The sequence below is a fragment of the Vicugna pacos genome, chromosome 9 (genome assembly GCF_048564905.1).
Source record: "Vicugna pacos chromosome 9, VicPac4, whole genome shotgun sequence".
In the NCBI taxonomy this organism is placed as follows: Eukaryota; Metazoa; Chordata; class Mammalia; order Artiodactyla; family Camelidae; genus Vicugna; species Vicugna pacos.
Window position 1 is genome coordinate 62,409,012 of NC_132995.1, and position 72,089 is coordinate 62,481,100.

Below are 72,089 nucleotides of genomic sequence, written 5' to 3' on the forward strand. Positions count from 1 at the left end.
ATGTCAATATAAAGAAACCTCAAGCAAAATTCCCCCTTGACTTTACAGTATTTCTATAGATTTCCATAAATACCTGCTAAAGCTTTGTAAATTTTATGTCAATTTATGCTCAGCAGTTCATACTAATATCAACTCAATCAGATCATTAAAATAATCCCTTTTAGCTCCTGAAATTAATCTTACTGGGGCTCACCTATAGCCTCACAATAAATTACCTCACAGAAGGAACATGAGGACACACATAAAAGGAATTTTCTAGATATTCTAAAATATTCTCAGTCAAATCCATTTTGCAAAAAAAAAAAAAAACAGAAAACACTATGAAAGCATCATTTGTAATGCACATCTTGTAAGGGAAAGTTAATATATTTTGTAGTGTTCTAAAGCCACTCAATTGCTCCTACAAATGTTAAGATTCCCATCTGCGAACAAATAATTGGTGCATACTGGGGAGCTTTACTGCTTGTCTCATCATTAATTGCACATTTCATCTATGATTAGAGGTATGACTGTGCCTGATTTTTCAATAAATTACCCAGAACCAGAAAAAGCCATGCAGGTGTTTCAATGTCTGATTGCAGTCTCTTATACACAGAGGTTCAAGAAGAAACTTTGGATTTATGTAAATGCATACCCTAACATTATAGTTTTAACTCTTTGGTTGGCCTATTTGCTGACAGAATTCCAGTCTTCTCTTAATATAAAAAAATTTTTTTTCCTGAAAATCACCCTGCCATGTGAGAACACAGACTGCTGGGTCATTCTGAGAGCCATCCTAATTCCCGTCAGGACCCCAAACCCCAGTATTCTTCATCTACTTCTGGAATAACTTCATTCCTGTATATGGCATCTTTCTTTCTTCTTAAAAATGGTACAAATTCAGGAGCACTCATTTTTAACCTTTGCGTTGAGGAACACGACTAATATGTTCATTATGGTCTATCAGGGTTTTTTTGTAATTTTTTATTGAAGTATAGTTGATTTACAATATTACTTTCATGTGTACATCAAAGTAATTCAGTTATACATTTTTTTCAGATTCTTTTCCATTATAGGTGATTACAAGAAATTGAATATAGTTCTATGTGCTATACAGTAGGACCTATACAGTAGGACCTATTTTATATATAGTAATGTGTATTAATCTGCAACCCCTAATTTATTCCTCCCCATACTTTCCCCTTTGGTAACCAAAATTTGTTTTCTATGTCCATGAGTCTGTTTTTGGTTTGTAAATGGAATTTGTATCATTTTTTTTAGGTTCCACATATAAGTGATATCGTATGATATTTATCTTTCCCTGTCTGACTTACTTCACTCAAGACGGGTCTATCAGTTTTTTAATAAATAAGCATTCATGCTTCATGATCATTTTTCTGCTATTATACTATTCAAAAAGCATGTAACATATATCAGCACCATAATGCTACTGGAAATATGAAGATGAATCCTCACAGATGTGGTCTAAGGTAGGGCTTGAAAAGGTGGACTTCTCAGTTTGAATCCTGGTTCTGTCATTTCCTGGCTATGTGATCTTGTCACCCTGCACTCAGTTTCTCCATGTGTGAAATAGTGCAAGAGTAATATTACCCACCTACGGCGCTGTTGAAGTTTACTGCATAAAACGTGCTTAGCACAGTCCTGACTTAGCACAGTGTATTCACTGCTCCCTATCTTGGCTATTAGTATAAGGGAGTGCACATTCCCATCAGGAGACAGATCATATCATACACACTAAATATAGTACAGTAAAGCCCTCTAATGGAGCTCTGAACAAAATGCCATAGGTACTCTGATGAGAAAGAGAATCATGAGTTCATTTAGAATCAGTTTTATTGAGCTTTCTTTGAAGTGGTAATCATGGCTGACAGGAAGGGTGGGGTCTCAGAAGAGGTGACTGCTAATCTGAGCCTTGAAAATTGAATTCGCCAGTGGGAAAAGGGTGTAACAGACGTCCAAGGAGCTAGCGCATGAGCAGCTAGCATGAGCAAAGGCTTGGTAATGTGTAAGTAGGTGGCATGTCTAGGGACCAGCAAGTGGTATGGAAGGAACACAGAAGATGCTGCCAGAAAGACAGGTCAGGGCCAGGGTTCAATCATCACAGCAGCACCAGAGGGCAATGTGATCAAATCTATGTTTTACAAAAATAACTTGGCTACTTCCTGGAGGATGAAATACATAAGAGAGAGACTGAAAGCAGGGAGCCTGTTATGAAATGATCATGACAGTGAGGATGGAGAGGTGAGGACAGAATAGAGAGGGACTCGGAGAGAGAAGAGAAAGCATTTAGTGATGGACTGGATGTGGGGCAGGCAGAGAAAGAATTCAGGGATGACTTCATATTCCTACATGAAATAAGAAAAACAGGAAGAGAAGCAAGTTTGGAGAGAGAGAGAGATAATGAGTTCAGTGCTATAAATATTAAGTTTGGGGTATCTTCAGTAAGAATACCCAAGTGAGGAGTTTAGAATATAATTCCAGAGTGGAGGATAGACCCTCCCATGATGGTAAAGAGAAGGGGAAAAGGGAGGAAGTGGCACTTTAAAAAACAATCTTTCTATCTATGCACAACCCAGCAGGTCCTATGAAACAGAATCAGAACTGGACAGATACTGTTCCAAAATAACCCATGTACACCAGCAAAACCAGTTCACTCACTGTACCTTCATATGCCTTGTGCCTTCACTCGGCCCCTTTCCTTTCCTCCATTCAACGTATACTGATTAAGCACCAATTTTTTTGCCAGGAACTATTCTAGATTTTGGTGATGCAGAAGTGAAAAAGTCAAAACCCTGCCATCAGGGAGTATATATCTCAGCGCAGGAGACAGTCAATAAGCAAGTAGCCAAATAAAGATAAAATATAATTTCAAGTAAATAAATGCAATAAGGAAAAAAAAATAAAGCAGGTGAATGGTTAGAAAGTTACCAAAGTGGGAGAGGAAGGGGAACTCTGAAATTGAGCCATTGCAGTCAGGGCAGTCGTTTCTGATGAAGTGACATTTTAAATGGAGACCTAAAGTAATGGAGAAAGCCATGTGAAAATCTGGAGGAAGAGCATTTCAGGCAGAGGGAAGAGCAAGTACGAAGACCCTGAGGTAGCAACTAGCTTGGTATGATTGAGAAACAACAAGGCAGCCAGGTTGGCTAGAGTAGACCAAATAGTCACAGGGTAGCTTGTGACACTTCTGGTACTAGTGTATTGTTAACTAAATACTGTTGTGAAGATGTTCATTGATTTATATCCTATCTTCCCAACTCCACGTCAGCTCATTGAGGGCAAAGTCTATAATCAAACTTCATACTCCCACAGTACCTAGAACAATGCTTTGCACATAGTAGGTGTTCTTCATTCATTTATCTATAATTGTAATCGGTGGTAATCTCTAGGCCTGCCTCATCCCACTCTCAAACACTTTTGGGCTAGTTCCAGAGGCTGCTAACCATCTGGCAAACCATTGGTAAGCTATTTCTAATACTGTTGGGATCAGTAAGAAACTCATGCCACGTCCAGAGCAATATAGAAAACCCAGACACCAAGATATACCTTTGCTGTTTGCAAACCTGATGGTTTTGCTAAGGCTCTAATATTGAAGACTAAAATATGAGGAAACTCTACACATGCTCAGAGAAGTTGTCAGCTTTGCCAGAGTTCTATGCATAAACATTATAATAATATTATTATTATCCCACAGGGGTGTCATGAGGATTAATGAGACATTTTCAAATCACTTTGAGCTGCTCCACGGGGGGTACTAAATAAATGGTATGTGTTCCTCCTGAAGTGGCATTTTTGACACTGGTTTGTTGTGATGGGTTCTGCTGTCCAACAGGGCTGGAGTTCGCCCACCAACTCATTTCCTATAAACAACAGGCAAGCCATCAGAAGGCAGTGGTTTTCAGTTAAAATAAATACAAATTGAAGTGAACTAGTTGGCAATCAGGAGAAAATAGGCTGCTGTTAGAAATCTAGTATTTAGTAAGCACTCCCAGAGATTGACATAAGCATTTCACAGTGTGATACAGTAGAGTCAACACTGGATTTGGAAATGATCCAAGATTTTAGGCCCAGCTCTGTCACTAACCAGCTGTCTCAACTTGAACAAACAGCTAAACTTCCCTGGGCTTTGAACATAAAGTAAGAAGCTCATAAACAGTCATCTAAACAAGGCCAGCACATGAAAGGAATGGAAACAGTCATTTCTGAAGGGGAGAGATCACAGCAGAAGAAGCCTGTGACCATCCATCACAGGACCAGCTTCTGTTCTGCTCTTCCTTGCCATTGATTAATATTAATTTCAGTACTAATTCCTGCAAATGGAGAAATAAATCACTTTCTAGATCAGACATAGAAGTGCATGAAACATTTGGTCTTTAAAAATAGGGTCTTTGCCTCTCTACAAGCCATCCTTGCAGCAAACCGTCTGTCTTATTCTTAGATTTAAATATATGAATGATTGATTATACTGCTTCCCTAATTACCAGCTCAAATACAGTGTTCTAGTTTTGTGAGAGGATTCTACATGGTCGTCCACTTTTACCATCTTACAACATATGGTACTATCTGCAGTGCCTGGCCCTGACCTGAAGGCAAAGTGGAAGATAAAAGGCCAGAAAAACAAACATGGGTGCTTGTTGCACTCAGAAGCGGCAGAGGGGGAATAACTAAATACTGTACTGTGAGGTCAGTTTCTCCTCATCCCTCGTCCCAGGAATCCCAGTGGTCTTGGGCTCAGAATAAAAAGAAATGTTGACACTCCAGAGCAGATGGAAACACAGAGAATTACTTGTTGGGGAATTAATTCAACAAACATATACTGAGTTCCTACTGTTTATCAGGCATTTTGGTAGTTGCCAGGAATATAAATTGGATAAGATCTGGCTCTGCCCTAGAGAACCTCATAGGTGGGAGTATTGTGGAAGCAATGACCACAAATCACTCTTACTTGAAGCCGAACTGTCAGCTAAGATAGGATGGGGAGGGAGTTGGCTGCAAAACACTTCCTCTTCTTAAATGAGCTGAATGATAGAATCTGAAATATGTTTTTTTAAGCCTAGTATTGACTCTAAATTGGAGTTGCTAAAATGTCTGGAACAGAAATTGTGATCAAAGTGACCTCAACAATTTGGAGAAATAATGCAGGTTCAGAGGAGGTAACTTTAAGTTATTATCTCCAGGCCAAAATCAAACAGAGATAAAGGTTGTGGAACGAATGTTCTCGCAGTTTAACAACTAGAACGTGCCAAATTCCCTGCGGCAAGGACAGCGGTTGAACATCAACAGAGGGTCTAGGTACCGGTCTCGCTCCTGTCCCTCCCACCACAGACTTAGGATGGGATGTGAATTTACTCCTATATTCCCACCGACAGGAAATCTCACTGTACTGAAAAGACCAGGCTGTCCTCTCCAAACCCAACCAGAAACTTGCTCTTTGAATCCTCCCAATGGCTGAAATCTCAGCGACGAAAGGTAGTGTGAACTATTCACTACAGAAGCAAAGTCCTGTATGCCTTAAACGACCATTTTCTTCAGACTCCGGGTGTGCAACTCGTCGGTACCCACTACTCCGCTGGGCTTCTCATTCAACAAGGAGCTCAATTACTTAGAGCCCTCTCAGCCTAGCGGTCTTTCACCCTCAAGTGGGCTCAGGATACTGGCACCCGGCTTGCCTCTTCCGCAGGGCGCCCACCTGGCCTGCCACTCCCACCCTCGCCAACGCTGCGGGCCCAGGGCACGTCCCAGTCCCCCCTCCCGGCCCGGCCCCCCCCACCCCGGGCCCCCTCGGCTGCGCGGAGCCCGCCCCCCGCCCACCCCGCGGGCCCAGGTGGAGCTTGCCGGGCCAGGAGGCCAGCGCCCGCAGGCTGCGGTGTTCCCAGAGCCGACTGCGAAGCCTGGCGCCTGGGATGCGGCCTCGGGGGACCGGGCGAGGAGGGCGTTGACCCTCGAGGGCCGCCTCGGCTGGACGAGGTCTCCCGGGGGGACACTGAAGTGCAAATCGTGGGCGCTCGGGTGACCCAGAGGGGCGAGGAGGGCGGCGGGGAGGGGAGGGGCCGGGTGCTCCAGGGAGCGGGGCGCGCGCCCGCGCGGTGGGCGGGAATCCGAAGGGGACGCGGAGAGGCGGGCGCGCGCCCCCGCGGGGGAGAGGGCGGGGGCGGGCGGGGGTAAGGAGGAGGGCTGAGGCGGCGGCTCTTTTGAGGAGCCCAGCGGACCGCGCCAGACCCACACGGAGCATCGCGGCGGCGGCGGCGGCAGCAGCAACAGGCGGCGGACTTGGCGGGTTGACGGAGGCGGCGAAGGGGCGGGGAGCGTGAGGAGGAGCGAGCCAGCCCCGCGCCGCCGCCTCTTCCCCGCCGCATGGACGAGCACCTCAGCCTCCTGCGCTCGCCGCCGCCGCCGCCCGCCGCCCGCCACCGCGCCCACCCTCCGCAGCACCCCGCGAGCCGCGGCGGCGGCGGCGGCGGCGGCGGCGCCCGCACGGTGGTGAACCCCGGCTACGCCGAGCCCGCCGCGGGCCCCGAGCTGCGGCCCGACATGACGGTGGTGCCCGCGGACCACCTGCTGGAGCCGGAGGCGGCCGACGGCGGCGGGGACCCGCCTCAGGGCGGCTGCGGTGGCGGCGGCGGCGGCGGCGGCGGCGGAGGCGGCGGCTGCGACCGCTACGAGCCGCTGCCGCCTGCGCTGCCGGCCGCCGGCGAGCAGGACTGCTGCGGGGAGCGCGTGGTCATCAACATCTCGGGGCTGCGCTTTGAGACGCAGCTCAAGACCCTCTGCCAGTTCCCGGAGACGCTGCTGGGCGACCCCAAGCGGCGCATGAGGTACTTCGACCCGCTCCGCAACGAGTACTTCTTCGACCGCAACCGGCCCAGCTTCGACGCCATCCTCTACTACTATCAGTCCGGGGGCCGCATCCGCCGACCGGTCAACGTGCCCATCGACATCTTCTCCGAGGAGATCCGTTTCTACCAGCTGGGCGAGGAGGCCATGGAGAAGTTCCGTGAGGACGAGGGCTTCCTGCGGGAGGAGGAAAGGCCCCTGCCCCTCCGGGATTTCCAGCGCCAGGTGTGGCTGCTCTTCGAGTACCCGGAGAGCTCCGGGCCGGCCCGGGGCATCGCGATCGTGTCCGTGCTCGTCATCCTCATCTCCATTGTCATCTTCTGCCTGGAGACGCTGCCTGAGTTCCGCGATGAGAAGTACTACCCTGCCTCGCCGTCGCAGGAGCTGTTCGAGGCGGCCAGCAACAACACGTCGGGGGCACCCGCGGGAGCCTCCAGCTTCTCGGATCCCTTCTTCGTGGTGGAGACCCTGTGCATCATCTGGTTCTCCTTTGAGCTGCTGGTGCGGTTCTTTGCTTGCCCCAGCAAAGCCACCTTTTCGCGAAATATCATGAACCTGATAGACATCGTGGCCATCATCCCTTACTTCATCACTCTGGGCACTGAGCTGGCTGAACGACAGGGCAATGGTCAGCAAGCCATGTCCCTGGCTATCCTGAGGGTCATCCGCCTGGTAAGGGTCTTCCGCATCTTCAAGCTCTCCCGCCACTCCAAGGGGCTGCAGATCCTGGGGCAGACGCTGAAGGCTTCCATGCGGGAGTTGGGACTGCTCATCTTTTTCCTCTTTATTGGGGTCATCCTCTTCTCCAGCGCAGTCTACTTTGCCGAGGCAGACGACCCCACTTCAGGTTTTAGCAGTATTCCAGATGCCTTCTGGTGGGCCGTGGTAACCATGACAACAGTGGGTTACGGCGACATGCATCCAGTGACCATAGGGGGCAAGATTGTGGGGTCGCTCTGTGCCATCGCTGGTGTCTTGACCATTGCTCTGCCAGTCCCTGTGATTGTTTCCAACTTCAATTACTTCTACCACCGGGAGACAGAAGGGGAAGAGCAAGCCCAGTACATGCACGTGGGAAGTTGCCAGCACCTCTCGTCTTCAGCCGAGGAGCTCCGGAAAGCGAGGAGTAACTCGACTCTGAGTAAGTCGGAGTATATGGTGATCGAAGAGGGAGGTATGAACCATAGCGCTTTCCCCCAGACCCCTTTCAAAACGGGCAATTCCACGGCCACCTGCACCACGAACAATAATCCCAACTCCTGTGTCAACATCAAAAAGATATTTACTGATGTTTAATACATAAAACAAGTGACATGCTGTGCTCAGTATTGTGTGGAACGTGCCCCCTTGGTCTGTGTATGCCCTTGTTTTATACATTTCCAGACCATTCATCAATGAAAGGACATGAAGAAGTGGAAAGCACACTTCATTCTCCCTCTCCCTACTGCTTCATACTGAAACAGGTGTCTGTTTTGCAAGTGGGCTGCATTCTCTCAGCTCTCTTATTTTTTTCCCCTCTCCCTCTCAATATTTCCGACAACAAACTTACTTTAAACTTGATTTTTAGTACAAGCTCTGTAAAAAAAAAAACTAAAAAAACCCTGTACATCCCGGGAGGAAATGAAACTAAAGAACAGTTAAGAGTAACTGTTTAACCTCAGAATCGAAAAGCAGTTGTTTGTTTACTAAGTAAAGCAGGCACATACTTAAACGATGCTTCAGTTTGATGGACCCTTCAACATTATTGAATATTTAGGTAAGTTGCCTACACTGTGGATATGTGGATGAAAAGTCTAATTAGAACAATGAGTTGTAAACCCACCATAAGTTTATTTGGTTTTCAACTGGAATTTCCATTTGCAACACCCCCTCCTGAAAATTTAAGGATCTCTACGATTTTGAACAAAGGGAAGTGCCCAAGATGCTCTGATCTGACTCATTAATTTAACTCTTTGGGACTTGTTAAGCATTTCGAAAGTATTAGACTAACAGATTCCTGTGAAATTCTGTGTGCACTCCAGCTAACATCTATCAAAGTCTAGAAACAGATGTTTTCAGTGCTGCTGAGAGAAACAAAAAAATTTCCTAATGCGTCTGAGAGATAATCTTCTGCAGTATCACAAGAAGATTAAAGTGGCAGACACTCCTTCCAGCGGAAGTTACTAATTCGGACCTGACTGATGCAGTTCCCATAGCAACCCATGTTTCCCGGGAAACCCGAAAAAGGTTGTCATGGCATCTCTCGCTCTCTAGCCCCACCCCCTAGCCCCTGCCGTTTCCACAGTAACCTTTCCAGATGGTTCCTACTTACAGGATTTCACAAGGAAAACCACTGTTTGAATAAACCGCACAAATAAAGTTAAGTCTGAGAATCCAAGGTGGTGAAATGAATCACAAAATGCATATTTTTACTGCCAGAAAGTCACTGATGTCATTCCATAATGACTGAATCAAAAAGGAAAATATCGTCATTGAAATGTTAAACATACACCACAATAAGCCGTGATTTGAATTAAATGCCAGTAATTGGGCAATCATTTTAAAAGATGCTTCTCTACTGTTTTCTTTCCCCAAGAAGTTTCAAGCCAACAAATGAAATTTAAAAACAAATGTAAAAGTGTTCTGCACATAAACAAATGAAAGATTCAATCAGTATACCTGAAATCTTACCACAAGGGACCTTCAGATATCCTCTTTTAAAAAAAACCAATTCAGATTCCACAACAACACTGTCAGCATCACAGCGCTTGAAAAACTAAATATACTTGAAAAATACAAAGGATGCACACTTTTAACTGAAGGAATTGCAGACAAGCAATAAAAAAGAGGGACGAGAAGTAACCAAACCTTGGGGAAATACCTGCAAGTTTCATCCATATGCCAGGGGTTGCCAGAAGACAGACAGAATCAGGTGAGCACTGTGTGGGCAGCTGAGAGCCCTCCCTTTTTGTACAGGAAACCGGGGAATGCCATTCGCATCTAGATTTGTGATAACTTGCAAAATCAATAGTTTCATATTCATTACATAGGCGCCTTTTAAAAATCATTTATAACACCTTTTCTGTTTGATGTTCATGTTGCTAACTATTCTTTGGTCCCTTTCCCGTTTTTGTTTTTTTTTTTTGGTAAAAGAATGAAGAAAAAATTCATTTCTCTTCACAATAACCTTCACCCAAACTGAGCTGAAGATGATTCCATTCCTTTTACTTGGCTTCTGAACAACCTGTTTGCCTTGGGAAAAAAAAAAAAAGATAAAAGGCAGAACTGCTGTGAGCTTATTGGTCCAGTTTTTATTTAGACAATTATTTAGTGGTATGCAGTAGTACAGTTCTTTGAAATAAAGATTGTTAAAATTGCAATAAGGGTACCATTTTATTTTAACACAATCATTTTATTTTATATACATTATATAAGTTATACATTACACATTATCCATAATTCCTTTTTGGTTTGATGGGTATAACTACTGTATCCCAGAGTAAATGAGAGTAATCCTATTTTTAAAGCTCATAAAATATTTTCAAGTAGTCAGAAGCCTACTTACTTTATTATTTGTGCATTTGAGAAATGAAAAGTAGTGATTAAGACCAAAAGAGGGGGAAGAAGAAGGAAAAGACAAAAAAAAATTGAGTCAGGAGATCTGTGTACCTGGTCATAGAGTCATTGTTCTTATATACGTGCTTCAAAATAGAACTGCTTTATCTAGTTCCCTTTGCTAGTTGTTCCCTTTGCTAGTTGTTTGAGTTACCTTTAACATTGATCCACCTTGTGACCAAACTTTTGGTATTTTTCATGACCAGAAATTCTTTTTATAACACATTTGGTGGCAATATGGTAGACACACTATAGTAATTATGTAAGAATATTTTTGTATCTCTTCTTAAAAGATCTTAACATAAAGATGAACAAAGTGCAGTGACAATTTTATTCACATTTATTCAGAAGATGTAGAAACTCTGATTAGTTCTGTAAGTAAATTATGGTTGTGCCATAATTTTTGGAATCATGTGGTTTTTTAAATAGCAGTAATAAAAATTTTTTTTAATCCAGAAAAATATGGCTTTTGAGTCATAACTTTGAGGTAGCATTGTTGCTGCTAGTCGCCATATTGTAAGCTCCTTGAAGGTTACAGGATCTGCACAGGTCTTGGCAAAGTTTTGGATTGTCATGTCCAGCACTGAACGTAGCACCTTGTTTGTATTCAGTTCATAATTGATGAGTGAATGGCTGTTACCTTACATTCATGTTATTTTGAGGCTTTTAATGAAGTGGTTTAAAGCATAAGTTCTACAGTCATATTTTCAGGGTTTGAATCCTGACTCGACTGCATGACCTTGAGCAAATTACCTAATCACTCTGTGCCTCAGTTTCCTTATTTGTAAAATGAGGATAATAAATAATACCTCATAGGGTTGTTGTGAATATGAAATGTTAATGCAGGTATATTACATCAGAGATTTTGCCAAGAGATTATTATTGTGATCATTACACATAGGTGTTGTATAATTAATATCAAGCTTTATGAATGATATGAAATACATAAATAATCTGTGTCTTCCTATTGACTTTCTATAATATCAATAATAATTACGATTTATTAAGGATCAACTACGTCCAGGACACTTCTCAACTCTGCAAGGTAAGTGGTATTAACCCTGTCTTAGGAGGGTAAAAAGTAGATGGTTAATGCTAAGTGATTTCCCTAAGACTTCACAGCTAGGAGAGACCCAGCATGATTTAAAGTAGATCATTTTGGCCCCCAAAACCGTGTTCCTTTTATTGAGTAACTTGAAAGAGATTGAGAAAATAAATTTCTTATACTTACAGGTTTGCCTTCAGCCCATGTTACTAAATAATGAATTCATGTAAAGATCATATCTCCAGAAACCTAATCCATTCAGTGTACTGAAAATTAACCCTTTTCCTAACCATCAGCTATTTTCAACCAGAGGGACCAAATATATTGTTTAAATCAGATGAAGAGATGGACTCTTCTAGTAATAAAAGATTATTTTCTAACATAATTGATTTATCTGGATTTAATATTATAGTACCCAGAGAGTATAATGATAGTAGTGATACCTGCTAAAACAATGGATGTTTTTCAGTTTTAAGATTAAATTTCCTATTTTCCTGTGTTTTAATCTACAACAGATGATAGTATTATGCAGATTGTTGTTTTTCCATCTTCTTATAATTTGTTTAGGTTACTGAAGAGCCATGCCAGAAAGTAGTGTAAACATTTTGACTCTCCCTTATTAAGAAAGAGGAAATTACTTAGAACAAAAGCATTGAAAGCAGATGAAGACTGCCATTTCATTGAAATTTGTGGTGGTATTGCCTTACCTAACCACTCCATGAGTCTTTAAGAGCCTCCTTGCTTAAAAAAACATTAGAATATAATTGTGTCCCACATAATAGTTGTAGCCTTTTCCCTAAGGTCCTAAGGCATTTAAAAAATGAAAATGGATAGTGAATTGGGCTTAGAGCAGGATGTTAATGAGTCCAGGTTTACACATGCCAATTAGCTTTGCCAAACCGCAGACTTCACTGAGCTCAACTGTGTGTCTTGGATGTTGAAAGGTATACATATGTCTGTGTATACGAGGGATTCATAGGAGGAGGTGTGACTGGATCAGGGCATATCCTTCAACACCCTGGGAAAAGTGTATACACCCTACAGCTGGCGAATCCAAAAATCAAGACAACAACATTGTTATCGTTTCATTTCTTGTATGGTGTTTTAAACTGATATTATAACAAATTTAACTACCCACCAACTAAAGGGACATAATCACAAATGGCTACATATAAGAGGCGTGTTGTATCAGTTATTTCTAAATTTTGAAATAAAATTTCAGAATTGAAATTTTAAATGTACAGTATGAAGACATTTAAAGTTGTGCTTCATTTACATGAAACTTGTTGTTTCCTTGGAGTATAACATGCTCAAGTCATTGCTTTGCTGATAGTATATAAATCCAATGTATAAAGTACCCACCAATAGTCTATTCCTTTGAGAGCCATAACTATAATGTACTGGCTTCTATGCATTTAAAATGTCAACATTTTCTACAGCAGTTCCAAGTTCTTCCCACCTCTCAGCTGTGAATAGAAGTGATAGCCTTTCCCACTAAGAAATGCAAAGCAACACAGGTGCCCCCCAGTCTGAAGACTTAGGGAAGCGCTGTGAGATAGAGGTGAGGAGCGTAAGAGTGGGGAAGGGGATATTTAGGGATTACATTTTCAGGTGGGTTTTTTCCCTTCCTGTTTTGTATTTGGCCTTTTAAACTAAGGAGGATAAAAGGCTATTGCTTTTGTACTACTAATTTCCTGCATTTTGTTTAGCAGTTTTATGTATTTTAATGAAATCACTTGTGTTTTTATAACCTGCTGGGAGTGGTTGATCATCTTTGAGAGAAGGCCAGTCAGAGGAGGCAAGAGGAAGGGAGGGAAAGCCATGCAGAACCCAAACCTTACCACTGTGTCCCAGCCCCTAACCTCCTGCCAAGAAATAGCCATTGCCATAGAGTATATGTGATAACAATATTTTTTGATACTCATGCTCACCTTGCAAATATAATTTAAGTGATTTAGACAGGTTGGAAAGTTTTCAAATATTTGTCTTTGTTTTCAGCAATGCTATGAACTAATTTTGTCTTCGAAATTGTAAAGAAAAAACATTTTACAAAGAAACAGTTTCATGGTTTTTCTCCTTTTTGAGCTGGATGAGTTTTTCCTTACCTTTCAGATTTTGCACCATTAACTAGCAAATGCATTAAAGAAGAGGCCTGGAAAAGAGGCTCCATCATTTTCTTGGGAGCCCCTTTATTATTGTTGCAACCTAAATAGTGCAGAATAGGAACTCTTGCCTGAAAAGTAAATCCCAGGATTCTGATAGTTAGTAAGGTAGCAGTTAAGTGAACAAAAAAAAAAAGTCATGTTTTAGTTTATCTAAACGATGTTAGGAATAAATCTGTGCATGCAGAGCTCTGACTTTGCAGATACAGGGATCTTACCCTCCAGTGTGGTGATAGGGAATGGAGTGAAGCTTTTTCTCCTCCAGGAGCCCCGACCCTCACCCTCACCCTTCCCTTGGGAGCACAAAGTCTCTGGGGAATCTCTATGGAGATCCCCACCAACTCTTCTGAATGAAAGTCAGCATTGTACCTATGTGTTATATGTCAATCAGCACTCCTATTTCACTTGTTTTTCATTGAGTTTATATTAAACTCCTGTTCTTTAAGAATCCTAAGATTCTTAGTTTTATACATTTAATGTGTTCCTTAAATTAAAGCATTTAATTGAATTTGGAATAGAAGCCATTGGGGGTTATTTATTACACACACACACTTCATCTGTTGATAAGTTATTCCTTATCCTAAGATTTATTTACTTTTTGTCTGTAGATCTAAACAGTCTTAATTGTTTTTCTGAAAATCAGTGAATTTCCAAAATATTGATTCTCATTCATATGTGCAGCATAAACATTTACAAATCATTTTTATTTTTTAAAACCTTGCTTAAGAGGCAGGTTTATTGCCTAGTATTCTCAATGTACCTATTTATGTAGTAATAGAGTCATAAAAGTAGTGAATACATTCAGTCTATCACTGAGTTTTGTCATTTCGCTTCCTAAATATCTCTGAAAAGAATTGACTTTTCTACATCGCTGCCACCGCCACTTTAGTCCACACTGCTGTCACCTCTATCCTGAATCGGAATGAAGTTCTCTTAACTGGCTTCCCCACATTTCCTGTGGCCAGTCTGACCCATTCTCCACCTGGTAGCCAGGACGATCTTCTTGAGACTCAGATCTGATTCTGTCACCTCCCTTTGCTTAAAATTCTTTCAAGGTCTTTTTTCTTGTTCTTAAGATAGAGACGCGAAGGCTTAACATAGCCCTCATGGCCCCACATGATCTGGCTCAGCCCTCCTATCTAGCCTTATCCTTTCCCTGTGCTCCTCCCCTCATTCTGTTGGACTCCAGCAACCCTGGTCTTCTTCCTGTTATGGAATAGGTTCCCTTTTGGCCTTAAGCAACAGGGATCTTTGCAAATGTTCACTGTTAGCCCCTTCCTCCCCTCCTCACCTCATATACTTCTATCTTTACTTCAGTACTTCCTCCAAGACATCTCTCATGACTCTGGTTTTATCAATTCCCCATTATGGTATATTTCATCAAATTTAAGGTGCCTTGGATTATTAGAACCACCATTATTTTATATTCCATTTAAAAAAGGAAAACTGCTGCCAGTTATAAGGGAAAGTATCAGTGATTTTAAGGTACACCCCAATTTCGTAGATGCTCAAATCTAAAAAAGTAAGTCGTAGAATGAATTAAATGTTATCTTGATGTAGCTGTCATTCTGTATTAATTTGTGTTATATGATTAATGTCTATTTCTTCTATGAGGTTGGGGACTGTGTCTCTCTTTGTTCACCATTGTATCCCTTCTCATTCTCTCCTGAATCTGCTCAAGTCACGCTTTCACCCCCACCACCTCACCAAAAATGTACTTTTCAGGGTCACTGGTGACCTCCTATAGCTACACCCAGTAGCCATTTCTCAGTACTCATTTCATTTGACCCATCAGAAGCATTTGGCACTATAGAATACTCCTCCGCTCCTGAGAAGAAATTTTTTATTTAACTTCCAGGATGCTACGCTCTGGATTTTCTTCCTACTTCTCAGGTCTCTCCTTCTGAATCTCTTTACTGATTCTTCCTCATCTCCCCTGGGTCTTCATGTTGGAGGACCCCTGCACCATGGATTAGTCCCTGGACCTCTTTTCTGTCTACATTCAGTCATACACACACACACACACACACACACACACACATATACATACATATATATATATATATATATATATATATATATATATATACACACACATATTTTATTGAAATATAATCAGTTTACAATGTTGTATCAATTTCTGGTGTACAGCATAATGCTTCAGTCATACATGAACATACATATATTCGTTTTCATATTCTTTTTCACCATAAGTTACTACAAGATATTGAATATAGTTCCTCGTGCTATACAGTATGAGCTTTTTGTTTATTGGATTTTGTGAGAATCCTCCTGTATTTTGAAGCAAGAGACACTGCCAGAGCTCAGTAGGTGTTCTGTGTGTTTCAGTGAGTTTGTAGATGTAATTCTTGGTATATTTGTGGGAGAGGGTGAGCTGTGAGTCCCTCTACTCTGCCACCTTGGCTCCACCCCCTGCATTCAGTCTTCTCGTTTTAGCTTTAGACTATCTGTATGTGTGTTTATATCTCCCACCTGGACCTCTCTCCTGAACTCTGGATTGAATTTCCAGCTGTCTACTTGTCTCCACTTGCACAGCTAATGGATATCTCAAACTTAATATGTTCAAAATTGAGCTTCTTTCTCCTCTCCACCCCCACCCCCGCCCCACTGTCAAGCTAATGCCTCCTGCCTTCTTCCTCATCTCCATTACTGGCAACTTCAATTTTCTAGTTGCTCAAGCTAAAATCCTTTGGATTATCTTTCTCTCACCCACCCCTACCTCATCCAATCTATTTGCAAATCCTGTGGCTCCCCTTTTAAGTTGTCTCCAGAGTCTTACCACTTCTGCCACCATCCAAGCCATCATTATCTCTCACATGGATTTTTACAGTACCCTCCTGACTGGTCCCCTAGCTTCTGTTCTTTCCCCTGCTTGAGTCTGTTCTCAGCATAGCAGCCAGAATTGTCCTTTTAAAACACTTGTCAGATCATGTTACTTCTTCATGGCAAAACCCTCTTTGGCTCCCCCATTTCACACAGAATACACACTAAAGGCCTCTCAGTGGCTGGCAAGGCCCTACCTGATCTAGCTCCCCTTATCCTTCTGACCTCATTTCTGACTCCTCTTAACACTGCAGCTGCACTGGCCTCCTTGCTCTTCTTCAAATACTGCTCTTCTTCAGGTCTTTGTGCTTCTTGTTCCCCTGCCTGGACGGTACTGGCATCTGACACCTGCAAGGCTCATGCCTTCACCTTTTTAGGTGCCACTGTCTCAGTGAAACCTTCCCTGGCTGTTCTGTTTAAAACTGCAGCCCCCAGCACTCCCTATATCCTTTCTCTGCCTTATTTCCTCCTCTAAAATGTTAGATATTTTACTTTGTTTATTGTTGTCTTCCCTTCCCTTCCATGAAAACAGGGTTTTTGTCTGATCATCGGTTCTGTATCCCCCAAGACTTAGAATATGACCTGGAATAAAGTTGGTGCTTAGTAAGTATTTATTTAAGGGAAGGATGATAGAAAGGAAATAGCATTCCAGTTTGAGCGTTTTTAAACTGTAAACAGAATGTGCCAGTTGTGTATCTGTGCTTCATTTTGTCACTGTAAGGGTTATACTCCTCACCATGCTCTTCTGAATAAAATTTCTTGCAATTGGCTTACTGGAAAAGACTTCTATTTGACAAAACATGCTCCAGCAGGTTTACCCACCCAATTATGGGGATGGATGTCCTTAATATAAATATTTTAAATATAACATTAATATGCGATATCACTCCTAATCACCAAGGGTATCTGGAAGTCAGATGCTTCACAGAGACCTAATAGCTAATAGAATGCTGTTTATAAATGACACTCAGCATATACTTGTTGACTAATTGACCCGAATAGTACAGACAGTAAAAATCAGAACAAGTCAATGGTATATCTAGGAACTTACCTATCTAGCACACATTAAAAAAAAAAACAACTTCCCTGTAAGTTCAGTCTTGGCTTCAGTTAATGGTGAGTCCTTAAACATTCGTGGGGTCTTCATAACTATGGAAACTGATTGAATAAAGCATTAGAGATTTCATCAATGAATCACATTAAAGAATTATATTGTTGCACATAAGTCCTTACTGGATAAAATTACTTCTTTTACGAAATAACCTAACTTTTCATGTAGTTGTCAAGTAATATGGCAGGATCATAAAAATTGGCTATTTTTTTTCTATTTTATATATGGTAGTGTGCATCTGTTAATCTCATACTCCCAATTTATCCCTCCACTTCCTTCCCCTTGGTAACCATATGTTTGTGTTCTATGTCTATGAATCTGTTTCTGTTTTGTAAATAAGTTCATTTGTACTGATTGTTTAGATTCCACATAGAAGTGTTACCATATAATATTATCTTTCTCTATCTGGCTTACTTCACTTAGTATGATAATCTCTAGGTGCATCCATGTTGCTGCAAATGGGAATATTTTATTCTTTTTCATGGCTAATATTCCATTGTTTATACCACATCTTCCTTATCCATTCATTTGTTGATGGACCCTTAGGTTGCTTCCATGTCTCAACTATTGTAAATAGTGCTGCTGTGAATATTGGGGTGCATGTATCTTTTCAAATTAGAGCTCATCTTTTCAGGATACATGCCCAGGAGTGGGGTTGCTAGATCATATGGTAACTCTATTTTTAGTTTTTTAAGGAACCTCCATACTGTTTTCCACAGTGGCTGCAAAATTGGCTGTTTTTTAGTGATTTGTTCATATATGAAAGAAGATGGGGACATTGAATCCATGATAAATAGGAGCAAATTCTTAGAGTGACTGTTACAATGGCAAACCTTAAGCTGCTTCTAAATAAAACAAGATGGAAGGCGAGGGGAAATCCAGTTGCGTACATTGGTAGCAAGAGATTCCTGGCAGCTTTGCAAAACCAACATATGTAATATGGAATTACTGAAACTAATTAAAACGTTGATATAATTGAATATGGCAGATATTGCCATGATTTTAGGCAGTATTGTAACAAATACACTTTCCTCTGCTGTAGGAGACGGGGATTCTCCTGACATGAATAGAGAGGAACTTTCTCCACACCTCTTCTGAATTTTTTCCTTTCCTGCATTTCTCAGTCAAATTAGACCAGAGATTCACTTGGACGTTGCCTCTGCACACCCAAGTGGCACAATTTCCTTACCAAATTTGTCTCCAAATTGATGAAAGCTAACATATGTGCTTGATATTACATATGTAGGCCAGAAGAACTTAGAAATTCTTTTCACCTTCTCTCCCTTTGTATAGTTAAGCCCACAGAGGACAGAGGTCATTTCTCTCTTCTGAGGATACATTGTTAGGGCTTTTTAAGAAAATGACCCAGAACAGAGAATTGAAATGAATACTTGTCATTTCTTTCTTTTACCTGTTTTTTTTTTCTGGTTTTGTGTGAGGAATTGTAACATTTTTTATTTTTATTATTTAACTCAATGTGGGTTTTTCTGGATTTTCTATTATAACCTGGTATACTGAGGTATTTATTAGATATTTAAGAGGCAGCCTCACATGCCTCTTATAAAATTTCATTTTACATTTACCTCGTTTAAGACTACAGGACAAAACAAAATACCTGGTGTATTTAGGAAGAGAAATGTGTATTTGATGAATTCACTAATATATTACTTTTATAATAAATCATAATTACAATCATTTTAAATAAGAGTGATTATATGTCAGATTTCAAAATGTAGTAAGCAACTAAAAACCACAGACAGAAATAATTTCTCCAAGTAAGAACTATGTTTGAATCGCTTTATACCTAGATTCTGTAAACTTTTTACCTGCAAGCATTTTAACTCATTTTGAAAGAGCAATTTATTTTACTATGTAACTATGTGAATTGAGGAGATTTATTTTTAGTAGACCAAAATACCGCTCAAAGTATTATTGCTTACGTCTCACAGCTCATTTTCTCATGACTTTTCAGATTTTTGACAAATCTCACCTCTTAGCACATTACCAATTTTAATTACTGAGTGAGTTTAAATGTTTTTTGCTTGCCAATAGTACATAATTTCCAAGAGGCCAATCAGAGAATTATACATAATTTAACAAGAAATCTTTCTAGTCCTTGGGGCTAATTCATGACCATTTAATTGATAGAATTTGTTGAAGTTGTTGGTGTGCAGCCAACTCCAAGGTATTTAATAGATGTCAAAGTACAGGCACATGAAAACAAAGTTTCTGTAAAACCACATGTAACAGAATGATTTCAACTTTTTCCTCATCAAATACGAGTTAGTGAGGCTAACAGGTAAGCCGAGTGTCTGTACCTCTCTCATTCAGGCCCTGGTTGAGGTATTAATTACTGCTTCACAAACTTGATGATTATCAAAATTTGACTATTCTTTCCCTTTTTTCTTGCTTTATATGTCAGAACATTTATTTGGTCAAATATCTTCAATTATGAGTCCCCATTTTCTATTATACTTCCTTTCTCTCTTTTTGTGCAATTAATTTTGATGCTTAAGTCAATGTCCATTTTTCTAAACCCTTCAACTCATTTCTTAGCTACTAATATAAACATGATGATTACCATCTAAATATCACTTTTATTTTCTGTTTCTGTTGAATTGCAACTCCCTCCATATCTGCAGTCTGTTAGGATGCCAGGGTGTACCAGACTTAATAATCCCAAGAGCCTTGAGGCGGGTATTGTCACATGAGTTTAAAAAAGCCCAAGCCCCTGATATAAAAAGGGTGTATCAAGAAAAGGATAGCGTAATAGAACCATCTCAAGATAACCAAAGCTGCAGAAGCACTGAGCAGAAGCGAGGCACTGAGGAAATAAAAAGGTTATCAGATCATTCATGTTACTTGTTACTTGTAATTTCTCGTAACTAGTAGTCATCAATTACTATCAGACCACTTTAATTTTCAAACTTTCATAATGAACATGAAGTGTATTCTGATGCAAGAATGCACTCTTGCTTTTTGACTAAAGACTAGTGTTAAGAAGAAATTATATCTTTCGTGAAGGATGAGCAAGTATAATCCAGGCCAAAAGGGAAGATTTTCACTAGATAATTTCCTGGCACAGTGGGCATACATGTCATTTAGTGAGTGAATGATTCTTACATAAAAAGCGCACTCAAATTCCAGGTCACCATCATCAGGTTGTTACCACTGGTTCTGAGACACCTGCTAAGACCAGGAGTTAAGGGAAGCAGTCTTCTCTATGTATCATGATGGATAATATTCACATATTGAAACCTGAGGCTGGGTTTAAGATTTTCTAGTTTTGTCTTTATAAGTATCAGAGTTATTAAATCTCTAGAGTACATAAATCTATGTATATATATATCCATTTATTCATTCAACATATGTTTGCTGAGTGGCTCCTATGTCTAGACACTGTACAAAGTAATGGGGATTTATTCATTCACTCAGCGTATAAAGTGTCTACTATGTGCCAGACACCATTCTAGGTTCTGAATGTAGCAGCAAACAAGACAGCTGTACTGTCTTATGCTATTTTTAAAGAAACACTCCACTGTCAGAATTTCTAAATAATTTTTTGTGTGTAGTTGGGGGAAAGAAAGCAATAAACTTAAACTTTATTTCTTGGTTCTCCACAGACACTGGTTAAATGGTTATTGTCTTAATTTTTTATTTCTTAAAGTGGTGTATAACTGCTCAGAGTTCATATTTTAAAGGATTAACAGATTTGAAAGTTATCTGTAATGACAGGATAATCTACAGACATGCCCAGATGCAGTACTTAGAACATGGTTGTCAAAGTACTCATTCTGAGGCTCTCTCCCTCCTTTTTTTCCCCTCTCCGTAAAACTTACCTGAAGATGGGATTTCTATTCAGTTCAAGGGAGTTCTCCTCTTAGATTACCTCAGTGGGATATACAGCTGGAAAAGAAACAAACCCTTGAAAATACATCAGGAAACTTGATACATGTATTTTTCAAAAAATCAGTAGGTACTCATTTCCTTTAAGATGGTTCTAAAGATGAGGATAAATTTTCCTATTCAAAAAACAATCACATTGGTTTGGACTACATTTGGAGGTCATTATTAATAAGGAGGGAAAAGTGAATAATTCCAACATACTCTGAAACTTTTTCTCACTTATAAATTAAAAGTACTCGATATGTGGTTAATACATTTAGAAAGTTAAATTGGTTAAGCTTTTCAAGATAACAGTAAAAAAATAAAGTTCTGAAAAGTGTAATGAATAGAATATTTTGTATTGACCTAAAGTCTACAATTAAAAAAAAAAACAATATACAGTAAATTACTGTGTTTACTCTGTCCAACAGATACCTGAAGAGCCCCACATAAGGAACTGTAGAGCAGCACTGACCGGTAGGATGCTCTTTTTAAATTGCCTAGATCAAGAATACAGTGTTGGTTATATCGCTGATGGGCGGTGATCTGTCTGCCAGCACATATTTTTGTTTCAGTCGACATTAAGTAACATGCCTCTGACATATAAAGGAAACATCTCTGAAGCTGGAAGATTCTCTTCAAATTGTGTGCAATATACAAGATATTGACCAAGAGAGAAAGAAGAACTTTAAAAAGATTAAGGTATCATTTCAACCTTTTGACATTTTGATGAAATTTAATCATCCAAAAACTAATCTCAGTACTGCTGATAAAGAAAGCCTAAATGTTTGTTTCCAACAAGCCAGCTTATTACTGGTTTTTTTTCCTTTTGGTTAATTACTGGACTGTGTTTAATCATGATGTATATTAATGTTACCTTCTATGCTCTGGGTTGTGTGCAACTTTATTTGTGAAAGTGTGTTTTGTACCAAAGGCTCTCCTACATAAATTAGCCCTTTTATATGTAAATAAGTGAAGTCTAAACTGTGCCCAGATAAATGGTATTAAAGACAGACTTGCCTAAAAGAAATGTGCCTTGCTTGGTTAAACACTCTTTTATTTTTTTGATTCAAAAATGATAGATTTGCAAATTAGTCTTGTAGGTAGGTTTTAGCTGAGCTTAACTTTAATAAGTGTATTAGTACTTATATGTTTAAGTTGTCTATCTTAACTAAAGTTTTAGTATTTAGTTATACTTTTCAACAGTTCATAGATAATATACTCATTTGATTTAATTTTCATGCGATATTTGGTGTGGTGAGACAAAGCACATTCTTTAAAGATATATACAGTATTTCATCTAATGTTTATAGAATTTCCTTAAAAAGCTGTACCTGTAAAAGTTTCTTGACTCATTTTCTATTTTTATATTCTTTTAGAAATGGAACTTTTTTCAGTTAAAAAGAAAAGCAAAGTTTTATTTGGAAAAGAGATTTAGGAGGTCATGAAAATGATTTCCCTTTTGAGGACATTTCACTTCTGTGCCATTATTAATGTATTTACTGTGACATTTCAGCAGAATGGTAGCTATTTGTATATTATTTAATAAGCCTTATGGAAAGTCAAACTGTGAACATTTAGTATAAAGAAGACTTTTTTCATTTCCATATTTTATTTTCAAAATACACCTGAACAAATGCATAAAACTCTAATCTCCTATTATTCAAATACATAACAACTTTCAGTCACTATCAAAATACTGTGGTAGGAAAGCCAAGATTATAGTACTTTTTGATACGCTGTAGAAGGAAATTCAGGTGATGAATTTCATTGTTAATATGTAAGAATCAGTAACTGAAACAGTTTTATACCTACTGGTAGCAAAGGTGATAGGAGATAGAATCCAGGTAACTTTCTTTAAGGCAACATCTACAATGGATTTTGCACACTTTGCTGGTAATTTCTCTGTGGTCAAAACTTTGAGACCAGATCACTCTAGAAAATAATGAAGTAAGAGAATGACAGCTGTCTCAGATTTGAGCTATGTGAACCTCCAAGCTGGGTAATTTGTGATTAAAGTGAAAATATAGCCACCACTGTGTTTTTGTTCTGTGTTAGGCCACGTAGTAGAGACACTGGCCCAGAGAACAGTCAGTCCATTTCCAGCCACCTCAATACTCCTAAGTGATGATCACAGCCTGGTCACATCAGCTATCGGGATCACCAATCACCTGTCCTAATAGGAGGTCTTAGACATGCAGACGTTTTGTAAGTCTGCATGTAAGTCTGTAAGTAAGGATCAGAAGGTGTTACCAAAATAGACACGGGAGCTACCTTCATCAGACACCAATGAGACAACTTTAAACGTTATGGAATGTTTAATATCATGTCTACATTATTATTACAGGCTACAGTTTCAAATAAAGGCAAAACCTGAACCTTTGCAATAAAAGCACAGAGTGGTACCAGATGAGGAAACTGTCATGTCAAATATGGGTAGTAAAAATAGTATTGTTCTAGGAGACCGGAATTCTTACCCATTTTCTGCCTGTGGGACCCTAGATAAGTCACTTCCCACCGCAAGGCTTCAGCTTCCTAGTTGCCAAATGGGTGTTCTGGGTTAAATAATCTCCAAAGCCCTTTCCAGCCCCCAAATTGCCATTTTATTCATTTGAAAAGGTTTTGAAGAATACTTAAGTACTCAGATTTCCTTATGTATTTCTGGAAGAAAAAAATAAATTGAAATAAGATTTAAGTCTTGAAAGTGTCATAAATGTACCATTCTTCAAATTGATTGTGAGAGAAGAAATTGGATTTTCTTCCATCTCTAAGAATTGTTACTGGTCTATGATGGGATCATGAAGAAGGAGAAACATCACTCTGCAGGATGGAAACAGACTAATGAAACCTGGAAAGGAAGAGAGGTTATTTTTTTAATTTAACTTGATGTAAGGTGATTTGAACTCATGTGTGAAATGCTAAAACTGTACCAGAGCTTTATCATACTCAACATTATAATCCTGGGAGTAAGAGAAGGTGGGAAAAGGTCAGAGAGATAGGAGTGTTTGCCTTATGAGCTCTTGATTCTTTCCGCATGAGCCGCAGTTTGGCAGCGTAAGCAGGTGTCTGTGCTTCCGTGCTGGCTCTGCCAGTAACTCTCCCGTGCCCTAGGGAAGTCCCTTTAACCTCTCTGAGCCTCATTTCTTTATATGTACAGTGAAGACTTTAAATTTAGTAATCTGTCTGGTTCTTTACATCTTTGAAAATTCTACATCATTTTCAGATTGTTATAATAAACATGTCCATGTCCTGCTCCTCTACAGTCACTAAGATGCACATATCTCTACTCATGTGACTGAACAGACTGCAAATCCAAACATTCATGTCTCCAATATTGCTAATTGACCTCGGCAAGACGTAAAACATGTAAATATTTTGATGTTGACCATAGTTTAATTCTTATGATTTATCATTTCATCTTTTGATGTTATCTAAATGAAATGTCTGTTCAGGTGAACTTTCGATTTAAATTTTTTGTAGTTGAATAAACACTTGGTGAATCAGAATTAAATATATTATTGCTTACAAAGGAACTGTAGGTGATTGTAAGGTGCATTTTTGTCCCATTTAAAAGTTAATATTTGGTCCCAGAAACGACGACTATAATTTAAAATAATATTCACAAAATTTTGTAAAGTTTTGTGACTACAAAAGAGGCTGGATGGAGCCATATTGTAATTAATTTTGCTCAGGAGTGAGAAACAAAATTCAGGGATAACCCAAACGCTTCTGTTTGGCTCTAGTGGACAGCTGGAAAAAGAAAGGTTATAGGTTTTGCACAACATAGGTAAGAAATGATTATACCTGTTGTAAAAGAAGAGTATATTCTGGTTGCTGGTTTTATTAGGATAGAAGGATGCTAAAATATGGACACTAGGGAAATTGTTAAAATGATAGCAGTCCATTTGAATAATACAGGAATATTTTGTCATACTAAGATTATTTGTCCAGAAGTATAGTCTTATATCCTTCCATTCAGAAAAGGGGGCAGTTTTTAAGGGCCTCTGTCATAATAGATAATGTATGTTTTGACTAGTGGAGCAATTCATTAAAATATTTAATCTGACGATTTGGGTTATGTGAATCTGAATTTTCACTTTAGATGTAATCGAGTCTCTTCCGTATTAGTGTTAGTGATCTTTGTAAGAAGTAATTTTATCCGTTTTTTAAAAGTTGATGAAATTTACTAAATGGTGATTCTAGCATATTGTGTTAGTAGCATATCTTACAACAATTTGTGAACAGACCATACAGAACCAAACCATAGTAGTATCTCTTCTGGTAAATTGTTTCCATGGTGTGATCTCATAATACTGGGTTTGGGGTGGGGAGGTTAAGTATTTAGTTTACTTAAAACTAACTGTTCAAAGTGTTTTTCCTAAATGCCATAAAATTGTATGATTATAAGCCAAATAGGAATATCCTATTAAGGACACTGTATAGACCATTTTTGGAACTACCCCATAAAATGATATAATTTCTGTTAAAAAGTTGCTTCACATACAAGGGAAAGCAAACAGTGTATGTAGTATTTCTATGTAATATGCCAAATGTTTTTGAATCCATTTTGGAAATCTTATACAGAGAGATGGTAATTACGCAGATATCAGAATAACAAATACAACTACAACACTTCCGTGTTTTCATAGAGTTGTGTAACATTTGTTTATTGTCTCATACTTTGCAAAGATCATTCACATACCGTATTTAATCTTTAAAATACCTATATGAAATAATAATACTATCTGAAGTTCGGAGATTAAATAACCAGGGTTTAGAAAGATTGTGACTTGTCCAAGATCATCTGGCCACCAGATGACCTTAAAGCTCACGTTCTTTCCACTTTTCATTTTCCTATATCACTGTCATTGTCTTCAAAATTTTGACTAAAATTTAGTTCTAACTGATACGTCGGAGAAATTCAGGTGTTAGCTACAAGGCATTGTTGCTGTTATTGTCAGACCTTTTCAGATACTTCCAAAATACTGTCCTCCCACAGGGTGATAGCCAGACATCTTCCATCTAAAACATATTAAGTCCCCACAGTCTGACCACAGACACTAAATCGGTATGATGTCAGAATGCTAGACTGAAAAATTATCTTCTTCCTGATCTCCTTTCTAATTTCCTTTTTTAAAAATCCATCATAATGCCTGGTTTCTGAACAGTTGAAAGAAGCAATAATCAACCCAAGAAACTGCAGACATTCTAATTCAGAGAAAATATCGTTTGAGACCCACCATATTAATTGCTTTTCAGCCTGGGGTTTTTCATCCCATGTATTCTGGGACTAGGGGGTACAGGGAAGGGGGAGTGGGTAGAAAATCTATCTTTATTTTAAGAAAAGTCATTACTTCCTGTAACTGTTCAGAAAAAAAATTGTTTATCAAATATTAGATAACAGAGTTATTAACATTTAGCCATAGTTCAAATATATGGTAAAGTTTATGCGTATATTTAAAAATCCACTGAAGTAATTTCCCAAATAAAATTAAAATCTGATGACTGCTCAGTTTGAATCTGGAGAACATTCATGTGTTAATCCATGACATAGTCGTATATTTTAATTATTTTTTCAAACAACAGAGAGACACTGTAACTGCTTTCCCTTGTAAATCAACAGTTTGTGATACATTCTGTACTTTTACTGACTAGCAATGCAGTGTTACTGTGAATAATTAAGTGGAACATAAGCTATAGTATATCAGAATTTAAAATTTTGTAACCTTAAATTTCATTCTCCTCATCAAACAAATATTATTTTGTATGGAATGAAATCATAATTATTCTTAAACAATGACATAATAAATAATGGAATTCCAGATGAAGTATAAAATCAAATCATATTTTATATTTTTCTATATTTGTCTTCCTTTGACATTGAATTATATTGATTTATCACGTATTAATGTAAAGTTAAATTAAAGCTCTTATGCCATGTTCTGTGATGTTCTTGAAAATAATTTTGGGCCTTCTGTTAAGTAAATATCAGTAAATACCTGTGAGTTGAATATGTGATATTTTCATCTGATCCCTTTTATAAATTTGTCATTGAATTTAAAGTGTTTTCATTGCAAATGTTATGTGCAGAATTCAATAAAATACCCCCCAAAATCCTGTTACCCATATTAATAATTAGTTCCAAATTGTCTTTTCTTCCTCCCTTCCTTTCTTTTTTACCTCTTTTCTTGTTTTTGTTTTTTCTTGCAAATGAGGAGACATCAAAGCCAAGCTGTTGTCAACCGCTCAAATGCCAGAGCTACCTTTGGACAGCTCTGCAGGCTGCTTTGCGCTCCCTCACGTGACCATGCTTTACACTTAGCAAGTCTTTTGGATGCCAGCATTGCCTAGGTTTCTTTTATTGCTCCCAGTTGTACACTGTTTAGGGCCCAGAAAAGTCTCAAGGAAGAAAAAAAAATTACGTATGATAAATCTGTGCCTTCATATGTTCTGTCAGTTATACAGGAAAATGATGAGAAAGCAAGTGCACATCATTTCATCCAAAAATATGTATTAAGCATCAGTTGTGTGCACTGCCCTGTTCAAAGCACTATGAGAGGGTATGAAGGTAAATAGGAAAGTGACCCAGTTCTCAGAGAATGTGGCGTCTATACATCCCTGAGCCTGCAGGTTAGGGTTCTCATTATTTAGGTCCAGAAAAGTCAAGTGTTAAATAAGAACATTTTGTTTGCCGTATGTATTAGCTATAAAAGTCCACTAGTTCTTGCACCATGACAGACTATAATTTCTGCTAATCAGTCTTCACATACCCATTGTTCTTATTTTGTACTTGGCAGTTTTGATCCTAAATCTTTTTCCTAATAGCAGCTAGTTACTCAAATGTGTTTGTGCTTTTGGAATGTCAACAAATGTTACATCACCAAAACAAAGGCCCTCTTGTTTCCATCTGGAATTTTACTTTGTCTTTAAAAAAAAAAAGTGCAGATTTAGGCTGCCTTATACAAGTAGTAATTAGCTATTAGAGAAAAGAACAAAACATATTTTTCTGAGTCTCCAGTTGATATAAGAAATAGCTGTTTCTAAGCTTTCTGGCCATGCAGCTTTGGTTGTAGACGCCATGAGCCATCATTTATAAGTATTTCATTTTAAGGAGCCAAATCTTAAAAGTGTTTTGCAAACATTTTACAGGGTGAATTAAGAGATGCAGGTGGTTTCCAACAGATTACAGACACCCTCTTTGAACCACGCCTCCATCCAAGAGATTCTCATGTTTCTGTTGGATTCAACAGAAACAAATCTGTACATAATTATTGCTGCACATCTCCTGTGGGTTAGGGCTCACTCAGTCCTCAGGTCATGTTCCTGTACTCTCTTATGTGTTACAACCTTTATCAATATGGAGCCTTTCTCTCCCTTAGGTCCAATTATCATTTATTTATAAGTGCCATTAATCACTGCCCAAATGGGTTACATTATTTTGTGTTTAGAACAACCCTTCTTTGTTCATGCTAAATAAAACCTGATAACTTGAGTCGTGGCAGAGGAGAAGCAGCCAACGAAGAACTCAAACCTCTGGTGACAATACCGCCATTTACAGTGTGAGGTCAGTGAAGTAATGGTTTTGGAAATGAAGCCTCAGAGAAGGAACAAAACAAATAACCCAGAAATCAGATTTAGAAACACATAATTGACTAGGAAATGTATATGTGTCACCCATGTCTGGTCCAGTTGGGCGTAATAAATGCTTTTAGATGAAGATGAGAGGCACAAATGGATCCATAGGCACTATCTCATTATCCTTTACAACATCAGTGAGAAGGAGATGCCAGGTATCACCAGTTTAATTCATACCCATTATTCTAGCCAGGAAAACAAACAGTGATTTTCACATGCCCTGCGTCTACCAGCAATCAGATACTGCATGATGGAAGTTAGTTAGAGGGCCGAATGGGAATCCGGAAGCTGAGCTAAAAAGACGATAAACATACCTAAATCTTTCATTTCCTTCCTACAGAGAAACTGGGGAACTCTGCAGAGGAAAATGCTCATGTTGTCTTTTGATTTGTGGTGATGGAGATGGAAATAATTAGGAGAGAGAGGGAAGTGGTATTCATAATGTGGATGCAAATTTTTGAGGCAGAGCGCATTTTTGCCTGACAATTTCTGGAGGCAATTTATTAAGCCGTTTGAACTTTATATGTCCTAGTCTTGAGAAAGTAATGAGTTTGTGATTTTAATATGCACTCCCTCCAGGCACTTTCCGTGCCAGCGGGACTGCTCTGCACTACCAGTCAGTCAGGCCAAGCTCTCAACACATGTAGTAGTCAAGAAGGAACCTGGCAAGCGGTCCTCTCCAGCCCTGCCATGTGTATTTTGTGGTTAGAATTAGCTCCACAGGGGACACTGCACAGGCAACCCACATTCTCAGAATTCCTGGAGTATAAATGAACGAGGCCTTACAGCTGTTCAGTGCTTTACAATATTTTAAATATGTATATATTGTTTAAAAGCAATCTGCAAAATCTGTAATCTGCAAAACAGGCAGAGAAGGTAACATCAAGTCCTTGGGACCAATAAAGAAACTGGAGACATAGTTACACAATTTGACTAAGAGCCTGTGGTCAGGACATTTCAGAAAGTGACGGAAATCCAAGGGTTTCTGACTCCCGATCCAAGGTTGATTTTGCAAAACCACATTCCACACCCCTCATCTGCCCTCCTATCTCAAATTCTGGCTTCCCTAAGAAGTGAGGTAACTGAGGAGGTTGTCATCAGGCTGTCTTGAAGAAGAACAGAAGAAAAGCCCTTCCGCTGTGTTTGTCTTGCTCTGATTCAAGTTGGCAAGTCTGCTCCTGCCTCCGCATGCCCTCCCCACCCAGTCCCCTTGCCTTAAAGTGAGACCCCAGGGAAATGGAAACCTAAGCTCTGCAAACTGGCTCAACCACTACTCCGTGAGTCTATTCATTTATTATTCAAAAATAGTTATTGCGTATTTCTTATAGGCCATTTCTCCCTCTCACTTCAGTGGAAAAATGATCCCAATCCCCGAAGCTCTGGTCCATCTTGTTCAAACCCCTCCCAAACTTGCCTTCGTCAAACATCATCTGTCTGAGCTCTGTACTCAGTATCTCCTCACTCCAGAATCTTTGATTAGTATATAAATGTTTCCTTGACCATAAATCCGTCTTCAGCTTTATTTGTCCCCTTCAATTCAAAGCCAAACGTTACAAAACAAGTTGTCTCTACTCCTTTGCCTCTCATTTATTTGACATTCTACTATAAAGTCATCTTACTGTAATCTGGCTCTGTCTCCACCTCTCACTGAGTAGTTCCTCACTGCTGGCTTCCTTGTCATCCTTCGGTTCGCCTCTTACCCAGTCTCTGTAGAATGTGACCCTGTTGACCCCTCCCTCCTTGTTGTTTTTTGTGACACCCTTTGCAGCTTCTCTTTGTCTCTTTCACTGACTTGCCTTCCTCTTGTCGTTTCTTAAATCCTACTGTTCCCCAAGGTTCTGATCTCAGCCTTGACCTTTTCTCAGAGTCTAAACTCTCTCCAGATAATCTCAACCAATATCTTAGTTTTAACTGCTTCCCCAATCTTCATCTCCAGCTCAGATATATATCCTGAATCCTATTCGTACTGTACTCCAGGTGCCTGTTGTTTTCTCAGCCCATCATTTCCTCACTGTTCACATTCTATTCTTAGAGAACCTGCCAGCCCACAGCCTGGAAGGGACAGCCCTAGGGCTCCTGTGAGCCCATTCTCTGTCCACAAGTGGTCACCTAACCCAAACTGAGCCAACAAGAGTCCCTCTCCCTGGAATTTATGACCCAGACTTGGAGACAGAGGTAGAGACAAGTAGGCAGAGATCTAAGTCATATGGAGCTGAGCCAAGGTCAGCCTCTTGACAACTCTAATCCATATAATCCATGTTCCGGGGAAGCAGTAACTCAGCCTGCTAGAAAAGCTTAGAGGATGAAGCAGAAATGAAGCAGAACAATCATACTGCTTCATGAAGGATGGAAAGAGCTACAGACAAATCTCTAGTATGTGGAAGGCCCAATTCTACCCCCAGATGTTGGGTTCTGTGAGGTTCTTCTTAACCCCCCAACAAGCCAGGATTCTGTTTGACAGCTTTATGGGGTTTCCTGACCACATGGCCAATTTATCTTTGTATACCAAACTCCTTGCTAGAAATATCATTTTAAGTAATCTTGAGACTATCCAAGTTACTTCAAATTCAGTATGTCCAACCCAGAATGACTCATTTCCTGCCCTCAGCACCATATCCAACCCAAACTGTATTTCTTATCTTGGAGAATGGAACCACTTCTCCTTAATGCTACCAGTTAGAAATCTGGACGTCTTCTAACCTCAGGCTTCTGCTTCTCACTCACTCTTCATGGCCAATAAATTCTTGAGGCAACTCCCTCCCCCACCTCTGAATTGTTTCTGTGTCTTGTGATTTCTTACTTATCTTGCTGCAGTAACCTCATAAATTTTCGCAGAGCTAAATTTTCTGTAGAGTAAATTTTCTGTAGAGCTAAAATGATCTATGTAAACTGCAAATATGCTAGTGACTCTCCTGGCTAAAATACTTCAGCGACTCCTCCTTTATCCTGTTAGAATAAAGCCCAAACTTTTCAGCATGACATCCAAGGCCTTTTATAAACCATCTCCTGTCGACCTTTCTAACCTCATCCCTTATCACTCTCCAATGCTCTGCGTCAGTCACCTTGAATTATTATGAATTCCTTGTATGTCATGTGCTCTCTCATCTCCGTACCTTCACATTTACTGCTTCCCCCTCCCCCCACTCCACACATCCGCACTCTTCTCCTCAGCTGGGTGACAGCTATCTTTCAAGAGTTTCTTTTGGTGACGTCTCCTCCAAGAAAACCTCAGTTAAGTATCCCTCTGATGTAACCTCAACGGCCCTCTGTCAAAGAAGTTAACAAGATGTAACTGTCTACTCTTTTGTCTCCTTTTCAAAACTGTGAGCATCTTGAGAGCCGCCCAAGTCATCGTTACAATCACGGTGCCTGGTTTATAGTGGAGGCTCAGTACACTTTTATTGGATAACTAAGACACCAAGAAGATGTAACTGCTGCACTCAAAGTCCTCATACAAGTAGTGGAAAATGAGAAAGCCCACGCATCATGGCAAGTTCTGTACCAGGTAGACTCAGGGTACAGTGAGAAAGTAGGAAAGAACAATTAGTTCCATCCATGGGCCTTTAGGAAATAAGACAGGGGTTCATGTTTGATGAGAAAGTAGAAAGGACCGGGTGAGGCAAAAGAGGAGAGGGAAGGGTGTTCAGATGTTTGCAGCCAGTGCCAGCCTACTGATCTTTCACAAGTTGCAGAAGCAGCTACATGTGGATGTACCACTGTTTAGAGGCTCTCAACACTAGATTCATAAAACAGATGAACTCCGAGGAAGCTAGAGAACTGTCTAAGCAGTGGAAACCCTTTAAAAAACATTTCAGACTATTGCAGTACTTGAAAATATTTTGGATTCAATAAAACGCCAACTATGTCTCACTCTTGGAAATTTTCCCTCTTAATTTTGAAACACATGAGTAGTGTTGAAGAAATTAATCTGCCCTCTCAAGTCAACCACACTTACCTCATTCGGTTGCTGTTTTAGAAGAACTGTGTATTATTCCAGGAAAATTCAGGGTCCTTATTGTCAGTTTTCAGACTTAGAAATAGGAAATCAGATTTTATCTCAAGTGTAATTTTAACCTCAGCATTTAAACATTTCCAGCCTAGATTTCATCAAAGGGCTACTTCAATCTCCAATCATTTGAAGTATTCCACTTGGACAAAAGCTCTTCTGTTTACATTGCACAGAATTTGCCCATGATATCTCTATAAATCTTCAGTCAAAATGACTCCCAGTTCAGAAATATACACTTATAGTCTTATTCTTGTGGAATCTACCAGAAATTAGCCTACAGGAGGCACTAAACTTTAGATCATTATAATCACCAAGAACCATTGACTAACTTGGAGGAAGATTTTAGTTACTGATAATTTTAGGAAAACTCCTCAACAAAATTAAAAATATGGATTTTCCTACCTGCAATAATAGAGAAAGAATATAGATTTACTAGAAAGTAAAATACTGAGTCTAAAGGTTGCAAAATGGCTCTCAGTCCATATTATTCATTGCAACTCCTTCAGGTCTACTGGAGAGGAATTTAGGGAGTCAAAGAGGAAGATATAATTAATATAACTTGGTTTATTCAGTTACAAACTGCTACTATAAATAAGTCTGCTACTGTAAAAAGTCCCCACTAGCTGAAAAGGAACAAAGCTCTTCGGTTTTAAGAAGGGGTCATTGTAGCCATTCTCAGCTAAATCTCATTTCATTTTTTTCCCAGCAGTTATCTGCCAATGGAGGAGACTTGAATCTGGAATCCCATTGTGTGGTTTTCACTTGAAAGTGACTTTTAACATCCAATAACTGCAGAAAAATGTTGGCTTTTGAAATATATATTCTTGTCCATCTCTGCCACATTTTCCCATCTCCCATCTGAGTTGTTAACCAGTTGATTTAATAGGTGTCTTCAGTGGTTAAAAATGCTGCTAAAAGGGCAAATCCCCCTTAACTGGTATCAGTATATCTTGCTCTATGGATCTTTTTGAGAAATGATGCAGACCTTGTTTAATAACCTAGGAGAAATGACCATTTTTCTGCACTAGGATACAACACCAGTGCAATAAAGCAGGTAGGTTGCATAGCTAGATTGAATCATGGTCAGACTAGAATTCAAGGAAATATATTTCCATTTCTTTCTCTAACATCACATATTCCTTTGAAGGTTGCTCATTCTCCAAAAAGAAGATCACAACTATTGCAATTTTTTAAATCACACAACTTGTAATTGTGAGTCACTGGCTGAATCATCTCATAATGTAGCTAAAAACCTCTCATCTTATAACACGGACCTTTAATTCCTCCACTGGTAATTCAGAAGTGAGCTTGCAGCTGTTGTATATCACCACTATTGTTAGTTGTTAAAAACATGTCAAGAGTTTTGTTTTGAGGTGGGTTTTTCTTTCCAAAAAAAAAAAAAAGGCTTAGACTGAAATAAGACATTGCCAGAAATTTATAGCAGGAAAGCAATGCTTTTAAGCATGAGTTGAAATTTCAAATTAATATTTTAATAAATTTGTCTTTATTTGGCTCAATTTCACTTGGGATTTGGCCCAACAATCATCTCTTCAAGATACTCTGAATAAATCAAACAACACTAAAAAAGAAATCCTAAAAATTACATGCTTTACTGAGTTCTGAAAACATTTCGAGAGCAAAATAAATTTAGTAATCACACACTTGTAAAACAAGAGAAAAATCCTTACAAAATGCAGTCAGGGAAAAAGCCAAAGAAGCGTATATAGTTTTACCTGACTTCCTTTGTCAAAAGACCTCAGGGAAAAGAGAGGCTTCTAGCCTCTGCTGGCCATTCTTAATCTCATTCCCTCCTGAGGGCTTGGTTCTATTAATATTGGGTCATTCCAGCTTTGTGTCTGAATAGGAAATGGAAGAACCCTTTCTTCTAAACCCATGCCTTTGTTTAAAGGTGTCTTGGGGAAGAGCTGGCCTCAAAACCCTCATTATTTAGCTACTTACCGGTCCCCAGCGACCAGCAGCAGCAGCATCACCTAAGAACTTGTTAGAAATGCAGAATCTCAGACTCCAACCCAAACCTACTAAATTAGAATCTGAATTTTCATAAAATCCCCAAGTGACTCAAATGCATATCAAAGTTTAAGAAGCCCTGTTAGCAGAGTGCTACTACACGTCCTCACTCTGAGACTTTCCGCCCATGAACCATCAGAATGGATGAATATCTTAAGTTCAAATTAGATTTAAGCTAAAATAACCCATCTTGCTCCTATATAATTTTTTTATAAATTTTGAAAACAACAAGGCAAAGGATGAATATTATCCTTATTGAACCCTAGGCATTGAAAATCTACTACAGGTTTCTGTTTGGAATCAGATTCTACTTCTCAGTGTAGTCGAAATGTTTCATTTCATTACAAAATGGCTCCTATCAAACCTCTCCACCAAGCTTATCTCTCAACAGCTGTAAACCCACCCCGGTTTGGACAGGTCTTCGGGGATGTTGGCAAACTGAGGAAATAGTAGTGCTCATTTATCACATGCCAACAATCAATGACAAGTTTTATCAGGCACGGTTCTAAGACTTTACCTATATTAACTTACTGAATCCCCAAACAATCCTAAAAGATAGGTTCTATCATTATCATCCCCATTTTAGAGATGAAGAAACTGATGCATGGTGAGCTTAAGTAACTTGTCTCAAGTCATAAAATGAGACAATGGTAGGGCTGGGATCTGAAGCCTATTCCAGAGCCCAGACACAGGGTCATGAGACCATATTACCAACAAATGCCCAGGGTACAGTACCTCTGCCCCTCACAACAGCTCTGCAAGGTAGATAGTGCGACACTGAGAAAACCAAGGTCTCAGACAGTAGTGAATGATGATGTTTCTGTGTTAACCACCCCCCCCCATGACTTCATGCTACCTTCCAGCCATCTTCAATATTGCAAATCCCCACTGTTCCAAATAGGCTGGCTATGACATCTCAACTTGATACAGTCAGAACCCAGGAGTTCAGTTCCCTCTGTCAGTGTAACAAAGATAAGAACGCCTCACTTCACACCTCCTCCCCTCCAGCTATATTCAACATGTGTATTTTATGCATATCCAGCACTACAGATTTTACAAGGCTGGGTTTGCAGCCCTGTCAACTGTGATTCTTTGTATATGCAGGTCAAATCCTGATCCTGAACACATGCATCTACCAGAGTGCTCACTCTGGAGGGCCTCCTTGCTGCCTCACTAGAAAGCCATGTTTTGGTCATTAATATTCTGGTCAGACAGGAAATCTCTCTGCAGAGCTGCTGTGGAGGGGGATGAAGCTTTGCAGACACAAGTAGTGATTTTATTAAAATGTAGAAAAATTGTTGAGAAAACAGAAATGTGGTGGGGGCAGGGGGTTGCCATAGCAACTTAACCATTCTCTCAGTTTTCAAAGAGGGGGTAAGACCAAGGACTAGTAAATAAAGAAAAGGAGATGGAGGGATTCTGCGTGACACGTGATCGCAAGCGGAATGAGACAGCTCAGAGAGAGCTTCAAATCGACTGAAGAGCTAGGAAGCAGAAGCGGTCCTTACAAGGGGATGCCCTTCCTCAAGGTGCCAGGAGCCTGGTGGAGGCAAATCTTTGTTATCAGCTTTACAACATGGCTCAGCCACAGAGGCCAGACAAAGTGGCCCTCTACAAATGGTTTATGGATAAACGAATATCTCACAAGGAAGTGGGAATTCTCCTGGCACCCTCCTGGGAACTGTCCACCATGATTCCTGTGCATATTTTAATGCATTGGTCCTGGGATCACCACTCCTCATGCCCATCCCTCACCGCAGGATTGTTGATGGACTCCGGGCAGATCCAGAAAGATCGAGATCATCCAGAACTCATACTGCATTAGATGAATTCACATGTAACAATATAACAAGTTCAAAATATATTATTAAGGGAAACTAGGGTAAAAGGATAGCCTTTCTTCAGCACCTTATAGGTTACTGAGTACATGCACATTATCCCATTTGATGTGTGGGCACAGCTTCAGCAAACTGGGATTACTCAGCCCTGTGGTAGCCACGAAACCTGGTGTGCAACCCAGACTAAAATAAGGTAATTAAACTCACCTGCCTGCAAGAATTTTCCATCTCTCCTGGAGAATGGAATTAATGCTGATGGTTTACATCATTTTCAGTCTGTCTTCATCACACATTGTGACAGCTTGAACAATGCACTATCCCCATTAATTAACACTTCAGTTTTTTGAGATTCGTGTGTGTGTGTGTGTGTGTGTGTGTGTGTGTGGAGAGAGAGAGAGGGAGAGAAGAGAGACAGAGACAGAGACATGTCCATGTAGATACACACAAGAAGCTCTACATCATTTCTGCTAATGGAGAGGAGTAATGCTGGAGATAAAAGATTGCCCAAAAATCATTTTAGGACTTTGTAATGCATGACACATATCATAGTAGAGGCTACTAGCAGGCAGATGTTTGATACAATTTTTAAATGAGACTGCATTTTCCCCCACATACTCTGAAAGAGATAGCAAGGGGAAGCTGGTTGGGGGAATGCAGGTGGGGATTAAAAACTGGCCCCAGATAATCCACTGATCACCTCGCAGAGCAGTGATCCTCCACACATACATCTGGAGCAGTGTCCACTCCAGCTACCTGCCCACCGGTCAAATCTCAGACACAAGCCTCATACACCTTGGGCAGGGCTTAGGAAAGCTCACATTGTGGCTGAAGAGAGAAGCATTGTCAGAGAGAAGCTGCCTCGTCAGGCAGAGTAAGGGCCTCCTCAGACCAGATAAACATGATGGACGAGAGGGAAGGTTCCGGATGAGACAAAGGCACACTTGATCATCGTGTCCCAGGATGCTCTTCCTGAAGAACACTCACTGAAGCTAAGCACTTGGGGAAGGAGGTTTAGTAAGTCCACAGACGTTCCAAACAGTACATATCAGGTCATCATCACAGGGGAGAAAACAGATTCAGAGAAGGTAGACCATGAATTCGAGCTGTGCACCAGGTCTTCATCTGGTACTCTCAGTATTCCTCACATTTCTTGAAATGGTAGTTGCAGCAGGATTGGGCGTGGGGGGACAGATACTCGCGAATTAGGAAGCCATTGCCACAAAGTCGAAATGAGAGGTATCTGTGGCTTTGAGCTATAGGTTTGCAGGTTTGGCTGGGACAGCCAACAAGGGGCTCTGATATTTACAACTGTGAGCTATGAAGCCACAACTTGTGGGTTTCCTGTAGGCAAGTCAACCGTGAAATGATTGAAACGGCCCATTTCTACCAGTCATAAAATGCTGCCGACAGTTCTCCCTAGTCTTAATCATCTTCTCTCCCTACACACACACACGTAAACTCACACAATGTACTTCTGTTATTTCCCAAACCACTCCTTTCTCTTCCCTTTTCTCTTATTTAGTCACACACAGCCTTTCACTTCTACATCAGCTGCATTTATCTATCCAGGGAAAGCGTTTGAACATCTGTCCAGCTAAATCCCAGAGCTGCAGTTGCCAAACTGCTCCCTCAAAGACCACACTGACTAACAGACTGCCAAGAAAAAGTTACAGTAATGATAATCACTATTTAATGGGCACCTACTTACCATGTGCAGGACGCCAGGATCATAACTCACGTGTTCAGATTCCTGACTATTTCCTTCAGTCCTTATCTAGGCAACAACCTTGGGAAGTGTTACTGTCCCTGTTACAGAGATGGGACCCTGAGACAGGGAGAGGTGGGTAACTCACAGAAAGTCACAGCGCTGGTGAACGGCGGGGCTAGGGAAACGTGCACTGCTTCTCCTTTGCCTGCCCAACACTGAAAATCTATTTGACATTGTCTAAGTTGTTTTCTTCAAGAATACATGTTTCATAATGAGATATTTTAACTGATATTTTAACTGATTCAATATTTGGGTCATGATCAAGCTGTTCTATTTTGTAAAGAATCTTCTTTGTTTTCTCAGTGATGAATTTACATATGCCCTCTCACATTCTTCATTTCTGCCAATTACATGAATTTCTTAATGTTCTGGCATCCGGCAACCACCTGGCCTCTTTCTCTGGTCTTCTTTTCCCATCTTAATTTCGCACATTGAAAAGGTAGACAGGACTGAATGAGCTAGGTAGCTCACTTCTTTTAGTTCCGCAAAGCCTCTCGAGTTTTCCCCACAATCCTTTGAACAGCCTCTTCTTCATGCTTCCACACACTCTCAATCTCCTTACTTTCCCTTATTCTTCAGTCTTTTTTTTTTCCAATGGCCAACCACTACATAGACCCCATCGATAGAGCACTGTCCCAGAATTCTATGCAGATGGCTCTCAGGGGTCACTGCAGCCTCCAGGTAGCTTACCCTGTTTCTCTTACCCTCTTGGTGTCTCCATCTTTTGGCTTCCTCGACACTGAACCACCTTGCTTCCCTTGAAAGTAATTATTCTTCTTGTGTCATCCTCTTCATCTGCCTTTCCCTTCAATGTTCAGTTTCCAAGGTTCAGCCCTCAGTCTTTGTTTCTTCTCCTACAATCCCTTCCTGGACCATCAGATTCATTCCTGTGGTGTGACTCTCTGGTTTCACCTCCCCAATCCATATCTCTAACCTTAGCCTCCCTCTTAAGCACCTCCACTTCCAACAATCTGCCAGGCATTACTGCTAGGATGACTCATTGGCACTTCCAGTCCCAACCGTCGAAGCAAATTATTCACCGTCTCTCACTGAACCAACCCCTTCTGCCTTCCCTATTTCTAATAAATACCTTCCATCACCCAGGTAGAAAAATGTTTTATACTCTTAGATTCCTCCATCTTCCTTGCCCATCATATTCTATTAGTTTTAAAATATAAAGAGATTCTACCTACATATCTCTTATTGCTACCCTGTTCAAAAACCTTTGGTGGCCCTCCACCGTCTGTTGGTAAAGAGTCAGTTCTCACTCCATCTTTGCATTTCATCTCTCCATTGGTAGCCCAAATCAACCCATCTCACCGTGGTTTGCTCCCAACAAACCAGCCACTGTGCTGTTCTCAAATACATGCCAAGCCTTCCTACCTCTGTGTTCTGACTCATGCAGGTCCTGATACCTGCCTGCCGCACCTCTTCCAACACACGTGAGGCCTTTCCTGACCTCCCTCCCTAACGTAATGAGGCTTCCTGAGCTTTTGTAGTAACTATCATGTTCTACTCTGGTTTTATCTGCTTATTGGCTTCACCTTCTGAAGTAGCCAATGAATTCCATGCTTCAGGCATCTCTGTTTTCCCACAACCCTTACCTGATTTGTATGTGGCAGATCCTCATTACATGTCTGATGAATGAAATTGAGCTGGGACTCAGCAGCTGTGTGGGAAGTACCAAGTTTCCAGGGCCCTTGCCTCACCTGAAACCAGGCAAAGATTCTCTTATTTGTGCCATTTTCCCATCTTATAATTGAGCCTCTGTGTTCCCCGATGGCCTGAATGTCAGCCATTAGCTTCTGCAAGCAGTGAGATCCTGGGAACAGCGGTCACAGCTACGGAGCACTGTCCACGTGCGGGGTGCTGTTCTACACACGCGCCGGTTTCAACTTCTCTGAACCTCTTGGCAACCCTGCGAAGTAGACACTGTAATTCCCAGTTTACAGATGAGGAAACTGAAGCACAGAGAAGTTAAATGGCATGTCTCAGCTCAAATAACTAGAATGGAAGGAACCAAATTCTCACTCAGACCCTCCAGTTCCAGAACCCATGCTCTGACCACAATGCAATCACGAAAAGCAGATTTAAAAGGGGGAGATTTTACTTGTAGGTTTTGATGGCCAAAATCTCAAGACCCACAGCCTGGGTTGATCATGATACGTATGACCTGACCTGTACAGATGTGTATTTGAGTGTGAGTATATGGGGCAGGGGGTGGAGTTGCATTCTGCTATTTAGCTGGTGTTTCTGTATTTGCTATTGTTTCCCCAACACAAACTTCCTGAGAGTAGACAGTAGCTCCCATGATTTTATTTTGTCGCTGCAGTCTAATCTAGGGCTTGTCACAGAGTGGATGATCCACGGTTTTAGGGCTGAATTGTATTTTCATGGTATGAAGTCAGTTCACAAGCCATGTGTCTCCTTTAAAGCTTCTGTCGTTTGCCCCGACACACACCCACTCTCTCCCAGAGCAGGTGCAGGTCGGTAAAATGTAAGCAAATCAGTTCGGAATGTCAAAACAGGATTTAATCAATTATTAATTTGGGGGAACCAGGAGAACAGCAAGTAAATATCCCAACGAGGTCATGCTATGAAGCGCATGAAACTCTCCCAGACTTAATACTTACTTTAGACTTACTGTCAGAATGACTTTCCAGCTTCCCAGATCCAAGCCAGAGGCCATTAGACATGGCTTGGAATGATACTCAGCAGCCATAAAGGCCTGGTGCAAAGGCCAAGACTGAAGGAAGGGCCACTTCCCCAGGAGAGGTGTCTAGAGGGCAGAGGCCAAAAAGCTTCTCCAAGGAGACCAATTAGCTCAAGCACAGACACCAGAGAGCCTGAGACTTGACATCTGGATAAGTCAGCCTGCCAAGTCAGGGCTTGGTCAAATGATGCTGGGCTCCGAACCAGCATCAGCATCAGCCTCCTGCTGCTCCGTTCTCTCCAGGCCAGCCAGAAGGGAGATGCAAGCATACGAAACCCCATCTAGGGCTGAGGTGAGTGGGCAGGTTACTCACAGTTGCTCTCTGGCTGTAACAAAATTTAGGTATCAAGACTACAGTGAATGCCAACAAGAAAAGAGAATGGAGAATAGGGGAGTGGAGACACAGTGAGGGAAGCAGGTTGAGAGCATGAATTCCCCAGCTCATTCAAGTCACCCCACTTCACCTGCTAGTCCTTGGCACATATTATCATCTTAGTCACCATCCTCTGATCCCCACAGGCCGCCTCCTTGTGGCCTCCAGAACTGGTGATCCTCTCTCTCTCCCAGGCTTCTGCCCGGGGACCTTCTCTCCTTGTACTACTGTGCTCACAGCCTCCTGTTTCCTCTCCTCTGGTACCTCCCTGAGAAGGAAGTATCTGCTCCTTGCTCAGCATCCCAAGTACATGAAGCAGACTCAGTTCCCAGAGTCAGGAAGTACATGGAGGCTTCAGATATAGAACCAAATCTCTCAGTCACTCCATAATGCTCTCAGAGCCCAGTGGGAACCAGCCACCAAAGCATCTCTCATCAGGCTAGGTTCAGACCTCCTGAAGAGCACCCACACCACCCAGGCCCCACCCCAGGGAAGAGTCAGGGCCCAGGCAGGTCCTAACCTACTGAATGCTCAATCAGAGAGCCAAGGGATGGGGGTGGGTTCAGCTGCCTGCAGAGCTGACTGATGAACCCGTGCCAGCTACCAAGGGAGGAAGTGCTGCCAGTGAGCACCAAGTAACCCTGCAGCAGAAAAGGAAGTGGCGGCGGGGGGTGCTCCCACCTCCTCGCCAGCTAGGGCTGGAGCCCCTCCCCCCTCCCGCTACTTAGTGTACAACAGCCTCCCAAGTGGGTGCAAGTTACGCTAAGGGACACATTCTTTTCTATTCCTCAATTTTTTTTTCCAGATCCAATCTGATTTTAAAGAGCATCAAGGGCAGCCCTAAACCAGCACCTTTGACTTGGTCATTGGGAAAGTTTCAAGGAGAGCTGGTGCAGGGCCCATTCATTTCAGAGATTCTTGGTGGCTCTCCATCCTTAGCAGTCCCTGGCATCTTCAAGCCCAGTGTTGGTGATGGAGCCCCCAAAGCTTTATGAGACTGCCCCTTCCGCTACTGGACAGCTCGCCAGCAGCTAAGAGTTGGGGAACTCTCATCCCGTGCCACACTCTGTGCTGGCTGCTTCTCTAACTCTACCAGGTAAGTACTGTTATGGTTTCCAGATCAGATGAAAAGTCTTGCTTAGAGAAGTTGACTCCCTTGTCTAAGATCACAATAGCTTAAAAGTGGCAAAGCCAAAATGCAAACTCTGAGCTCTTAATTAGATCAGGGTTGTGAACTACAGCCCCTTTGGGGATCAGTGAAACTGTGCCGGTCTAAGACAGACAGAGGGAGGTGGCATCTGTGATGATCTGGTGTGTAACTTCCTTATTCAGAGGAGGCAACTGCCACCCACGCTCCATTTCTTACTCCATGAGAGAATATAAACCTGGGTGATCAGACCTTTAGATTTTTCAAGAGGTTATACATAGGGATTTGTGAACATAATTTCCCAATTTGTACTGATTATTGATACAACTTTTTTAAAATCATGGTGCAGGCCAACACTGAGTAGGTCTCATAACCACATCTGTGAGCAGGTTCCTGACCGTGCCCGTTGTAAGTCTACTCTAGAGCCCAGAGTCTTAATCACTGGGATTTACTGTCTTAAAATGATCAGATAGATGTATTTCTGCTCAACTGGAATTTTTCTTCCTGTTATTTCAATCTACTGGCCTCAGTTCTGCCATCAGAATCACCCGGGATTCCAAAACACTGTTCTCCTGAATTCTCCTCTAAATACCCCAACCTGTTCAAGCATCCCCTCTTGGTTGGTTTGCAAGATCTTTTTTATGCTGTCCCCAGACACACTCCCACCTGCTCCCAAGACTCCTCAAAATCCACTGCTTGGACCTGAGCCCTATCCTTCACATCTGGTCTGTGCCCTACAGAGCAAGGCTAACACCCTGCCCACCAAGACCCATCCAAGAATGGAACCCAAAGTCACTTGGCCTCTTTGGCAGCTGAGGATTTGCCTCAGGTTAAGTGAAGGGATCCTGGCGCCCCTCCTCAGTGTTGGCCGTCACTGTTATGGGGAGTGACATCCCCAACTACCAGCCCCTCCCCACCAGGGTGCTGAACAATCACCCCGGTCCTCACAAGCACTGCTCCTGGGTTAGCCCTCTAACACCTATGGCTGTCAGGCCCACACTTGGTTAATCTTCCCTTCAGAGAAGGCAGCCATGGCGCCAAGGATCCATCGCACTGAGTTGTGAAACAAACCCCACCCTCCCAATAGCTGGGGAGATTTTTCTATGACTCATCACACTCACTCTAAGATTTGCCCATTGCTTAATACTCACTGCCTAGACATACCACGTGAGGACTCAAAGCCTGGCTGGAGCACCATGGGTCAGAAGCAAAGGGGATGAGTCAAAGGCGAGAACCTAGAGGGTCAGAGGAATAACTTCAGACCAAGCCCTCCACACTTGACAGCCGTGGGCTTCACCATCTGCCGCAAGGTGGGGGCCTCTTTTGGTTCCAGTCCCGCCTGCCAACTTGCCTTATGAAATGGGGAAATGCAGATCTGGCGAGCTGCTGTGGAAACCGAGAAAAGCAAAGCAGCCCATCCTCTACTCTCGCCCTGCCACCCGGCCTTCCCCGTGGCCCCTGGGGCCGGGACTGAACTAGCAGCTGGGTTTTCCCCTGGGCAGTGACTCACAGATGTCATCTCTCTGGCACAGATTCTCAAAAAGGTCCTAGCTGGGAAGGTTTCCCGGTGGCCAAATGATCCTTCACAGCTGCTAGCCCGGCGACGAGGGATTCCAGCTGGTGCCAGGTGACGAAGAACAGGTCCAGGCTTTGTCCCTTGGCTACGGGACCTGTCTGTCCTGCTCGCTAGACACAGGATGTAATTTATCAGCAGGTTTACTATAGAGCACCCAAGCTTTCAGCCCATCAAACCACCCCAGTAAAGGCAGATTTCTGAGGGCATCTCAGCCACCAGCAAAGAGCATCAGCTTTCCACCGAGCACAGTGCAGTGAGGTCCTGGAGTTGTCTGTGTGCCCCCCAACCCCCAGGTGCTCAAACACTCACATTGACGGGGGCCTGCAGCCTGGACACACCACCAGGGACACACCATACAGCACAAAGTGACAGGTCTTCACGCAGGGTCATGACTAGGCAAGACCACAAATTCTACCATTGTTTTAGTAGCTGAATCCTCATTCCAAACATTCTCATGCAGAAAGAACCTCAGTATTCAGGCAGGTCCAAGGGCAGCTGCTCAGGTGGGAACCAGGGCGGAGCCGGGAACCATTCTTACTCAGACTCCCCGCGATCCCCTCCGCCCCCCAGGGGTTTCTTAGCCTCTTCCACTGAATTCCCAGGGCTCACCTGACACGGTTGAAAACCCACTGCTCTGGTTCAGTCCCTCTTTGTACAGAGGGGGAAAGTGAGGCCCAGAGGACACGCCATACATCTCCCCAGGTCACATGTTAAATCCGTACTACAAATTCAGCTGCAGAAGAGAGGGTGTGCAAACCTAGCTCTCGGTGAACTGAAACATCTGGACAAATGGCAGCTCCTGCAGGTAGAAGGAGTAAGTGAATACACTTTAAGTTCATTTTAATTCTGTCTCGGCCACTTGGTAGCTGCCTGTGCTTGGACCTGCCCCTCATCTCAGCTGTCCTAAGGCTGGGGCTTGGTCCAGTGGCCTCTTGAGGCCTCTCTTGCTCAAACATCATCCAGAATATTGCAAGGTCTCAGCAGAACAGAGCCTCAGAGAATGGGGACCCAGACGAAAGGTCCCATCCGGTAGGCGGGCTCCTGTCAGGCTATACCTGGGCCCTTCCACTGCCCCCACCCCCAACCCCCACCGCCCCACAGGCTCTGCATTCCTCCTGTGGTTTTAGCCACGGAGCCATCATCAGGCCACGGCTCGAATGCCACAGAGAGGTGCTTTATTTCGGCTGTGGGGGCGGAGCACAAAGAGGAAGAGGAGGCGAGGATGAAGGAGGGGCAGAGCCCTGGGAGGGAAGGCAGCACCAGGGGACTCCCCCCTGCGACCAGGTTCTGCTCACCCTCCTCTCACCCCACACTGCTCTGGTGTCCTATTTCCCTCCCTCGACTCTCTTCTCTCCTAGGTGCACCCCTGCACCCGACCCACCTCACCTGCCAATGATGCTCCTGCACGCCTTACCTTAAGGAAGCCTATCTCCTCTGCCAGCACTCAGTTGCTGCCCTTGGAGATGGTGAAGGCTGCTGTTCCCCAGACCCCTCTCCTCAGAGCCACTCCCCTCAGCTTTCCTGCGCTAATCCCTGTAATGAGGCTCCTGGACCTGGCTGCAGCACCAGCTTCCCTTCCATTTGAGTCGTCTGTCAACAGGCTGGCCCTTCGCCAGTCAGTGAAAGCCTTGGCACCTTGCCCCCGGGTGTCCCCTCCAGTCCAGGCATCACTGTGACGTCCAGGCTCCTGGGCACTGTCCATCCACTGCCTCTGACCTCTTCCCCTGCAGGATCCTACACCTTGACTCCACTTGGGCACCCCACCCAGGGCCATATCCTGGACTTTGATGAGACCTACTACTTGGGAATTTTAAACTCAAACGTCCCACTCTCACCCAGGCTTCAAGCTTTCTCTCTCCAAATCCCTCTACACCTTGTCTCTGCATCATTATTGGCACCTTCCACCCTTGATTACTCTCTTCTCTCCAAACCTATCAGCCATCTCCAGTCTTCACTTCTGCCAAGAGGTGGCCCAGAGCCCTTGATTATTGCTCTAAGTATTTTCTTGCTAAATTTTCAGCCCCAAGACCGGAGGTTCTGCCCCTTCCTTCCTTTCCCATGGGCTCTGGATAGATCTCGGTTTGCATTGGTGAATGTCTTTCTGTCCCAGCTCCAGAGCCCTCACTCTCAGCCAAAGCCAATCCCAGCCCAGCCTGGCCTCTCTCTCTCTCATCAAAGAAGTGTCCCAGGTCTTATCTGATTGCGCTCCCTCCACCTGTGCTCTGAAACTCCCTCTTATGCCTTCCCTTTAGGAATTCTCTTCCTAATATTTTTTGCATCCTCGACTACTCATTCTGGACCCATTTTCCTCCATAAATTTCTTCCATCTAAAAACACCCCAGAACTTCCAACAGGACACTTCTTCAATATGACATTTCCTCCCACTACCACGTATTTTCATTATTTCCTTTGTATTCAAATTTCTTCAGAAGGTGCCTCTGAGTCCTTCCTCTCCCTCATTTCCCACTCACTGCTCAATCCATGGACTTGGCCTTTGCCCAACACTACTCCACTGAAACTGCAGCCCCCACGTCGCTGACTCCAAGTGCGCAGTCAGTCTCACCCTGCCTGACCTCAGCTGCCTGTGCCACTGCCGAGCCCGCCTCCATCCAAGAGGCACCCCTCTCCCCTGATTTTCCTTCTGTATCTCTGGCCATGCCTTCTCCATCCCCTGTGTGGCTCCTCCCTCTCTTCTAGGCCCTTAAATGTTCCTGCTTCTTTCTCTTCTCTTCTGCCTGCTCCCTGTCCCTAGTGTCACCTCATCCATGTCAAAGGCCTCACCTGTACAGCGTCCAGATCTCCCTCAGGATCCAGCCCAGAAATCCTACATCCTGAGCTCCAGGCAGGAACCTCCCAATCCCAGTGTACTCCTCACTCGGGCATCCCACGGGCCCCTCAGACTCTAGAAGGCCCACACAGATCACTGAGCCTATGACTCCATCCATGCAATATCTCTTGCCAGTTCACACGCACATCGTCTCTGCCTGGACACTGCAGCAGCTTCCCCACTGACCTCCCACCACCTGCACTGCTCCGTCCAGGCCATCACCACCCACAGCCAGAGGAGCCCCCACTCCCTCAACAGGAAAATTCAATCATATCATCCCTCTGCATAAAGTCCATTGAGCCTCCCTGCTTCCAAAATAAAGTCTGGAGGTAAGGGTATATAGCTCAGTGGTAGAGCGGGTGCTTACCATGCACAAGGTCCTGGGTTCAATCCCCAGTGCCTCCATTAAAATACATACATAAATATATACATAAATAAACAAACCTAATTACTCCCCCACAAAAAAAACCCAAAAACAAAAAACAAAGCAAAGTGCAAATGGCCCTAGAGGAGCCTTCCAGACAGACTGTGAGATCTGACCCCTGCTCCCCTCCTAGTGCAACTCTTTTCTATTTCTTGTAACTTATGCTCCATCTAAAGCATGATGCACAAGATGAAAGACTTAAAGTTCCCTTAAATTTTCCTGTTGTCTCCCTTCATACGTTCACCAGTGCTGATTCCTCTTCCTAACTCTCCCCATGCCCAACTAACTCCCATTGGTCCTTCAATGCTCAACTCCTAGCCATTGATTCCAGAAGCCTCCATGACCTTCCCAACCCCTGCTCCCTCTGTGCTCCCACAGCACCTTGCTTTCCCCTCCAGTGGCACCCCTCCCACCCTTCAGGAATTGGCTGTTCACTAGCCTGTCTCCCCATGAGGTTTGAGGCCTTACCTGGGTCTTACCTCGGTCTGGCACTGGGTCTGGCACTGGGTCTTACCTGGGTCTTCCTAGGACCTATAGGTCAGTCACTGCTCAAGACACTGTTATGAATAAATGAATGAATGAAACGATCGAGGCACTGGATTTCCAAGAAGAATAAAAATCCAATTTCTCTGGCACTTTTGTCTTTTTCAGTGCCCTCCTTCTTGTTCATTCACCAAGGAGTCTTGGGGGCATGGGGGAATGTGGATTATTTGACCTTAAGCTTCTCTCCAGGGTACCCACTCCCCTTATTCCCACCCATCATTCACTGGCCTCCTTCTTTCTCCCTTCACCCATCAGTGACTATTAAGGGCTTGATTATTGAGGGCTATTAAGGACTAGTAAGGGTACAGGCCAGGGCACTGAGAAAGGGCTTGTCTTTTTTCTTTGAGAGAAAGACTCATTCTTGCCCTTCCTTGCTAGGGTGACAGGAAACACCTGAAGATGGCTGACAAAGCTTTATGCAAACAGGTCAACCCAAACCTGAAACCAAGAGTAGTTACCAAGAAAGGAAGTGCTGATGGGACACACAGAAAAGTAAGCCATCATCCGGTGTCACTCTGGAAGACTTCCTAGAGGTGACCCCTCAGCTGGGTTTTCAAGGAGGTGGGAGAAAAGGAGGGCAGCAAATAGGGGCCTGGATATCATCACACAAGGAATGATGTGAGCAAAGGCAGGGAGGACAGGGGATGAACCACAGGCCATGTTGAGTGTAACAAGATGTAAGAAGGTGACCTTTAATGAGGGTGCCTCTTAAGAGCCAAGCAGGGAATTCTGAACTTTCATGAAAGCAATTTGTAAGGGAATGGAGGTAAAAGGAAGGTGCCTTGGACACTGCAGGTGTGAGGTGACCCCAGGATAAGGGGCTAGACTCTGGATATTGGAAATGGATAAGAAGGGGCCAATCCCAAAGCATCCATTACAACTCCCCAACAGTATACCAAGGCCAGGGGGCAGGGCTGGGTCCTCTCCTCACACAGAGACCGTGTGCGGGTCTTTGATGACTTGACTGTCCCAGGCTTACCCTGGCCCCAGCAGTCCATGGGCTTTGTGCTGCCATCTAGTGGTAGTGGAATGGAAGGCCAGTCTGAGTGGTTCTAGGACCTGCTGAAGAGGGTGTGGCCGGGGAGGGAGGGTGTGGTGGGTGCATGCTGGAGTTTGCTGAGGCTCTCTGGGGAGTGAGGGAAGAGGTGGTGACACGGGGCTGGGGGGGGTCCTCAAATCCTTACTTCTTCTAACAGGGTCAATTTCTTTGCACTTTCAGTCGCCCCTTTTTGGCCACCAGTTACCACAGGGCTTGGCACAGAGAACTTAGTATTTTCTCGGCAATAATAATGAATTAACAATTGTTGGATGCCTACCATGCAGCAGGTGCTTATGTATATTATCTAAATTACTTCTCATAATAACCCCGAAGTGAGGATAGTATGATTTTCTTTTAGTGGGAGAGGGAACTGAAACTGAGCAATTCATTGAGTCACTTGGTAAGTATTTATTGAGCATTCACTATATATCATATCATGCTAGACACAGCGGCCTGGAGGGGAATGCCTCTTGGAGGGGAAAAGAGAAGTGATGCAAATAATTCCATAGTAATTAGTGAATTGTAATTGTGATGAGTACCCTAAAAAGGAGGAAAAGTACAACGTACTTACAGATGTTCACTAACTCTTGAGTCCGTTTGATTAAAACACATGCACTTCATCCAGCACGTGGCAACAAATAACCAAATGCTGAAATACACAGGGAAAAGCGAGAACAATTGTGTTTAGAAGAAGATACCTAATGGAGCCTACTTCTCAGGGTGTTCTTCAAAGGTTAGCAGCATCTGGACAAATTCTGGTCAACACACCAGATTCTTGGCTCTTTAATAAATGTCCTGTGATGGACAGTACCTCCATTTCTGTTGTGTCAGAGGCATGGGTGGCCTTGTTAATATAATTTTCTGGTTTATTAAGACATTCAATTTCAATAACAAAAATGCACTTCCCAAATAAGTGGTTCTAAAACCCTTGGGATTGCCTGGGGATCTTTTAAAATCCCTGATGTCAGACTCTCATCCCAGACATTCTGATTTAATCGACCTGAAATGTGACCTGGATACCAGGAATTTTAAGAGTTCACCCAGGAGGCCAAGTTTGAGAGCCACTCTTGAAGATCCTCAGGGATCTGGCCTGGGAAATGCAAGCCTGAGGAGAGCATGGGAGTCCTGTAGCCAGGGATCTGCTCCTGATTCTGAAAGGCAAGACTAGCATGCCCAGAACAATGCGCTCTGCTGAGCTCTAAGTCAGTCAGCAGCCTGTGAGGTTGTGTCCACTCACTCAGCAGTCTTCTATCACCACTGTAGCATTTGTGCCTACATCGAGCCCGTGTCAGTCCATCTCTGCCCTCAAGGATCTGGTTGGAGGAGATGGGTCTAAAATGTTCAAGAGACTCTTGTGTGATTGGAGGTAAGATGTGGGAAGTCTGGGGTACCACAAGGGCACCGGAGTGGGGCATCTCATCTGGCTTCCTGCATCCTTTCAAGTCATCTCTCTTGTCCAATCCTCTATAAAGAAAACTCAACCAACTTAAGTCTGTGGGGCACACATTACATGCTAGGCACCAGGTGCCAAGCATGGGTACCCCCTAAGACAGTATGGATGTGAATAAATGGGTCCCTACTCTCAAGGAGCTCACAGACTGGGATGAATGGAGCCATTCCCTCCCATCCTTCTCATACAAAATAGCGGGGGGTGAATCCTGTCACTGAGTAGAAACCAGAGCTGTAAGAAATTGGAGGAAGGTCAGGTCAGCTCTGATACCCAGGAGGATTCTTCACAGCAGACCTTAAAGGATGGTTGGGATTTCAGATGGGGAACATGGAAGAAGGGGAGAACATTTCACTTCTCCCCTATTTTGCTAGACTCTTTCCCATTTCTCCTTCTTCTGTAAAGTCCATGGATCAACACTGAGAAGCCAGCTCCCAATTAGGACAAGCCCGGTGTGCAGGACAGAGCGGAGGATTGCTTCTTGGCTTTTGTGTGACCCGTGCCCACTACTGCTCCCAGCTGCACACTGCCTTTCCCCACATCAGGGCACATGTGCAGCCTGTGATCAGTTGAAAACCCCTTCAACCATCACCATCATCTCCAAATGACAAGGCTTCATTGGTTAAAGCACTTGGGAATTAGCAGTGACTTTTTCATCTCATTTCAATCATCCACTCATATTGACTTCAAGAAAAGGGGAAACTCAACATTGCCCAAGAGCGGTCCCTCTGAATATAAACATCTGCCTCAACATTTGCTCTGCTTTCAATACCCTCTTTTTCCATTCCTGTACTTGCTAGTTCACTTCCTGTCCACCTCATAGGAGTTTCTGCCTCTCTCATTTCCTCCCCAACCCAAGTCTGGCACTGACATTTTCTATAATTAGTTCTAGAATGTCTCCAATTTTATTTTAGTTTTCTTCTCTCACCTTTTGTCTTTTCTTTCCCTGCACTCTTTCTTCAGATTTAATTAATCATTACACATTTATTGAGCATCTACTAAGTGCGGGCTTCACAGAGAAGCCCAGGAGCTAGTCCTGGTCCTGAAGTCCTTATGAGCTAATTGATGAGATAAGGACAAGCAAAAGCAGGTCAAGATAGCAGGGCATTAGCTCCCACACTCTTGCTGGTGTAAACTAGAGGCTCAGGTGGTCAGGACATCACACCTAAAAGAGGGAGATTTCAACATGGGGCAGTAGAAAGAATCTGGAACTACAGGGTGTTTGTGACTGGCCGTTAGCTGAACACTTACTGTGAGCCAAGCAGTGTGCTGAGTGTTTTCTTTCCAGTGTCTCATTTCATCCTTAACAACTCCTTGAAGTAGGCGTTTTTATTATTCACATTTTACTGATCATTAGATTAAAGCTTCTGTGAATAATGTAGATTTCTAAAATCACAGAGCCAAGAAGGAGCTGAGTGGAAATTTCGAACCAGGCCTATGTCACCAAGTACATCAAGGTTTGGGTCATGGTGCTGCACGACATTTGGAGTCAGTCTCCTGTGTGTGAAATAGGAAGCGCAATTCTTCCCTCACAGGGTTCATGGGGAGATTAAAGGAGATGCAGTGAAGCACTGCCTGTGGCGTCTAGTGCAGGAGGTCCCGGGGAACCAGGGGTCGTCATCTCCATCCTCGTTACATTCTGATTATTAAAGCTTCACAGGGGAAGCAGGCAGAGGCTCATGGATACTAGTAAGTGAGAAGGGGTGGCATTCCATGCAGGGAGGTGGGAAGAACAAAGACTCAGGTCCCAGAGCGCATGGTGTTCTCAGGGACTCAGCACCAACCTGGTCTGGCTGGAGCCTGGGGCCTGGGCAGGGCTGAGGGCTGAGAGGAAGCTGGGAAACTAAGATTGCTAAGTGCAGATTTAGGAGTTTGTACCTGATCCTGTGAACAACAGGAGTGACATTTCAAAGTGGCTGTGTGTCATATACGTTTTTTTAACATTCACTAATTGTGAGCTTCAAAAATAAGGGGTTTTTGGTTGTGGTTGTTATTGTTTTGAATCGTAATGTTTCACATAGATTTTCATTTTCTTAACAGTGTCTTTAAAGAGCAAATATTTTTGATTCTGGTAATCTGATTTATCAATTTTTTTTCTTTTGTAGGTCATGCTTTTTTGATCATATCTAAGAAATTTTCCAGTAACCCAATGTCACAAGATCATAAAAGTTTTCCGCATTCCTTCCAGCAGTTGTGTAGTTTCAGCTCTTTCATTTAGGTCTCTAATCCATTTTTAGTTTATTTTTGTTTATGGTATTGGAAAGGGTCTACATTCACATATTTGTATATAGCTATTCAATGCTTCCAGCTTCATGTGTTAAAAAGACTATCCTTTCTACACGGAATTGCTTTTGCATCTTTATAAAAAATGTCCATATATGTGTAAGTCAATTTCTGGACGTTCTTTTCTACTCACTGATTCTATTTGCCTGTCTTGACATCAGTACCATACTATCTTTATTACTGAAGCTTTAAAATAAAACTTGAAATCAGATAGTGTTAGCCTTCTAATTATGTTCTTCCTTCTGAAATTTATTTTCGTTATTCTAAGGTCCTTTGCATTTCCATATGAACCCACTTGTCAATTTCTGTCAAAAATTTTGCCAGGTTTTTAATTGGGATTGTATTCAATATATTAATTATTTGGGAAAGAACTGACATCTCAGCAATATTGATTCTTCCAACTTTGGGATGTAATATGTCCCTCTATTTAGGTCTTTATGCCAGCAATGTTTTGTGGTTTTCAGTGTGTGAGTTTTTCACATCTTTTATCAGAGTTGTCTCTATTTTATATTTTAATGCTATTGTAAATGACCTTTTAAATTTAAATTTCTGTTTCTTGCTAGTATATGGTTAATTTTTGTTCACTGATCTTGTGACAGTGAAAAAAACCCTGACATCTAGATAAACTCACTTATAAATTCTAGTAGCTTTTTTTGTCTATTCTACTGGATTGTCTACATAGATAATCACGTCATCTGTGAATACAGATAATTTTACTTCTTCCTTTCCAATCTGGATGCTTTTTTTCTCTTTGCCTTACTTCACTGGCTATAGTCTCCAGTAGAATTTTTTTTTTGAGTTTTTTACATTGAAGTATTGTCAGTTTACAATGTTGTGTCAGTTTCTAGTGTACATCATAGTGTTTCAGTCAAACACATCCAGTAGAATTTTGAACAGAAATGGTTAGAGCAGACATCCTTATCTTCTTGATGTTAGGGGGTAGGCATTCAGTTGTTCACCATCAAACATGATGCTAGCTGAAGGTTTTTTATAGATGCATTTTACCAGGTTGAAAAACTCCCTTCTATTCCTGGTTTACTGAGATCTTATCAGGAGTGGGCATCAGATTTTTTCAAATGTGTCTGTTGAGATAAGCATATGGTTTTTCTTTGTCATTTCTCTAACGTGTTGAATTACTTTGATTTTTGGAAGTTTGAAACAAACTTGCATTACTAGGGTAAACCCCATTTGGTCATGATGTATTATCATTTTTAAAATTATTTTGGATTGGATTTGATACATTTGTGTTCAAGTTTTGCATTTTCATTCATGAAGCATATTGTTCTGTAGTGTTCTTGTGATGTCTTTGGTTTTGGTATCAGGGCAATGATAGAAGTAGTCTCTTTGATTTTCTGAAAGAGTTTGTGGAGAATTATTCCTTCCTCAACTTATTTGGTAGCATTCATCTGAGCCTGGACTTTTCTTTGTGGACAGGTTTTCAACTTCAAATTTATGTTTTTAATAAGCATAAGGGTATTTGGGAGTATTTATTCCTTCTTGTGTGAGCTTTGGTGGTTTGTGTCTCTCAAAAAATTTATCCATTCAGTCTAAGTTGTTGAATTTATTGGCATAAGGTTGTTCGCTAGATTTTCCCTTATTATATTTTTAATGTTTGCAGAATCATCTCTCTCATTTATGGCATTGTTTATTTCTCTTTTTATTTGGTTAAACTGACTAGATACATCAATTTTATTGATTTTTTCTCAAAGAATAGATTTTGGTTTCATTGATTTTATCTATTGTTTTCTGTTTTCTATTTTATTGATTTCCATCCTAATCTTTATTTCCTTCCTTTTGCTTATTTTGGGTTTCATTTGCTCTCTTATTTCTAGTTTCTTAAGGTGGTAACTGGGGTTACTGATTTGAAACATTTTCTAATATTGGCATACAATACTATAAATTTCTCCTAAGTACTGCTTTAATGGCATTCCAAAACTTTGATGCATTCGATTTCTTCTTTTTTAATTCATATTTTTGTATTATTTTTAAAAATCATTCTTAGTTATTTTTGCCTTCATTTTTAAAGAATATTTGAGTAGATAAAGAATTCTTTTTTACCTTTTTTTCCCCCTAACACTTTGAATATATCATTCCACTGCCTCTGGGTTTCCACTATTTCTCAGAAGTCAGCTTTTAATCATATCTTTGTTTCCCTGTGTAAGGAGCCATTTTCTCTTGCTGTTTTCAAGATTTTCTTTTCTTTCATTTTTTGGGGAGCTTTCCACCCTTTGACTAAAATGTGTCTATGTGTGGATCTCTTTGTGTTTGGGGTTTACTGAGTTTCTTGGATCTATAGTTATTTGTTCATCAAATTTATGAAGTTTTCAGCCATTTTTTCTTCAAAGTTTTTCTGCCCTTAATCTCTCTCCTTTCCTTCTGGGAGTTTTATTACACATATTTTTGCTACAGTGACTATTGTTCCAAAGATATTGTAGGCTCTGTTCATTTTTCTTTCACATTTTTTTCTCTTTGTTCTTCACGTTGGACAATTTCTATTGATCTACGTTAAAGTTCACTAGTTCTTTTTCTTTTTTTTTTTACATTTTTTATTGATTCATAATCATTTTACAGTGTTGTGTCAAATTCCAGTGTTCAGCACAATTTTTCAGTCATTCATGGACATGTACACACTCATTGTCACATTTTTTTCACTAGTTCTTTTTCTTGACATCTCAAATAAGCCTATTCAGTGAATTTTTTATTTCAATTATTGTACTTTCAATTCTAGAATTTACATGTGATTTTTTTTACAGTTTCTATTTATTTATTCAGATTCCCTACTTGTTGAGCCATTGTCACATTTTCCTTTAAGTCTTTACACATGCCTTAATTCTTTAAACATTTATAACAGCTGCTTTGAAAACTTTTTCTGCTAAATCCAACATCTGGGCCCACCAAAGACAGTTTTTAACTTTTTTATTCCTTGAGTATGGAACACACTTTCCTATTTCTTTGTATGTCTTATAATTTGTTGAAAACTGGACATTTTTAGATAATATTTTGTAGCAACACTGGATTTTGATTGTTTTCCTCCAAGGATTTTTCCTGGGTTTTTTTCATTTAGTTTTGTTGAATAACTTACTTGGACTTAATCTACCTGTCTCTCTGCCCTGTGCTGCCATTAATGTGTCTGCTCAGTTTTTTTCTTATTCTTACCTTTTTTTAAAAGCTCATTTTTGAAGGGATCACCCCTGTGTCTACATAGCTTACTGATCAGCCAATGGTTGGTCAGAAATTGTGCTCAGGGACCTTGAGTCAGTATGGCTTCCACCCTCTACCAATGGATCTCGGTGTGGGTTGGGAGCACATTCAAAGCTCAGGCAGGCTTTTAAGTCAGCTTTTATTTTCTACCAGATCCTCCCAGGACTTGCTTGTGCATGAGCAGAGACTTCCGGCCAGCCAGAGATGTGTGGAGAGCTTATCTGGTCTCTCTGTAGCTATCTTATTTCCAGATTTTCCTGTTAAGTTTCTGGGTACTCCACTGATCAGCTGCTCACCCCAAGCAGCATGAAATTTCAAGCAAGCAAGGCTGTGGGCTTTCCCATTTGTCTTCTACCAAATTTGCTACTTTCACTGAAAATTCTGCTGAACTTGGAACCTTTGTCCTCCTCTCCAAATCAAGACAGCCTCTGAATGAGGTCAGTGAAGCTGCTGGTTTTCATAAAGCCAGCCACACTCTGGTAGCTCTAGATTCAAATTGTTCTTACCAGAAGTTCAACAGTGCTTTTTTAAATTAAATTATAGTCTATTTACAATGTTGTGTTAGTTTCTGGTGTACAGCATAATAATTCAGTTATACACACATATATATATTCCTTTTCATATTCTTTTTCATTATAGGCTACTACTAGGTGTTGAATAGAGTTCCCTGTGCTGTACAGTAGGACCCTGCTGTTTATCTATTTTACATACAATAGTTTGCATCTGCAAATCCCGAACTCCCAATTTATCCCTCCCCACCCCCTTTCCCCACTGGTAAGCATAAGTTTGTTTTTCTAAATAAATATTTCTTAATGTGTCATTTACATCTGATCAATTTTCAGAGCCAGCCCTGAAATGATTTTTTTTGACAATTTTGTCCCATTTAATATTATTTTTGGATGCAAAGGTTTGCCAACCTCCTCCCTCTGCCACAGCGGGAAATCCTACCAGTTGTTTTAATGGAGTTATAATAATCATGCTGTCCATGCAATTCCATGTTTCAGAGACAGCTGTATTTTGTTGGGCTAATGCGTTATGGTACCTGGAAGAGCTATGGTTAAAATTAGCCCACTAATCCATTTTTTATGGAGACTTTTGAAAAATTAGCAAATGAACCTTTATTCCCCCAGCAAAGAACAGCATTCTCAGGAGTGCGACTTTGCAAGAAAGAACAAGTCAGATGTCAAAGCCAGTGTTCACACTCAGGAATCTCCAGAGATTGGTGTCTGAGGCGGTAATACTGAGATGCTCTGGTTATTTTAGAATTTCAAAAAGCCCAAGGAAAAGTCACACCTTTACTTATAACGAGGCTGCCCAGGCAAATCAGAATGTCAAGTGGCTTTACTTTGGGGTGAATTCTCACACTTCAGTGAGGCAGTCCACAGCCTCTCATGATGGCCAGAAGCTATGTTAGCCGCTATGAACGTTCACGTTGTCAACAGTGGATAGGCACACTCATCATTGCATAACGAAAGCAGTTTGTTTTGTAGCAAAATGATCCCACACATGGGGCACCTGGCGATGGGTGAGGAGGATATTTTAAAAGAAGCTTTCAGTGGGAATGGCCAAAAAGCAGGCGCTGTGTGGAAGATGGGAGTACCTGGGAGTGTGACCACGCCAACTTCAGATGCCTCCATGCCCTGATCCTTGTACTCACCTCCCAGCCACATCCTCACCTCAGGACATCTGTTGGCAAAAGTAGCAGTTCACAGCCTCACTCCCTGCCCTGCCCAGTCCCACCCTCTGGCCCTCTGCCAAGTGAGGGCCCCTATTCTGAACAGCAAAGTGTTCAGCCCCTGAGAAGGGGCAGTGGGAGAGGCAAGACCGTGGGCAGCTGTGCCTGGGAAACAGAGTTTGCGTGCCATCAGGAAGACATTCCACCAAGCCCAGTGCGCCAAACCACAACATGAGGACCTGGCGTCGGGGGGTGGGGGAGGGGAGTGAGCAGTGAGTTTCCAGCATGTTGGATGTGCCCTGGAGATGATGAGGTGACCTCTAAGGCACTGTCCGGCACTAAGCCTGCAGAGTGGACCTACCTGCACAGGACTCACCCAGAGGGGAAGAGGGAGGTTCTAGAGAAGAGACAGGGATGTGTGAGGACAGGACTGAGTCTGGATGCTAGGGATGTCAGACTTGGTGTGGGGGCTGAGAAGTCGGAAAGGAGCCTCCTGGCCCTGAGTACTCCCCAAGTTAGTGCCTAATCTCTTTCTCTCTCCCTCTCCACCCCGACCCTCATTAAATCAGATTCTGCTTTCTGGAAGCTCACACAATCGCAGAGCACAGCTACATTTGCGATGGGAGACGTGTACATGGAACAGTGACCTTCTAGGAGGAGATCGGACCCAAGACAGCCTGCACAGGCTGGGAGCACTGTTTCTGGAGGAGGTGGCTGCTCAAAGGGGAGTACCAGACAGAGGGGTTTGTGTCACTTAATTAAGGCTCTAGTTTCTGGGTTCTGTATTTGAGCCGGGGGAGGAGGGGACTGTTGCCAACAACCTGATCTCATGTGACTTGGAGGTGCTGGGGTTTGGAGCTTGACAAATGGGGGGGCACATTTTAACCCTCAAGATCTCACCTGCCTTTTTATTTAAAAAGCTCTCCACGGGGAGTGGGGGGGGGAGCCCTCGGAACCTGGGTTAGCGGATGCGCAGGCAGCCAGGTGCTGTTTCAGAAACCCTGGCCTATGGATACCCACTTCCCATCTCTCCGGTGCTGGTACGGGGAGGGTGGCTCTAACCTCCCGCCTTGCCGCAGCCGCAGCCTGTGCCGCAGCCTGTGCCGCAGCCTGTGCCGCAGCGTGCAGATGCCGCCGCGTATGGCGCCCTCTGGTGGCCAAGGGCCGCGAATGCATCGGCTCCTTTCTGCAGAGCTGATTTCCACCTTCCCTGTTGTAGGTCCAGAAGGACTCCTGGGAATGGGAGCTGATTTCAAAGCCAAGACAAGAGACCCTTAGGTCAGGCTGTTATTACATGCTATTAAGTGCTTCCTATGTGCCACACACAGGGTTAGTACAGGTGTTATCATTTATCCATTCACTCATTCGTTTATTCCCCCGATACGCGCTGGGCATCTCCTAGGAAGTCACATGTAAGCAGAGATGTCATAAAGAGAGGAAGTCATGAGAGTGTTTGGGAGACAACTCTTCCAAGGGGTGGGGACAGCCAGTCCACAGGCCCTGCCACAGGGATGTATTTGCTGGGTCTGAAACTGGGCAGGGAGGCAGCTGGCCCGGCCGAGTGAACATGGGAGGGCAGTTGGAATGAGGTCAGAAGGGTGTCCAGGGCACAAATGTTCAGAGCCTTCCAGACCACAGAAGGGCTATGGATTTAGTTCTATGGATGGTGAACAACCACTGGATTTGAACAAAGGCCTGACACAACCTGATTGATGTCTCTGAAAAATCACTCTGGCTTCTGCGTGAGCCATGGGTAGGAGTGGGGAGAACTGTTGGGAGCCCAGGTGAGAGAGGAGAGTGTTTGGTACCTGGATGGCTTTCTGGAGGAGCTAAGACATCAGATTCAGAATATTGGAGACAATAGGGGTTGCTGAGTAGCTAGTAAAAGTCTGTCTCCAGGAACTGGAGCATGAGCAACAGGGTGAGGAGTGGTGCTGCTTCAAGACAAGGGAGAGGGTCAGGTTTGGGGGGCCAGGTGGTAAAAAAGGAGAATTCTGCTGAACATGCTAGGTTGGCACTGCTTATGAGAAGTCTGAGTAAAGATGTAAGGTACATCTTTTTGTACCTGAGTGGGGCTCCTCCATCCTTTCCTTCTCTCCTTATGTTTCTTTCATAAGGCTCCTGGGTCTCTTTCTGACTGAGCTCCATGCTGCCCCCATTCTGCTTCCCAAATGAAAAGCCTACCCAGGACAGTAATTCCAAACAGAAAGAACTGAAGGCGTCAGTGATCGTCCACGGTCATCTCTCAACTGAACGGCAAAGGCAGAGAGGAGGCTGGGATTCTGGGCTCCTCAGACTCCAGAGAAGAATTAAAAGAGGAGAAAAAATCTTTTATTACAACCTGACAGGTCACATTCCATGTGGCTGGACCCATCCTACTGTGAGGTGTGGGATCCCCTGCATCTCAGCAGGGAGCGATGAACCCTACCTTCCAGGGCGGAGTCCTGAGTCCTCCCTGTACCTCCACCCCTACAGCCACCCAGCGCCAGAGCCAGGCTCCCGTGGCATCTTGGCGCCCATCACCCACCTTCTGCAAGTGTGTACCCACTTCAGGTCAGTGAGTGCCGAGAGGGAGGCTCCTGGAACTGCTCCCCCCCATCGTCTGCCAGCTCAGGTCTTTCATCCTGGAAAACCCTGCTGGAAGCTCCCCTGGCTCACCCTCCCCGGGACCCACATCTGGATACTGGTCTTATCTCTATCCTACAGACCACGCTTCCAAGCAGCTGGGCAGGAAGGACAAGACTACTTTGAATAAAACTCTAGTGAGACTTCACAAGTTTTGTTAAAAGTGTTATTTTTAGCTCTACAGATGCCACTGATAATTTATTTCTTCCTGCCTGAAGCAGAAGTCCTGACCCTGATGTAGTACAAACATTGACCCTGAACAGAGACCCAGTGCTATGGGACTCTGCTGTGTCCTGGGCTCGCGTGGGAGGGAGGGAGGGTGGCTGTGGGACTCAGATGGCGCGTGAAGTCCTGTCAGGGGAGAACAAGAGTGCAGATGCAGCTGTCTGGACCTTGGCTCCCGGGCCTTCCTTCTGCCCCTCTGATCATGGCTCTGCTGGCTCCTCCCCTCCCCTCCCTTCCTGTTCCCATAACGTGGGTGCTCTAGAGACTTCTGATCTCTTCTCTTCTCACTCCTTCTACACTCCCTGGGAGGATTCTCCCCTTTTGCTTCAAGCACCCCTCTGTGATGGTGACTCTGAATTCTCCATCCCCAACCTCCCACCTCTCTCCTGAGTATCAGGCCAGCACTACCATTGGCCCAGCTGACAATGGACAGGCTTGTCACAGCAGCCCCACAAACCCCCACATCTGCCAGAACTGCCTGCTCATCCCCCAACACACAGGCCAGATCCCACGCGCAGGCGCACACGCACACGCACACACCACCCTCTCTGCCCCTGCTTGGCCCAGGGCACTAGCACACTCCCCCACCTCTCCATCTCACTGACCCCTGAAGCCTGGTGACCTCCCGAAGTGGCTCCCTGTCAGTGCTTTCGCTTTGCTTTCATCATCCCCGCTCCATCCTTTCGTCCCCTGTCTCTCAGCAGGAGAAGCAAAACTTCTCCTTACTGGTTTCCTGCCTCTGTTCTCAGATCATCCATTACACCGCGTTTTCATTACAAATTACATTTCATTCCTAAGTTATCTTCCTAAAACCCAGGTTGGACCCTGTCACACTCCGACACAAATGACATTCAATGATTCCCTTCTGCCTCCAGGATAAAATTAATCAGACTCCTTGGCATGACCTTCGAGGTCTCTCCCAGTCTTCCCCAAGAATCCTTCCTGGCTCTCTGGGTCCTTCCATGCTGCCTGTCTCGGTATCCCTGGGACAGACGACTCCGGTTCTGTGAATGTCCCTGTGGTCCCCTGACCTGGAATCCCTCCGCTCATTTGGGCATTTATTTCACAATTATGTGTTGAGTGCCACAGTGTTCCAGGCGCTGGGAACAAGGAAACAGAAAAACCCTCAAAATCCCTCCTCGCGAAAATTTGCAATCTAGTAGTAGGGGACTAAGACGACGGGGAGTAAGCCTGCAGCAAGCTGACAGGTGGAGATAAATTCTAGGAGGAGAAATACCACATGATCAAGTGCGGAGTGACGGGTGTGAGGTAGTCTGTTCCGGGCAGCCTTTCTGCAGGGCGTGAATGGATGACCGAAGTAGGGGTGAGGTGCGCGGATTTCCTAGGCAGAAAGCCCGAATCTTTGCCTCAACACCCCTTTGGACATTCTCCTTAAAGATGCCTCTCGAGGGGAGGGAATAGCTCAAAGGCAGAGCACATGCTTAGCATGCACACGGTCCTGGGTTCCAGCTCCACGAGACCAGTACCTCCATTTTTTAAAAAATTAAAAATAAACAAATAAACATAATGACCCTTCCCCACCAAAAAGAAAAAAAAAGAAAAAAATTTTAAATGATGCCTCGCAAATGCCCCATCTTTCATGAAGGCTTTCCTTTTCTTAGGCAGTTCTGTACTTTATTCCTGAAGTTCAGCTGGACCATTCTGCCTTAGGTTGGAGTCAGTGCTGACGGTTCCGCTGCTCTCTCCAGCTCCAGAGAAGGTGCTACTTACCTAACTCGTCTTTGCGGAGTAGCTCCTACGTGCCAGGCTCTGGGGGTCCCCCACGGGTCTGGCTCATGCCTGGTTTAGGGCTGGGCTGGTGAGGCACACAGACCGCAGTTCAGCTCCTGCTTCCGGCACCTGGTTACTGGCTTGGCTACAGGGCCACTGGCAAGTTACTCAACCTCACTGAGCTCGAGTCCCTGTATTTGTAGAATGAGGATGGAAACAGTACCCGCGTCTGTCAGATACTTGAACCACAGAAGCCAGAGAGAAGAGTTGCCGCTAGACCCTCATTCCCAGGTTCTGCTGTGGTCTTCTTAGGAACCACGCCCTCTTCTTTACCCTCTAACTCTGGGGTCCCACCTCACTTACAGGAAGAACTTTCCTTAGTTCCTGGAAGTCCACGGACTATGGACCTTGGACAAGGTGCAGCTGGGAGAGAAGAGGTGTGTATGCAATACATTGTTAAGTGACTTCCAGCCCCTCTATTGCTGCCCCAAAGACCCCACTGACAGCAACCATGACCTTGGCCAAGAGCAGAATAACACAGAGGGAGGGCCAGCTGGCGTCTCTTCTCAGCTCCTCATCATCCCAGAAAGGGAGGCCTGGAGGAGGGGCTGCAGACCCCTCCGCCCCTTCAGGCCCACACCCAGGGAGGCTTGGGGGATCTGCAGATCAGGGAAGCTCTGGCTTAACTCAGCAGATTCTAAGGGCCAGGGATCAGAGAAAAGAGGAAGGCCTTTGGGGCGTGCAGGACTCTTACAGAACAGCTCTGCCTGGACCCAGAGACCCATGGGGAGCCCAGCACCATGCCCCCCAGGCAGGAAGAAACTCAGTTTTCTCTCTGAGCAACTGGATACTTTTCCCCTTCGCCTGCCTAGTTTTGGCTTCCTTGGGCACCTCTCGGCACCTCACCGACATGGCCACTGGGTGGCACTGTTGGATGAGCCTGGAATTTCAGGTGACACGCAGGCTTGCCAAGACTCTGGGCCAGGAGTGTGGAGGGTAGGGGAACACACTGTCCATCCATCTAACCATTCCTCACGCCCTTAGGCCCTTGTCCATTCCTAGATGGTCTTCCCTTCACTTTTCCTGGTGCATCTTGGCTCTGCAACACCAGGAAAATTGCCAAGGTAGCTCAGTCACCTCCATCCTCTATCCTCTCTTTCCCCTTCTTTAAAGACAAGTCCGAAAGGCTGAGTCATCCAGAACCCCAGACCTGAGTGCCCTGGACCAGCCCTGCTGCCTCTCCAGGCCAAGCGCATTCCATTCAACAAACACAGATTTGCCATAGGATCCTTTCCTACCCAGCCTTTCACTCATCTCATTCTGCTTCCCTAACATTCTGAGGAAGGCCGTTTCTAAGTGGTATGTGGCTGCCAGGCCTCTGCCCTGTTCTTAAAGGTCTCCTTTGGGTTCCTTAGTCTGTCAAATGTCCCACAGAGTCCGTCATCTTTCCCTATGTCTCATTGAACCCTCTCCCTGCAGTTTAGGACCATTTTCTCTATGCAGGTTCTCAGAATTGAAGACTCCCTGAGTTCCCCTTGTTGTGAACCTTCTTAGACTCAGAGAACATTATTAAGATGCATTGAGCATCAGGTTTGTGCTGTCTTGAATTATTCCAGGATGTGTTTAAAAATGATCTGCCATCTCCAAAAATGCCTCCCTCCCTTTTTGAACTGGCAGTGAGATGTGATGGGGGAACCGCTGACTTGGGGATCAATGAGACCTGGGGCCCAAATTCCAGCTCTGCCACCTACTAGAGCCATGCAACCTTGAGCAGGTCACACGACCTCTGTGAGCCTCAGTGTGCTCTCAGTAGAACAGTGATGACAAGCACACGTATGGTGCTAGTGGTGCATGAGTGAGATGTGTCCATTGTCTATGAGGGGCTCCCATTCCTTAGCCAGGGAAAAAGTGAAGGACTAGTCATAGAAGTCATATATACCATGTAATCCAGCTCTCCCATTTTACAGATAAGGAAGCTGAGGCCCAAAGAGGGAAAGTGACCTGCCCAAGTTCACACATCCCAAGGGCACAGGTGGTGGCAGGGCTGGGGCTGGAACTGCCACGCCCATGGTCTTCCCATGATATCAAGTCACTCCTCGTTTATCTGCTCTAGTCCCCTTCTCTATAGATCAAAGGCGGTAAAGAGGAAAGAAGATGGATGTGGGGTTGTGGTAATAACCAGGCCATGGGCTGTGGACACTAAGGCTGCATTCATGGGGCAGACGCAGTGACAGTGGCCCCACCTCTGGGTGGGCTGGGCCACACCTGGGTCAAAGTGCTCTTCTCTGGGGACCTCGTGTGAGGCACGCTTAGTTAGAGTAATTTTCTAAGACTGACAGGGTGATGCAAAGCCTCAAGCCATTGCATTTTAGGAAAAGCTGAGGGCCTAGGGATGATGACCTTGAAGAAGAAAAGCCATGACACTTCTGGCCACTCTCTTCGACTTTGTAAAGTGCTGAAGTGTGCGGGGGAAGAGTGGGTGCAGACTTGTACCTGATGGTCACAAGTGGAGTGAAGAACCCTGAGTGAAGGCTTCATGAAGGAAGAAGAGTCCAGGTCAACAAAAGACAATCAGGAAGCTCTGTCTAAAATTGGAATGACCCACGGTGGGAGGCAGTCAGCTCCGGGCCCTGAGGGCACACGTGCAGAAGCTGGAGGAGTACGAGTCAAGGGGTCCTTTGGAATCTTTGCAAAGCTCAAAGCGCAGAGTGACAGGTGGACAAGGTCAAGTCTAGCCCATGGGAAGCCTAGATACTCACGCTATGAAAACAGCACAGCAGGATAGTTAAGAGCATGACTTCTGGAGCCTGAATTCAAACCCTGGCTCTTGCCTGGACTAGCTGTGTGAGCTTGAGCAAGTTGCCTAACCTCTCTGTGAAACAGAGGAAGGCACATCTCTCTGGACCATCCTCCTCCCCTCTCTGCCACCCCTTGATGCAGGGGCTGCTTAGGGCATGCTCTTCCCCTTGGTGGTGGCTGGTACAAGGCCGGCCCTCCTCCTTGACCCCTCTAGGCCTTAGGCAAGAGTCAGGAACAGTCCCTGCCTGGTTCTATGGTGACTCAGGGTTCTTCAGAAGCAAGAGCCTACCAGAGATGCCAAGTTTAGGAGCTGAAAGGGAGGGGGAGATGGCTAAGCTGTGGGGTGCCCAGAGTCCATGCATCTGCCGGTGTTCACTGGTTCACAAGCATTGCTGGGGCAGCTGCTCTGTGCTGGCGTGGACCAGACACAGGGATGCAGGCAGAAGGCACGTGCCTCTGTCCTCAGGATGCTCCCCACCCAGTGGAAGATAACATGGGGATAAAGACAGACCCCAGAACTTGATGTGATGGGCCCGTGAGCCGGGCAGCATGTGGGCATTGCATTGGAAGGCAGAGACCAGGGAGAGGGTACAGAAAGGCTCTATGAAGGCTGTGACATGAGTTGGATGTTAGAAAAGGAGTCATTGGGGTGATACAGGGGCAGGGTGCTCTGGATGAGGAGGCTGGAACCATCTGGAAGCTCATACCTCTCGAGCCCTTCCTGCGGGTGAGGCACTGAGATAAACACCCTGCGCACATTATCTCATCTGATCCTCGGAGCAAGCATTAGGCATTATTATTCCCATTTTAAAGATTGGAACTCAGAGAGGAAAAATACCCGATCTGAGGTCGGGTAGAGCCAGGACTCCACCCCAGGCCTGTCTGGCTCAGGTCTTTACCTAATCTGTGTGTTTTAAGCCAATTCGAGCCTTCAAGATAGTTTAGTCTGATGCCAGTGTAGACTTCTGGGATAGGAACAAAGGGAGGGCAGGGGGACATCAGATCACGAAGGGCTTTGCTTGCCTTTTAGGACATGCAGTTTGTGTCACAGCAACAGGGAGCCAAAGAGAAGTTAAGAGGTAAGTGACATCACTGGATCTGCACTTCAGGAAGATCACTATGGCAACCATGGGGAGAAGAGACTGGGGGAGCTACTCTGAAGGCCGGGGACCAGGAAAGGCTGCAGTGGCTGGACCATGCCTTAGGTGGCTTAAACCAGGGTAGCAAGAGAGGGAGAGGGAACCAGAGAGAAGTGAACAGATGTCAATGCCAAGTGATTGACTGGCTGTCGGGGAAGGCAGGGTGGGGGAAGCAGAGCTGATGACTCCCAGGTTTCTGGTTTTGGGAAACAAAGTAAAAGGTGGTGTTTCTCCCAGTAAGGGGGCTGCGAGGGAGAAGCAGGCCTGCAAAGTGGGGCGGCTAATGAGACTACAGCTCTGGAGAGAGGCCTGGGCTGAAGACAGAGCACCCAGGGAGCCAGCCATGGGCGGGGCCAGGGAGCGGAGTCGGGCGACCTTTGCTCCGGACCTTGACCTGACTCAGGCCAGCTGGCTCCGCGGGATTGGACTTGTTTCCTCTGTGAGCCACCAGGGCTCCTTACAGACAGGAGCCATCTGCAGAGCCAGCTGGAGGACGTGAATTGTTCCTCTTACAGACAGGAGGCTAGCGCCTTCAGAGTGGCCTCCCCCAACATCCAGGCCACCCTGGGCAGCCTGAGAAAAAGTCCTGAGTCAGAAGAGCTGAGATGCTGTGATGCTGCCAGCATGCTTAGAAACCGTCCTCCATAGGCAGCTGGAGTTACAGGTGGTCCAGGGGGTGTGGCCTGGATCTCAGATGGTGTCTGCTATCACAGCTCATCATAAGCCTCTCCCATTCCCATTCTTAACAGAGAAGAAGACCACGGTGGCCATGCTGAGAGGGTGGTCTGCTGACAGCTAACGCCTTGTATATGCCCCAGGACAGGCACTGTTCCAAGTGCTCTAGACTCCAGTCACTCTGTAGAAATGTGAGGTGAGGGCTAAAACGTTCCGTGTCTCGGATTAGGACCAGACCTGCCGGCACCAGCAGTTGTGCCTCAACCACTATGGTGTTCTGCCTGTGGGGGGTTAATAGCAGGGACGTGACTGTGGGACAACCAGCATGGTGCCTACATGGAAAGCGGCTACAAAAGGTGAGGGAGGGTCTCCCCTCTTCAACCATTTCTTAACATACTCTTCTATTTGGCCATGATCTGCAGTACAGTGGGAAGAGTGCTTAGAAACTCATCCAGGACAGGAGCCAAGGCCCAGGAGTTCCTTGGAAGCAGCAGGAGTTAATCTCAGAAGGCTTCCTGCAGGAGGCAGACCTGGACCCCCCTTAGGAGACTTCCTGTAGGAGGCAGCCCTTAGAGAAGTAGGGGGTTGGAATGATGCTCATTTCACTTCCAGGGGAAGTCGTCAGATGGCAGGCTTGCCATCTACTGGTGGGGCACAGTCACAAGGGCAGTGATGACAATCACAAGAATGATGGGATTCCATATGGACCAGGCTTTTGGCTTTTCCAAGTGTGTCCACACATATTCTCTTTAATCCTAACAAATGAGATTTTAATACACACTAACTTTCCTTCTTCTTTCTTCTCTTTCTTTAAAACCTATGAAACAAAGGGGGCAGGGGGATCAGTAAATGCCATCTTTCCTATTTTACAAGTAAACTGCACCACAGAAAGGTCAAGCGAGTGACCCTGGGTCACACAGCTCTGCATTCTAAGACCAGAGCCCAGGTCAGATCTCTGCACCATACACCCCTTTGCCAGGGTGAGGGATGCTGAGCCCTGCGCCTTGCAGATGTGGGAGGCATGAGTAGAGATGCTCCAGGAAGGGAGCAGAGCCTTCAGGTCCTGAATCTTGCACCACTGCCCCAGCTCCCCTGGTGCGAAGAGTTAATCACCATCAGCACCAGCCCCCTTCTAAGGCAGACCTGTCGTGTTGGGCAACCTCCATAGGACGTGTGAATATGCCCTGAGGTTCAGTAAGTTCTGCTGGACTGAATCCACATTCCTAAGACCAGGAAGTGAGCCCAGGGGCCTGGCATCCCGCTGATAGCGGAAGCAGGCAGCAAAATGCAATGGTGATTTGTGGAGCCAGACGGTCAAGTTCCATCCCAGCCTCACCACTTACCAGCTAAATTACCCTGGACAGCGACTTGCCTTCTCTGAGATTCAGTATCTTCGTCTGTAAAGTAGAGATAATGGCATCTTTCCCACTGGGTGGTTGCAAGGATTAAATCAAATGATCTATGGAAAGCTGTCAGCCCAGTGCCTAGGCTCACATTCCATACTTTCCTGCCCAGCTTCCACTGGGCTAGCGGGGGCTGTGACGCCACAGTGGGTGGGTGGGTGGGTTTTGGTGAGTTAACCCTCACAACAGCCTATAAAGCATCCTTATTTTGCAGCAAGCATCAGAAGGGGCAGTCATGCAAGGAAGGAGAACTGGCCCTCTGGGAGTGACCCCTGAGAAGGGAGCATCTGCAGGCATCTGTTTTCATAAATTGTGGTAGGAAGGACTGAGAGAACCTCCCCTCTGTCGCTGCAGTGCTGGGTGGGCGTGGGGGTCGATATGCGAATGGACGCACCATCATAAACTCCTCTTTTCAATTCTGAAATCTCCAAGTGCAGGAACCGACACCATTCCTCTGCTGGGCAGGGACAGGTCACTTGCTGCGATGATCACCATCCTTCCCTCTGCTGAAAGCAGAGCCTGACCCCTAAATAGGAAACCAGACTGAGGGGGAAGGGAGTGGTCTTTGGGAGTTTGACCCACTCCAGGGAAGGCATCAGGGAGCACTCCAGCTGCTCTTCCGTGGCCAAAATGGGAAATGGTGACCACAAGCTAAAACTGATTAAACACCTAGGTCAAGCCAAATGGCTGTCCACGCTATAACTCGTTTAATCCTTATCACCCTGTGAAGTAGTTTTGCTGTCCTTCTGACAAATTAGGGAACAGCAGCTTAGAGAGTTCAGTAACTTGCTCAAGTTCACAAGACTAGCATGCTGCAGAGGTAGGATTTGGGCTCAGTTCTTTTTGTCACACAGCACTGCCAAGCCAAGTAATACCTTTCAGAGAGGGAGACACACCCCCACAGCCCTGAACAACTATTGTTATGTTTCTTTTTTTCCATTTCTTTCCTTCCTTAGTTAATTTCCTTTCAGTTAATGTCCACACGTAGATCGGGCTTTAGAGGGGAGACGTAGCATCACAGACCCCTGAGGCCAATCGGATGGAAGGACAGTCAGAGGAAGATCCCAAAGAGGAAAATGAAACTCAAGGGCTGCTCACTCTACCTGAGCACTGTGGTGTGGGGGATGTGGGTGTGAGTCTTAGAGTCACAAAGATCTGATTCAAGTCCCAGAGCCATTACTCAGTTGCCTGGGGCAGGTTGCTTCATTTCTCTGTCTCAGTTCCTTTCCCCTGAAATGGTTCTGATGCAGAAACCACCTGCTAGGGCTGTGACGATTACACATCCCACTGGTCTAGGGATGCTTGGCACCGTGTCTGACACAAGCTAAGCACATGCCACCAATTAACACGATTGTTAATTCTCCCTTGAGAGCTTTTTTCTGTCCACAGCTTTCATTTCAACAAAGACGGGCAAGGAAAATATACAGACATGATCAAACGGGTGAGAATGTTGTGCTTTAATTGCCATGAAGACCCAATGTGGCAAGAAGAGGGAACAGCGGCCTGCGGAGCTGGTCAGGGGAAGCTTCCACAGGCGTGTGGAGCAGGGTTCAGGAGGACAGTTAGCTGAAGGAGGTGGGAATGGCTGAGACTTCAGGGAAAGTGAGGGGTGGGGCAAACTGGGAAGCAGAGAGAACGCCACAGCAAAACTTGGTGATGGGGTACTTAGAAAACCAGCCAAAAGCTAAGTAGGAATATGGAAGTTAGGAAGGGAGTTTCGTAGGGAAGCAGAGTGGAGAAACCATCATTTGTGGAGTGTCCACTGGGAGCTAAACGCTATACGTAAACAGTGTAACCCTCACAACAGCCTTTGAAGTATCCTCATTTTGCAGATGAGGAAACTGAGGTCCAGAGACATGAATTAACCTGCAGGGATTTAAGTCCCAGCCTGGCTGGCTCCAAAACACCAGACCAAAACAGTCTGGCTTCCAGGGGCCCTAAACCAAATCAGTCATCTGTCAGCCCCAGAGCTCACTGAGGTCACTGCCCTTCCAGACCACCCCCACCCCCCGCAGCTCTGGGTGGCCCCCAGTCTTAAACCACACTCTGTAGACTACCCTGACCAAACACTGGAATCCCGCAGACTTGGACCCTGTGAAGTGTCAGAGCTTCCAGGATGAGCTAGAGGCCTAGAGAGGAGGGTTCTCTGGGCAAGGAGCGCCCAGCAGGTGCCTCCGTAGGACTAGAGCCCCCCTGCACGCAGGGCTCTGTGTCTGCTGCAGTCTGGGCTCAAGGAACCACTGTTTGGAACTGTAATTCAGACAAGGACCTGGAAACCAGAACTGGGAGGGGCTTGGAGCTGTCACGGGCTCCCAAGAGTACCCTGGACCCTCTCCTCGGATCCACCATCTGAGCAGGGGGCAGGCTGGGCTTCCCACACACATTGTTCTAGAAGCAAAGTGCATCTTCCACCACCCACCTCCGGGTGCGGTGAGCTGCACTCCCAATTTCAGAACCCCGTGACCCAGCTGGCCTTGTAAGGTCTGTGAGGGGTCCGTTTTGTCTTCACAGACCTTACAAAGCTGGCCCTTCCCTAGGGCAGCCGCGCGTCCCCCAGCCTTCCCGGCCCGGGCTCTAGGGGAGGGAGTCAAGAGGGCCGGCCCTGCAGTCCTGCCGGTTCCTGCGGCTCCTCCCGGTGGGGGGAACACAGCAGCGAGTTTCTGCCACACTGCGGCCCGCACCTGCTGCATTCCCCCGCGAAGCCAAAGCTTTGTCTGGGTAAGAGGGAGGTGGGAGGCAGAGCCGGAGGAGGGGGCGAGCCGGCGCGAGAGGGCAAGGAGGGGATCTGCAGATTCTGTCCGGCAGCAGCATAATAATAGCAACACATCTCCCCCGGGGCTGGACCCCTCCTTGGGCCTGGGATAGCTGCTATTGATTGTTTCCTCCTTGCCTACTTCACTATGTTGGCAGGAGCCTCTCCTGACCGCTCCTCAACTTCTGTCCCCGGTCCCCCGGCCCCCGGCAGCACTCAGCCCTCCACGAGGTTCTGGTTAGTAAGCTGAGCTCTGCCAAAGGATAGGGCGTTTTCCTCGCGGGGAGGGGGCCGAGGCCCGGGGGCCCAACTGATCGGACAGCTCGGTGGCGACGACGGGCGGCGCGCCTCGCGGGCTCGGGCCCCCCCCCGGCCCCTTTAATTCGAGTTCGCTGCCGGGCCAGGTGCGGCGCTGCGTGGCGCGGTGCGGCGCGGTGCGGCTGCGGGCGGCGGCCGGGCTCTCCGTACGCGCCGCCCGCGGGACTGCAGAGCCGGCTCCCGGCTGGCCGCGTGCACCCCGCCGCCCGCCACCGCGGCTCCGCCGGCGCCTGCGGTCACCCAGAAACATGGAGGCTCCGGGAGCCCATCGGGAAGGGTAAATGGGTGTCGGGGCGCTGGGCTGCGCGTGCTGCTGCCCCCTGCCCCGGGCTGCGGCGTCCGGAGGGGCTGCGGGGCACCGGGAGGCGCAGGCTGCCGAGCGGCGGGCTCCGGCTGAATCCGGGACGGGCGAGCCTGTGCC

General features: G+C 44.1%; 2 protein-coding genes and 1 non-coding gene across 4 annotated transcripts in view; all 3 read left to right on the forward strand.

The window, feature by feature from the left end:
- Window positions 1-6,205: 6,205 nt before the first annotated feature.
- On the forward strand, window positions 6,206-27,579 carry KCNA3 (potassium voltage-gated channel subfamily A member 3). Its single transcript, XM_072968039.1, has 2 exons — window positions 6,206-7,975; window positions 21,907-27,579. The coding sequence occupies exons 1-2, from the start codon at window positions 6,355-6,357 to the stop codon at window positions 21,912-21,914; spliced, it is 1,629 nt and encodes a 542-aa protein (XP_072824140.1). The 5' UTR covers window positions 6,206-6,354; the 3' UTR covers window positions 21,915-27,579.
- A 20,135-nt stretch (window positions 27,580-47,714) lies between these two features.
- TRNAG-ACC (transfer RNA glycine (anticodon ACC)) lies at window positions 47,715-47,794 on the forward strand. The gene has a single exon. It is a non-coding gene; the product is annotated as a tRNA-Gly (tRNA).
- A 23,775-nt stretch (window positions 47,795-71,569) lies between these two features.
- Window positions 71,570-72,089, forward strand: part of KCNA2 (potassium voltage-gated channel subfamily A member 2) — a 4,393-nt gene continuing 3,873 nt past the window's right edge. The window contains exon 1 of one of the 2 annotated variants that reach the window (XM_072968040.1): window positions 71,570-71,587. The gene's annotated coding sequence lies outside the window, so the exon portion shown is untranslated. Of the gene's footprint in view, window positions 71,588-71,794; window positions 71,946-72,089 lie in introns of those variants that run through there. The other variant, XM_006197440.4, reaches the window with a different exon arrangement.

Bases quoted from the DNA above. Each gene is read 5' to 3' on its own strand.
- KCNA3 (XM_072968039.1), top strand. From the start codon at position 6,355: ATGGACGAGCACCTCAGCCTCCTGCGCTCGCCGCCGCCGCCGCCCGCC.